Source organism: Pseudorca crassidens, chromosome 2 (assembly GCF_039906515.1).
Source record: "Pseudorca crassidens isolate mPseCra1 chromosome 2, mPseCra1.hap1, whole genome shotgun sequence".
NCBI classification, from domain to species: domain Eukaryota; kingdom Metazoa; phylum Chordata; class Mammalia; order Artiodactyla; family Delphinidae; genus Pseudorca; species Pseudorca crassidens.
The window spans coordinates 39032567-39104443 of record NC_090297.1 but is presented as its reverse complement, the minus strand read 5'-3'; the positions used below and the strand labels follow the sequence as shown (position 1 = coordinate 39104443).

The 71877-nt window shown below is 49.0% G+C and overlaps 1 long non-coding RNA gene across 1 annotated transcript; it reads right to left on the bottom strand.

The window, feature by feature from the left end:
• Window positions 1-29845: 29845 nt before the first annotated feature.
• On the bottom strand, window positions 29846-44312 carry LOC137210456 (uncharacterized). The gene is made up of 3 exons (XR_010936537.1): window positions 44241-44312; window positions 41481-41595; window positions 29846-31029 (listed from the first exon to the last, which is right to left on the bottom strand). It is a non-coding gene; the product is annotated as an uncharacterized lncRNA (long non-coding RNA).
• Between the last annotated feature and the right edge of the window lie 27565 nt (window positions 44313-71877).

The following is a 71877-nucleotide window of genomic DNA, read 5'->3' as shown; positions in this document are numbered from 1 at the left end:
CCTGTGGATTTTGTTGTGTGGACAGTCTGAACTGGGTAGACCATTAGAGTCCAGACTCTGGAGTCCAGAGAGAACCAAGCCATCATCTAGCAGGTGCGGTAAAACATTTAGTCAAAGGACTCTCTATATGAAACCCTTGAAAAAGACTTCTCTTTGTCTTAAAGGGAGACCTTGATTTAAAAACCTGGCACTCCAGCTCATGTCCCACAAGGAAGAGCCCTGTATCAACCGTCCATTGACACTCACTCCCTTAGGGCCCTCGTTCTCATGGAGTTCCCCGGCAGGGTGCTGGGTACCATTCTCTCACCCACATGGCCAATGGCCCTGAGAAGTCGGTGCTACCCGCCCCGTTGCATAGCCAAGGCCACTGTGGTTTGGAAAGATGAGGGATCTTTCCTGGGGCCTCAGAGCTAGGAAGTAGCTGCAAAAATGAGAATGAAGGCCCATAAGACTCTAATCTGTGCTTTTTCAACTGCCCTAAGCCAGAGGCTGCCCCAGCCCCAGCCCCTGCTTTTTGGAGCCCAAAACTCTGCCCTGCCCAGCTCTACACACTCTTGGCCCCCAGCCCAACTCCATCTCTCAGACCACCCTCCGGGATTGCTGGGGGTATCTTCCTTCTCCCGTGGCCCCATCACTCTACACTGCTTGCCCTCTCACAACTCACGCCAGGCAGCATTATGGAACCCCATTTATAGGTAGCTGGATATATTTCAATGGCTCCCTGTGTCCGGGGCCTCCCCTCTGTCCACACTCACTCCCTTGGTGACCTCGGCCAGTCCCAAGGCTTTAAATACTCTGTGATGAGTCCCAAAGCCACACACCAGCCCAGCCTCTGCACTGACATCAAGCTGCTCCCAGGACCTCCACACCTGGATGTCAGAAGGCTTCTCCAAGTCACCATATTCAAAAGCAAACCTGTGATTTCTGCCCCCAAAATCTGCTCTCCCCCAGCATCCCCCCTCAGTAAATGGTACCGCCACTCACCTGGTCCCTCAGAGGAGACACTGTGGAGTCCATCGTGATGGCTCTTCCCCTCATCTCCCATATCTTTGCCATCCTGTCACTCCAGACTATGTACAGAATCAGAATATATACAGAGACAGGCCCCTCCCACCCCCCTGAGCTGAGCCACCCTCATCTCTCCAGCCTCACAGCTGGCTTCCCTGTTGTTCCCAGCCTGACTCTACGCTCCACATGTGAGTTAGGTTGTGGCAGTCCCCTGCTCAGAATCTGCAGTGCTTTCCCACCAGATTTAGAATGAAATCCCCATTTTGACCGCAGCCTACCGGGCCCTCCCTGACCCGGGTGCCTCTCTGATGTCATTCCTGACCCTCCTTTCCTTGCTTACTCTATACCAGCCTCATTGGTCTCCTTATCAGTCCTGGAACATCCCAGCATCTTTCAACTGTTAGGATTTGTTCTGCCCAGAAGTCTCTTTCCCCAGGTCTTTGCTGACTTCCTATCGCTCCTTTCATGTCTCTGTCTGAATGTCACCTTGGAGAGAAGGTCATCCATGCAAAATATTGCCCCAGGACTCTCTCTGTCCCTTATCATATATTGGTTTTCTTCATATCATATTCACTCCCAGACCTTACGTGACAGATTTCTTCCCGTGCCTGAGGTCTCCACTCAGCAGCGCCGGGAGGCCTAGAACGTCAGTCCCCCATGTCTCACGCCTTCTCTGCACATTCTCAGCTCCGCCTCCACTGTCCGGCTCAGAGCTCACTCTCAAAAAATGTTTATGGTGTCAACGTTGAAAACTCTGTTTGTGGTAAAACTAGGGTTACCTTTTTAAAGAGATGTGTATAATTACAGGCAATTTGGAGGCCTGGCCCCCAGGCCCTAATTCAGGGACTGACCCATTGGCCAGCTGTCAGATGTATGCTCAGTGTCAGTGCTCAGCCAGACCCCGAGGACTCACAGATAAATAATACATGCTCCTCAGGATATGACTGGACTCAGAAGTGAAGAATTTTCTTTCTGGCCCCACGTGAGTGGACCTCCAGTTAACAGCAGGGTTTCTTAATCATGGGCTACCACCTCATGCACAATTAAAGGCCTAGTTCCAGGTTACAGTGACAGAAACAGTAATAACAGCCATGGAAACTAGCCCTGATTGAGCCCATGTATAGGCTCAGCCCTGTGCTGAGTGCTGGTGACGCTGTGGGTGGTGAATCAAGCGCAGGCCCTGCCCTCAAGGGGTTCACACTCTGGTGAAGCATAAATAACTATGTTGAGGGTGGTGATGTACAGGTGGAAAAACTGAGGCCCAGAGAGGGAAACGTCGTGCAAATTAATGATGTCGCCAGAGAGCAGGGGGTAGAGGAATGAGAGGCAGCTGAGGGCCGTGGGGCCCCCATTCACAGCACCAGGCTCTGTGCTCCATTTGGAGCCTCGTTTTCATCTCCCCACAACCCTAAAGAGGAGGCGTGATCATCCTCCTTTTACAGATGGGAAAACTGAGTTCCTGAAGACAAAAACTTGGGCTCCTTCCAGGAATGCTGGAACTTGCCTCATATGAGGGCCAAGGGAGAGTCAAAGTAAGAAGAGAAAGCAGGGATTTCCCTGATGGTCCAGTGGTTAAGACTTCATCTTCCAGTGCAGGGGTATGGGTTCAATCCCTGGTCAGAGAGTTAAGATCCCACATGCCTTATGACCAAAAAAACCCCAAACAAACAGAAAACAAAAACAATGTAAAACAGAAGCAATATTGTAACAAATTCAATAAAGACTTTCAAATGGTCCACATCAAAAAAAAAAATCTTTAAAAAGACAAAAAGAAGAGAAAGTAGACCGAGCCCCCCGGGAGAGGTAAGAGAGGCGGGGGGAGGGGCAGCAGGCAGGAAAAGCAGACTTGCCCTACATCAGCCATTCAGCCTGAGTCTGACTGAGGGAAGGGGGAGCATGGTGCATTGGCCTCCTCATCCAGACTCTCAAGGGCCCAGGACTGGCTTACATCTGTGTCCTGCACAGGCTGGGAACACAAAGCTTAAGGGGGCCCGCAAACCTTGGGAAGGCTACTAGCAGAAAGAAACCCTCGGGGCTTCCAGAGCATCCCAGAGGGAGCCCACCCAGCGTGTGGAAGCAGAGTGTGTGTGTATGGGAATGAAATCATGGAAGGTTTCCTGGAAGAGGCACTGTAGAAGCTATATCATGAAGAATAAGAATTCCTGAAAGACAAAGATACACAGCTGAACAGACAGGAGCTTAGAAACTCAGGCAGCCTCATCAGGATACCCACCACTCCACCTGCACTTCTGTCAGCTCCTGGTCCTTGGACAATCGTCTCATTCTGCTACCACTTCCTTTATTGTTTTTTTCCTGCTCCCATGGCCTTCACTCACAAGGGGAGATCTTTGCCTCCTACTTCTCTGAGGCCTTTGGTTTGAAATTCTTCAACCTTCCGCCCTGCTCCAACCCAGCCTAGATACGCCAAACTGACTTCCACATCGTCAGCCCCAGTCTCAACTAATGGGGGATCAATCTTCCATTTCCAAGCTGGTCCCTCCTCTTGAACACTCTCCCATCATATTCTTCAGGGCCTTGATCCATCAGGCTCCCCCTCTCCTCCATCCTCAGCCTCTCCCTCTTCTTTGGCTCCTTCCTTCAGTGTAAAATCAGGCTCAAATGCCTTCTACCCTAGCACATCACTCAAGCCATCAAGGGAATAACAAATACAACAACTTGACCCTAAGATTGAAAACATTGACATACATCTTCTTATGGGTTTTCCAAAGAGCATCTGTGCTTTCCAAATCAATTCTAATTTCATTACAATTTACTCTATGGGGTAAATAGTAAAATCACTACTTGTATATTTTAATAAAATCCATCCTCTGGGCTACCTTTGAAAGACACCATTAACATTAGGAGGCAGACCCACGGAGGGGAGGTGTTCTCAGTGAATGAGCACATGCAGTGGCCTGGATTCAGGCACTCCCTCCCCGTCGACCCCGGTTCACACAGCCATGTATTCATCCAGTGGATTCAACCTTCACCAAAGACTCATGTTTTGTTGAAAATTGCTTCAAGTATTTTGCAAAATAATATGTTTTCATGAATGTCATCATACATTGAGCAAAAACACAACCAAAACTAAATAAATAAAAAAATTAAAATGGCCAAATCATTAATACTTACGTTTTGATACAACTCAAGGGTAAAAATTCAAGTTAACTTAATTCATTAAACCAGTTGTTTGTCTTTAGGCTCATTAAAAGTGCTGTTAGATGGTGTCTTTCAAGGAAGGCACCTTGCCAGCTTGGATGCCTCTTGTGATCACAAATGAGATTCTGCCATTTGTATACTGTATACACTCAGCAAGTTCTCTTCTAGTTTGTTGACTTTATCTTCCAAGTATATTCTACGGCTGGCCGTAAAAGAAGTATTGAAAAAATTTGTATTTGCCTCTCTGATTTAGATATAATTTTAGATATTAGAATTTAATTTTAAAATTATGTGAGTTATGCCATCCTCACCCCCACTAAATTGTGAGCTCCAGAAAATTGAGACAGTATCTGATTCATTTCTGGAACCCATGTCTGCACTTAGCACAGGATCTGGTCCTGTGTCGGTTAGTAATTGCAACAATAATACTATAAACAAGCTGTCCAAAACTTAATGGTTTAAAATAGCAGGCATTTGTTCCCCTGCTAATGAGACTGCAGGTCAACTCCAACTTGGCAGTTTAGTCCAGATTTAGGTGGGTAGATCTGCTCAGGCTGAAGGTCATCTGGGTGAGCTCCAGGCTGCAGGTTGGGTTCAGGTCTGGTCCATGTGTGGCAGGATGAAGGTACAGTGGTTTTCTACAGCTGTTCTTCTAGTGGCAATCACCAGAAATCAAGTTCCTTTAAGTCTGTTGCCTGCATCACATTCACCAACTTTCCATCGGCCAAATCAAGTCACATACCATGCCCAGTGTCAATGAAAGGAGGAAGTCCCCTCACTGCATAAGTACATGGCATAAAGAAGAATTAACACCGATCCCCCTCATCTTGCCAAAAATTGAAGAGGAGGGAATACTTCGAAACTCATTCTGTGAGGCCAGCTTTACTCTGATACCAAAGCCAGACAAAGACACTGAAAAAAAAAATATTGACCGATATCCCTGATGAATGTTGATGCAAAAATCCTCAAGAAAAAACAAAACAAAACAAAAACTAGCAAACAGAGTTCAACAGCACATTGAAAGGATTATGTGGCTTGACCAACTGGGATGTATTCCTGGAATGCAAGGATGGCTTAACATATGAAAAGTAATCAACGTAATATACCACATTAACAGAATGAAGGGGAAAAAATCCACATCATTTTGATTGATGCAGAAAAACATTTAACAAAATGCAACACCCTTTTGTGATAAAACACTCAACATATGGAAAACCCTAAAAACTCAACCAAAAAAAAACCTGTTAGAACTAATAAACAAATTCAGTAAAGTTGTAGGATACAAAATCAATATACAAAAGTCAGTTGTATTTCTATACAGTAACTACCATATGATCCAGCGGTTCCACTTCTGGGTAAGGACTCAAAAGAATTGAAAGCAGCAGCTCAAACAGATATTTGTACATCATTCACAATAGCCAAAAGGTGGTAGCATCCCAAGTGTTCATCAATGGATGAAGGGATAAACAAATGTGGTACATATATACAATGGAATATTACTCAGCCTTAAAAAGAAAGGAAATCCTGACATGTGGAACATCATGGAAGAACCTTGAGAACAATATGGTAAGTGAAATAAATCAGTCACAAAAGGACAAATATTATATGATTCTATATTATAAGTTACCTAGTGTAGTCAAGTTCTTAGAGACAAAGTAGAATGATGGTTTCTAAGGGCTGGGGAAGAGGGGTTGGGGAGTCATTATTTAATGACCACAGAGTTTCAATTTTGCAAGATGAAAAGAGCTCTGGAGCTGGGGAGTGGCGATGGCTACATAACAATGTGAATGTACTTAATGCCACTGAACTGGACACTTAAAAATGGTTAAGATGGTAAATTTTATGTTATGTATATTTAACCAAAATAAAAATAAATAAAATAGATAAAATTTTAAAGTGCACATCAAAAAGCATGGATGCATAATCCTATTACAAGGGAATGAAGAATTGGGTCCAATAGCTTAATCCATCCCAATGCCCAGTTAATATTGACTAAGTGAAAGAATGTGTGGAGTTCCTGCTCTACCTGTCCCCGGCTGTGTGGTCTCATACTTATGGTTTAACCTCTCTTAGACTCAGCTCCCACATCTATAAAATGGAGGAAATAAGGCTTTCCAGAATTTTAGTGACTAACCCAAAGTCATACAGCAAGCCAGTGCCAGAGACAAGAACTGAAAGCAGACCTCTGTCTACTCAATCAAAGTGACAGAAGCACTAGTGGAAAGAACACTGGACTTGAGATCAGACAGACCTGAGGAAAAGTCCCACGTCTGCCACTGGCTTGCGTGACCTTGGCCAAGTCCCTTCCCTTCTCTGTACTTCAGGTTTTTCCTCTATATAATAAGGATGTTGGGCCAGACCAGTGTTAAGCTCCAATTTCTCCTGACCTCTAAACTCATTCACCCATTCAAAAAATATTTAACTTGCCACATGCAGGGCGCTGGGTTAGATCCTGGGGGTAGGGCAAGGATTTTCAGCACAGCCTCCTAACTTGACTCCTAGTTTATGGTAAAAGTTGAAGCTCTCAGATGAAATCTCCCTGAACTTCCAAATACCATACCTACATACCCACCTACCCCGTCCTCTGGGTATACCCCTTGCTCCACCTGAGGCTCTGCCCCACCTGCATTCAAGCCATTCCTGCTACTGGACTTCAGAGCCTCTCCCCTCCCACCTTCACAGAAATTCATGTGATCAATTTCTTTTCTCTCAATAGTTCCTTCTCAACCAGATCATGAGCATCAATATTCAGGCATGTTTAAGTCTTTTGTACCTTAAAAATAAAATCCTGTCCTTGACCCAATATCCCCTTCCAGCTGCCAACTCATTTCTCTTCTGCCCTTCTGTTGCAGTCAGATTTCTTGGCTACAAGTGACAGAAGCCAGCCCTTGGCTGGTTTAAACAAAAATGGAACTGATTAAGTGGGTATTGAGACACGTGTCCACAAAAAGACTAGTACACAAATGTTCACAGCAGCCTTATTGATAACAGTCAAAACTGGACACAACGTCAATAGTCACCAACAGGTGAGTGCATGAACAGGTGAGTGTGGTATGTTAATGAGTAGAATACTAGTCAGCAACAAAAAGGAATGAACTACTGGTAAACATACGCCAACATGCACAAATATTAACAAGCATTAAGCTGAAGAAAAAAAGCCAGACACAGAATACTGATTGAATTTGTGTACAATTCTAAAACAGGTAAAACTAATCTATAGATATAGAAATGTCTCTGGGACCAGGGGTGGGGGGAAACAAGACCACGGAGGGCACAAGGAAATTTTGGGGGGTGATGCAAGTGTTCTAAATCTTGATTAGAGTAGTGGATACACTGGCATATACATTTTTTTAAACCCATTGAACTGTATTTCAAGCTCATTTTTAGTACATAAACTACCATACCTAAAGTTGACTTTAAAAGTTACAGAAATATAGCTAGATGATATAGATAGATAGATAGATAGATAGATAGATAGATAGATAGACGATAGACAGGCAGGTAGATATTTGGTTTGTTTAGAGAATTGCCAGGAGGATAGAGAGACCAGCTTGGGTCTGCTTCTATAACCACCATCACCACCATGACCCTTTCTTTTGGTGCCACGGTGAGCCCCACTCACACCACTCTCACCAACAAGCCCTGCTGGTCTACTAGCCAAGGAGTTCTTCCTTTCATGACCACTGCTGCTCTCAGAAAACATTCCTCTGTGTCCTTCCTCTTGTGCTTCACTAACTCCTGATTCCAAGTGATGCTTCTGGTTGGCAAGCCCTGTCCTTTGCTCATCCCAGCTCAAGGCCAGCTGGGAAGACAAGTATCTGGCACCTTCCTCATATCCAGTGGGAGGCAGGCTCTGCTTCTCAGCAAGATTCATAGGTAGGGAGCTCCCCACAGGGCAATGAGGTGGTTACTGGACAACCAAAAGGAATGACAATTGTCGACGCCTACAGCTCCCACAAACTTTTCCAGAGTGGTTTCCACCTCCCAGCTCCGCCCTCCACTGCAATCTGGCTTATGTGGCCCCCATCACCCTCCCAAACATGGATTACTAAGGTCACCAGTAGCCTCCCCGTCACTTAGTCTAACAGACATGTCCCTTGTTGGCCACTCTTTCCTTCTCAACAAGCATCAGTGTCACCTGACTTTCCTTCTACTCTTCCTGCTTTGTTTGCTTTGCAAGATCACCCCTCTCTACCCAACCTTTAAGTGCTGTAGCTCCTCAAGACTCAGTCTAAAGGCCTCTTCTCTCCTCCATTCTGCCTCTTCGTTGGTGACCATATTTATCTCTCTGGCCCAGCTTCAGACCTGTTTGACATCCGCACGTGGATGTCTCTAAGGCAATAAGGCACACCTGTCTCTTCAACTCTAAACCAACTGAGAGAAAGACATAGGCACCATGTCGGTGAAGATAAAAATGGCAGCTTTAGCGCTAGTGAATCCAGATGGGAAATGCTGCTTGAATACATAACCACAACTCTGCTTCCTAAAACTTACCCTGACTCTGGCCCTTGGGGTGACCCACCCAGGGGGGAATTTGGATCAGCTGAGCAAACGCAATTCTGCAGAATCACATCTTTACACTGAGACACAATAACGGGAGCAAAGAGGGTCTGACTTCCAGATAACCTCTAGAGGCAGGCGGGACCCTGTCCCCATGTGCTGTCCACGCGAAAGAGGGAGCAGAGCAGAACACAGCCATCCCCAGGTGGAGCCCGGCGAGAAAGAGGTGGCAGGGTCACACCTGGTCGTTGTCATCTCTCTAACAGATCAGTCACTATCTACTTCCTTATGAGGGAGGAAGCAGAAGAGGAGGGAGGTTTTCTTCCTGACTCTTGCAGAAGGTTGGGGGCTCCATGGTGTAGGAACACCGGGGAGAGAGGTCGGTTGTCCCCACAAATGTGTCCAGAATCAAACTCATGATCTTCTTCCTCAATCTCAGTTATCTTCCAAGATCCTCTCTCTCAGCGATGGTGCAGACAGCCCTCCAGACGTCCATGCCAGGAGTCAGCAGTAGGGTCATCTTACTCACTGACCATGTTTCGCCCCCTTTACCCCTCAGTATTTTGGGCTTATCCATTCCCCTCCATTGCCACAGTCGCTGTTTAGCTGAAGCAACTCATTCGGTTGCTTCATCGCCTCCCAACCAGTTTCCCCGTATCTAGTCAAACCCTTCAATCTGTCTCCATGCTTAAACCAGAGTGGTCTCCAAAAGCAACTCTGAGCATGTCACCCTGCATGATACCCTCCAGCCCCTTTCCACGCCCTTAAGATAAAGACCAAAACCTCTGGTGTGAATAAGGTGCTGTAAGGACTGGACCCATCCTCCCTGCAGCCTCTTCTCCTCCCTCTCCTTCTCTGGTTTGGCCAAGATCTCCTTTCATGTCCTCAGATACGCCCCATCTCTTCTCACCACCAGCTCTGCACACGTCATTGTCCCCGTCCGGATGTCCCCCTTTCTCTCCCCTCTTCTTCATTCTTGGCTGCCTTCAAATCTCACCTCAAGTACATTCCACTGGGCAATCACCTCTCACAATCCTTCTCTTCCTCCAAAACCAGGTCACCTCCTTAATCAAAGGCCTTCATAGGTCCTCGTTCCTATCTTCAGGGCCCATCTAGACACTGCCACTAGTCACTTATGTATGGGTTGATTAATGTTGGTCACTCTCACTTTTCCTATGCAACGTGACCCTGGGGATGAGCCTCCCGGTCCACCATTTTATCCCCATCATCTACCACATCAACAGGCAGAGGGTGGGCCTTGGTTAATGCTTGTTGAGTGAACGAATGAATGTGCTGTCTGCCTGTCTCGTCTCTTCTGGACCAAGAACCTGCTGGAGTATCTCTGTCCCCTTTCCCTTTGTCTCTTTTGTTCTCTACTGGTTCTTGTCTCTCTGCCTCTGTTCGTCTATATCTCTCTCTATTTCTCTCCTCTTCCTCCCCCACCCTCCTTCAATCCAGTCCACTATTTCTCTTTCTTTGCTTCTCTCCCTTCCCTCCTTCTTCCCAGAGTACTAACAGCTTTGCCAAAAATTCCTCCGCCCAAAACTTTTGCAGCCACAGCGCCACCTAGAGTCCATCTGTGAGATGGGCCAAGCCTAGAGCAGTTGACCACGGGTCCAGCCCAGCCCAGCTCTGCCATGGCCAACTCTACCCGGTGTTCCGGGCACATTTGGGGTTCTCACACCTCATTTTTCTGGCTGTGAGACCATACCATTCATCCAACCCCCTAAGTGCCTAGTGGAGACTTTAAGAGAGAAAACTACAACCCCACTTCCACCAATGGACAGATCATCCAAAATGAAAATAAATAAGGAAACACAAGCTTTAAATGACACATTAAGCAAGATGGACTTAATTGATATTTATAGGACATTCCATCCAAAAACAACAGAATACACTTTCTTCCCAAGTGCTCATGGAACATTCTCCAGGATAGATCATATCTTGGGTCACAAATCAAGCCTTGGTAAATTTAAGAAAATTGACATTGTATCAAGTATCTTTCCTGACCACAAAGCTATGAGACTAGATATCAATTACAGGAAAAAATCTGTAAAAAATACAAACACATAGAGGCTAAACAATATACTACTAAATAACCAAGAGATCACTGAATAAATCAAAGAGGAAGTCAAAAAATACCTAGAAACAAGTGACAATGAAAACACGATGACCCAAAACCTATGGGATGCAGCAAAAGCAATTCTAAGAGGGAAGTTTATAGCAACACAATCCTACCTCAAGAAAAAAGAAACATCTCAAATAAACAACCTAACCTTACACGTAAAGCAACTAGAGAAAGAAGAAGAACAACAACAAAAAAAAAAAACCCAAAATTAGCAGAAAGAAAGAAATCATAAAGATCAGATCAGAAATAAATGAAAAAGAAATGAAGGAAACAACAGCAAAGATCAATAAAACTAGAAGCTCGTTCTTTGAGAAGATAAACAAAACTGATAAACCATTAGCCAGACTCATCAAGAGAAAAAGGGAGAAGACTCAACTCAATAGAATTAGAAATGAAAAAGAAATAACAACTGACACTGCAGAAATACAAAGGATCATGACTGATTACTACAAGCAACTCTATGCCAATAAAATGGACAACCTGGAAGAAAGGGACCAATTCTTAGAAAAGCAAAACCTTCCGAGACTGAACCGGGAAGAAATAGAAAATATAAACAGACCAATCACAATTGAAACTCTGATTAAAAATCTTCCAGCAAACAAAAGCCCAGGACCAGATGGCTTCACAGGTGAATTCTATCAAATATTTAGAGAAGAGCTAACACCTATCCTTCTCCAACTCTTCCAAAATATAGCAGAGGGAGGAACACTCCCAAACTCATTCTACGAGACCACCACCACCCCGATACCAAAACCAGACAAAGATGTCACACACACAAAAAAAACTACAGGCCAATATCACTGATGAACATAGATGCAAAAATCCTCAACAAAATACTAGCAAACAGAATCCAACAGCACATTAACAGGATCATACACCATGATCAAGTGGGGTTTATCCCAGGAATGCAAGGATTCTTCAATATACGCAAATCAATCAATGTGATACACCATATTAACAAATGAAGGAGAAAAACCATATGATCATCTCAATAGATGCAGAGAAAGCTTTTGACAAAATTCAACACCCATTTATGATAAAAGAAAAACCCTCCAGAAAGCAGGCATAGAGGGAACTTACCTCAACATAATAAAGGCCATATATGACAAACTCACAGCAAACATCATTCTTAATGGTGAAAAACTGAAACCTTTTCCTCTAAGCTCAGGAACAAGACAAGGTTGTCCACTCTCACCACAATTATTCAACATAGTTTTGGAAGTTTTAGCCGCAGCAATCAGAGCGAAAAAAAATAAAAGGAATCAAAATTGGAAAAGAAGAAGTAAAGCTGTCACTGTTTGCAGATGACATGATACTATACATAGAGAATCCTAAAGACTGTATGAGAAAACTACTAGAGCTAATCAATGAATTTGGTAAAGTAGCAGGATACAAAGTTAATGCACAGAAATTTCTTGCATTCCTATACATTAATGATGAAAAATCTGAAAGAGAAATTAAGGAAACACTCCCATTTACATTTGCAGCAAAAAGAATAAAATACCTAGAAATAAACCTACCTAAGGAGACAAAAGACCTGTATGCAGAAAACTATAAGACACAGATGAAAGAAATTAAAGATGATACAAACAGACAGAGAGATATAGCATGTTCTTGGATTGGAAGAATCAACATTGTGAAAATGACTATACTACCCAAAGCAATCTACAGATTCAGTGCAATCCCTATCAAATGACCAATGGCATTTTTCACAGAACTAGAACAAAAAATTTCACAATTTGTATGGAAATACAAAAGACCCTGAATAGCCAAAACAATCTTAAGAAAGAAAAACAGAGACGAAGGACTCAGGCTCCTGGAGTTCAGACTATACTACAAAGCTACAGTAATCAAGACAGTATGGTACTGGCACAAAAACAGAAATATAGATCAATGGAACAGGATAGAAAGCCCAGAGATAAACCCACGCATATATGGTCACCTTATTTTGATAAAGGAGGCAAGAATATACAATCGAGAAAAGACAGCCTCTTCAATAAGTGGTGCTGGGAAAACCGGACAGCTACATGTAACAGAATGAAATTAAAACACTCCCTAACACCACACACAAAAATAAACTCAAAATAGATTAAAGACCTAAATGTAAGTCCAGACACTGTAAAACTCTCAGAGGAAAACATAGGCAGAACACTCTATGACATAAATCACACCAAGATCCTTTTTGACTCACCTCCTAGAGAAATGGAAATAAAAACAAAAATAAATGAATGGGACCTAATGAAACTTAAAAGCTTTTGCACAGCAAAGGAAACCATAAAAAAGACCAAAGACAACCCTCAGAATGGGAGAAAATATTTGCAAATGAAGCAACTGACAAAGGATTAATCTCCAAAATTTACAAGCAGCTCATGCAGCTCAATATCAAAAAAACCAGGACTTCTCTGGTGGCGCAGTGATTGAGAGTCTGCCTGCCGATTCAGGAGACACGGGTTCGTGCCCCCGTCCGGGAAGATCCCACATGCCGCAGAGCAGTTAGGCCCGTGAGCAATGGCCACTGAGCCTGAACGTCCGGAGCCTGTGCTCTGCAACGGGAGAGGCCACAACAGTGAGAGGCCCACGTACTGCAAAAAAAAAAAAAAAAAAAAAAACAGCCCAATCCAAAAATGGGCAGAAGACCTAAATAGACATTTCTCCAAAGAAGATATACAGATTGCCAACAAACACATGAAAGAATGCTCAACATCACTAATCATTAGAGAAACGCAAATCAAAACTACAATGAGGTATCACCTCACACCAGTCAGAATGACCATCAACAAAAAATCTACAAACAATAAATACTGGAGAGGGTGTGGAGAAAAGGGAACCTTCCTGCACTGTTGGTGGGAATGTAAATTGATACAGCCACTATGCAGAACAGTATGGAGGTTCCTTAAAAAACTAAAAATGAACTACTATACGACCCAGCAATCCCACTACTGGACATATACCCTGAGAAAACCATAAGTCAAAAAGAGTTATGTACCACAATGTTCATTGCAGCTCTATTTACAATAGCCAGGACATGGAAACAACCTAAGTGTCCATTGACAGATGAATGGATAAAGAAGATGTGGCACATATATACAATGGAATGTTACTCAGCCATAAAAAGAAATGAAATTGAGTTATTTGTAGTGAGGTGGATGGACCTAGAGTCTGTCACACAGAGTGAAGTAAGTCAGAAAGAGAAAAACAAATACCATATGCTAACACATATATATGGAATCTAAAAAGATGGTTCTGAAGAACCTAGGGGCAGGACAGGAATAAAGATGCAGATGTAGAGAATGGACTTGAGGACACGGTGAGGGGGAAGGGTTAGCTGGGCTGAAGTGAGAGAGTGGCATGGACATAAATACACTACCAAATGTAAAATAGATAGCTAGTGGGAAGCAGTCACAGAGCACAGGGAGGTCAGCTCAGAGCTTTGTGACCACCTAGAAGGGTGGGTTAGGGAGGGTGGGAGGGAGATGTAAGAGCGAGGAGTAATGGTGGTATATGTTTATGTATAGCTGATTCACTTTGTTACAAAGCAGAAACTAACACACCATCGTAAAACAATTATACTCCAATAAAGATGTTAAAAAAATAAAATAAAAAAGATAGAAAACTACAGCATATGGGAAGGTAGTAGATGCAGTTCAGAGTTGTATCTTCCCCTAACCTTTGATCTGTCTTTCCCTTCCCCTCTCCAGCTGTATTCCTCTCTGCTCGACATTATCTTTAATTTCAATTGTTATTAAAATGCAGCAAATAGTTCATCAGCAGCAACATTATTTAGGTGCCCGTGCAGGGTTCCTCTACCAGAGGGACTTGTAGGGCTACTGGGGAAACGATGTGAATGGAAGCAAGTCTTTCACTTATACTCAGCTGCCATTTCTCCTTCTCTAAAAACACAGGCTTTCTTCTGGAAGTTTGGACCAAGTCCTTTAAAAAGTATTCCAATAATCCCATCATGTGTACAGAGTTTCATATACAAAGATTCTTTGTGCATCATTGTGCCTAAAGGCAAATAGGTAGAAACAACCTACCCCCCCAACGAGAGAAAACTGGCTAAGTAAATTGTGGTACATCCTCGTGTCTGAACAGTATGCATCACTAAAAAGAATGCAAATCAGTGCTTTCTCATAACGTGAGGACATACTTCTAAGCCATTTGAGGACATACTTCTAAGCCATTTTGGGGTAAAGAAACAGATTACGACATGTGTAGGAAGTATTATCTCAACTATATAAAATATATACATGGGGAAAGATTATGAGAGGAGACTGAAATATTCCTAGAGGTTGTTCTGGGAGATCCTTTTTTTCCCCTTTTCTTTATTTCCTAAAATCTAAAGAGCTTGGTTTATTATTTATTTATTTAGTATTTGGAATAAACCCCCTAATTTACCAGAATAATCTTAGAGAAAAGAAAAATGGGAAAAAAGAGTAAATCTGGATAAAAATGATTCTCTGAATAGTCTGTAAGAGTCCTCGTCAGAGACTGGGGAGTCTCTGAAATATTTCCTCTCAACAGCCAGTGTTCTGAGGTCTCTAAGGTCTACCAGATTCAAGGTCAAGAAACCTGGGTCAGTCTGCCCTCTGCCATGGGCTCAGCCAGCATCGCCTGGGTGCTTAGCAATATGGTTGGATCTTAGCAACAGGGATCATATCTCAGACACGGTGCCTGCTGCAGAGCACCACGGTCTGTTGAGGGGAGCAAGGCAGACACAGGAGACTATCGTGGGGAAGCTGTTACCCCGGGATAAATTCCAATTGGATCGAAGATTTAAATGTAAAAACTAAAAGTACTATAAGAGGCATAGAAGGAGAATGATTTTATAGTCTCAGAACAGGGATGAACTTTCTAAATATGATAAAACTGAGAAACCACTAATGAAGAAAATTGATAAATTTGACTTTACGAAAATATAAATTTTATTCATGACCAAAACACTCAATAGAAATATCAATAGGATTTTTTTGAACTATACAAACCCTAAAGTTCATTTGGAAAAGTAAACATGCAAAACTATTCATAATGTAATATTAAAGGGCAAATAATCAACTGGGGGAAATACTTCCAACTTGTATCACAGGCAAAAGTAAATTTCCTTTAAAATATAAGCTCAGAAAATCAATTATAGAGATCAACACCCCACCCCACCCTCCAAAACAAGCAAAGGATAAACCAAATAATTCCTAGGAAAGGAAATATTCCGTAAATTTCTTTTAAACATGTGAAAAAATATTCATGATCATAATTAAATTAATGCACATTGAGACTTCCCTAAGATTTTTTTTCACCTATCAGACTGGTCATGATCAAAAAGTTTGATAATATACTCTGTTGACAAAGATATATGGAAGCCAACAGCCCACATTGCTAGGGTCGGGTGGGGGGCAGGGAATGTTAACTGGTTCAGCTCCCTTAGTTGGCAGTTTGGAAACATCAAAGTAATCTGCACCTACCCTGTGTCCCAGCCACTCCACCTCTAGGGTTTATTCTGCAGATGCAATTATACACAAGCATGTGTGCACAGAAATTGTTCATTGTAGCATCACTTATAATAGTAAAGATTTAGAAACAAAGTAAACGTTACTCAATAGGAGATGGTTAAACACATTGAGGTATATTCATCAATGTTATTCTCTGGCATGGAAAAGAATAAGAATGTTCTCTAGGAGATACTATGGAATGATCTGCAAGATACATTGTTAGGTGAAAAAGATGATGTACGGAAAGAACACAGTGTTGAGCTTTTGTGTGTTGAAAAGGAACGGAGGAAGACCATGGATACACATTCATTTAAAAATGCATAAAATATCTCTGGAAAGGGGAATAAGAAATTGGTGACAATAGGTTCTCTAGGCAGGGGTGGCTGGGTGGGTGCAGACGGGTGGCATGGAACTTTTCCCTGTGTACCCTTTTGTAACTTCTGAAGCTGGAGTCATGGGAATGCATTACATTTTTAAAATCTATATATCATTCTGGGTCAGAATATTTAATTATTTGGGGAAAACGCTAGCACTAGCCATTTAGTAACATCTTATGAAGCAAATACCCCCAATTCCTTTGGTGGGGAACGTCTAAGTAGCTTGAAGTAGATATCTGGTCATGTCAGTTGTCACAAGTATTATGGTGAGTGCTGTGTTTCTGTAGATTTTATTGTCCTTTTTTTAAAAAACAAAAAGATAGAAAAAATGATTAATATTTCTTTGCTTTGTATGAGTTAGACTTCATTGTGCTTGTGTGCGTGCATATTCTCATTCAATAATAGTTGGCTAGATAGTCTAAGCTAAAAACGGAGAGGTCCAGACGTGATACTCGCAGGACCAGTGGTAACGATTATCCGGGCTGGCTTAGACAGAGCTCAAGCTGAACTAATGGTGGATGTCCTCCACAGGCTACTTATGCTAAATGACCCAGGCTCTGGCAAACATGCTGATTGCTGTTCAGTTGTTGCTTTCTGATATGATTGTCTTTGGGGCACTTAGGACCAGACCTCATTGTTGTGAATAAGGCTAGGAAGTGGACATTCCTACTGCCAGTCATCCAGGCAGCCATTGAACCTGATACTGGCCTCCGATACTCATCAGGCCTTTTGATGTTTGGTCCAAAATTCTAACGAAGACATCTCAGTGGATTCCTGGTTAGGGACAGGTATTGGCAGGGTGTGAGCCGGCCTCTCCCCTGCAGAGACAGACTAGGAGGTGGGCAGGGAATGCTTTGAAAGTGATCTTAGAATGGATATAGACCTTAGGGCTCTGATTGAAGCCACAGTTAGTAGAGATTACGCTATGTTATTCTTCACTGAATGCCCCTCCATTATCTCTGAGTCTTCAATCAAAGTTGCAGACAATCTCTGATTTTCTTGAGAAATTAAGAGAAGGTTAAGACAGTATGATAAAGGAAAGAGCATGTCTATCACTTCCCAGAGCCAAGAGCACATCCTAACAGAGCGCTGTGGGTCTGAAGCATGATTGCCTCTGGTCCCCATGTGGCGGCATCGCATGAGACCCAAACAGAAGAGCTGGGGCCACAGAAGAACCAAGACTACATCTGTCCACGTTGTGCCCACATTCAGGTCTCTAACACTACCCTCCACTAAAAGGAATCGGTATATTTTAGAGAACAGGTGGTTCTATGTCCTGAAGAAAAAAGGAAAAGTACGGATGGATATGGGGCTCCCTGCTTTTGCCAGAAAACAGGATTGTTTCTGTTTAAAGGCTATCAGTGTAGTATTAAAAAGATAAGGGGCCAGCTTCAAGAGCCTTCCACTGGCAACGTTGTGATCAACCGATCTTCAGAAAGAAGGGAGGCAAGAAGAGGAAGAAATACAGTTTATTAGAACAAGGTAAGTTAATGAAAGGCTGTGAATTCATGACACTTTAAAAAGTCAGTATAAAGTATACAAAAAGGTGGCTGTCATTAAAATGTGAATGTAATGAGTTCTATTCATTTCTATCATTTCAATAAGTTGGAGAATATTTACATATGGACATTTTATTTTTCTAGTAAATATATGTCTTTATAAAGCTTTGTCATGTATCTGTTTCTAGCTACATGAACAGGAAAGAAAAATCACAGGGAGCCATGAGTAAGTCAAGAAACCACGGAAAAGGCAGGAACTGTGTTGAGAACCCAAACAACTAGCCTCACTAACAATCAGATAGAAGACACCTCGAGGTGAGCCAGCCCCACTGGCCCGTGGACCTGAGAACAGAACAGAGGGCGCGTTCTGCCAGGCGTCCCACGGTGAAGGATTAGCTAAAAGTTTTATAGAGAAGAAAAAACATGCAGGCCCGATCCTTCACCTCCTGTGAAACCTCTATTTGACCCCACTAATTATAAGATAATAAAAAGTATCTAGAAGTCTTAAATAACATTCATGGATCAGATCCACATGTCACAATGACAGGACACGGGGTTATGTAATGCTAACCAAGTAAGAGTTGAAATGTATAAAGGAGGAGAGACACCGGGTTACAAGAAAACTGAAGACGGTGTGAAAGATCCCAATGTACAGATTCTCCTGATATACCAAGAGAAGATTCAAAAGAAAAAAAAGGAGCCCAGTCTGTTGATCAACAGCTCTTGTTCAAAGCCTTTGGAAGAAGCAACCACTCTCCATGCCCAGTCAAGAACCAAAATGGCTGGAAACCCAGATCCTCGTCTGAGTCAGTATTACTTTTCTTTTCTATTTGGAAAGTTACTGCAACCCTAGCTAGGTGTCAAAATAAAATATTTAAGAAACTAGGAAGGTATAAAGTATAGAAATCAGGAAGAAATAAGTTAAGCCATGGAACAGATGCTTTTAGGATGAGCATAAATGCCAACATAGTCACAAGTTTTAATAATTCTGTTTTGTGTATGTTTTATCTGTTTGTTTCATGAGCTTGGAGGACTCAAAAATATATTACAAAATTTGTAATTGCACTTTATGCAAAGCAATGTGTTTAGTTAAGTTTATAACATGTTTAAATATTTAAGAAAACCTTGTTTTAGCATCTTATTATTAGGTGTTTAATAATATATATGTATTTTAATTTTAATACCAGTAGTGGTGGGACTTTCTCTGCAAGCCCAGACAGCCCCTGGTCATTGTTTCAGTTCTCTAATACTGTGTACAAATTATCCCAAAGCTTAGTGGTTTAAATCAATAATCATTTGATTATATCTTTTGATTTCAGATGTCAGAAATTTAGGCAGGGCGATTCCTCTGTTCCACAGAGTGTCAACTGGGATCACGCACTAGTTTTCCACTAGAGACTGGGCTGGGATGGAGGATCCAAGACACATCCACTCAGATGCCTAGTGTCTTGGCGGGGGGATGGCTAGAGAGCTGGACGTAGCTGGGCCCCATCCATAAAGTCTCAGGATCATTCTGCGTGATCTCTCCTATAGGGTAGTCAGACTTATTACATGGCAGGTCAAGGCTCCTAGAGACCAAAGTAGAACCTGTCTGTTCTTTTGAAAACAGGCCTAGCACTGCAATAGTATCACTTGTGCCATACTCCATTGGCCAAGCAGTCACAGGCCACACCACATTTAAGGAGAGGAGATACAGACTCCATTTCTTTAAAGAAGCAGGACCAAAGAGCTTGCAGCCATTTTGAATCTGCCTCCATCATTAAATATCCAGGAGATTGTGAAACAGGTGAGTGAGCTCAGAGAATCGCATGTAGCTTGATAGAGAAGGACGGTAGTGTAAGTTGATGATCATGATGACGATGGTGATGGTTAACCCTGAGTATTTACTGAGCGCTCCCTATGCCAGGCAACTTTATAAGCTCTTTTTACATTGTTTGTTTTTTCGATTATTGAATCTTTGCAGCAACCCCATGAAGAAGGTTCTATTATTACCCCCAGTTTATAGATTTACAGGTTGGGTAACTTGATCCAGATCGTTCCATGCATAGCAGTGAGGGTAAGATTCTAATCCAGGGCTACAGTCTGTACACGAAAGAGCCAAAAGAGAGGGAAGCCTACAGAGGTCAACAGGTGTAGATGACAAGGAGACTTTTAAGCCCCAGAGTAGCTGGCCGATGTTCTGAGGGCGATACGAGGGCTCTCAGCTGGGCTGTGCCCACGTTTGTGTGCGGAGGGTAAAACAGGAGACAGCGAAGGCCAGGAGACCATTGAGGAGACTCGCGCGCTATTCTAGGCGTGAAATAACGAGGCCTGAGCGAGGGCTGAGACCTAGGGGAATGGGTGCGGAGGAAGAGGATTAGGGAGTAATTCAGAATCTGGTGGCCTTTGGGTGTGAGGGAGAGAGTGGAGACAGGACCAGCCTCAGGGGCTAGAGTCTCCACAATCACAGGCAGAGCCCGTGGCAGACACTGTCAGGGAGATGGTGACAGACCCTTCCCTTGGACATTCCCCGGTTGGCGGGGCAGCAGGGCCTTATGCTGGGCTCTCATATACCTTTATGGGCCTTGGGGAGAGTTGGGAGTGGGTGGGAGAGAGGGGAAGCAGGAGGGGAGGCCCCTTTACTGAGGGGCTTTGGAACGGGGGTTGGGGCATTCCCCCCGAGTGGTGGCCCATGGGAGCCTGGCTGCCCAGGCCCAGCCAAGACAGCCTAAGGATGGAGCTGGATTCTGGGTTGTCAGGCCTAGGAGAAGACCTGTTTTCTTGATCAACTCGGAGGCACTGAAGCAAAGAATGAGATTGGAGTGAGCAGGAAGTGCGTGCATGGAGGAGGTGTTTTCTAGAACAGCCAGCCTTCTTCCCACCACCTGGCCTTGCTCATCCACAGACCCCATGTGACCTGCATTCTTTTTTTTTTTTTTTGCGGTACGCGGGCCTCTCACTGTCGTGGCCTCTCCCGTTGCGGAGCACAGGCTCTGGACGCGCAGGCTCAGTGGCCATGGCTCACGGGCCCAGCCACTCCGCGGCATGTGGGATCTTCCCGGACCGGGGCACGAACCCGTGTCCCCCGCATCGGCAGGCGGACCCCCAACCACTGCGCCACCAGGGAAGCCCCGACCTCCATTCTTAAAATGACCGCTGTGGTCATTCAAGGCCCAACTCCAAAGCGGTGTGACACAGTGATGAAAAGCAAAGTCTTCGAAATCAGATAGACCCAGGTCCAAATCTTAGCTCCAGAATTCACTAGCTATGCGAATCTGGGTAAACCACTTAACCTCTCTGAACCTTGGTTTGCTCATATATTAACCTCATAAAATTACCGTGAGGATTCTGTGTGATAAAGTGCATCACATACTTAGCACAGTGTCTAGTGCATAGTAATTACTTAACAATTAGTAGCAAGAAAAACAAAGAAAAATTCCCACCTCTGCTTTCACTCTTCCCCAGCCCATACTGGCTTCTCCCATCTTTGTATCCAACCATGGAATGACATCCCCTGTTACTTATGTTTCTTGGACTGACTCAGCATCTCTGAGCTCCTCGTCAAAGGAGAGTTAAGCAGCTCATAGTCTGGGACTGAGGCGTACACTCCCCCGTTCTCTCCACGGGCACAGGCTTGTACTGGTTGGGTGCCCGTAGGAACACAATAAAGACTGATTGGGCTAAATGGTCAATTTGTGACTTTGCTTTGAACAGGCCTTAGATGATTACCTTTTACGAGGCTTACACTTTAGACTTAAGATGTAAAACAGAAGCTCAGGCTAAGAGGCAAATAATGGGATATTTTATGTGCTGCTCTGGGGCAAAAGTCCACAGCTTTATTGCAGTGGCTATAAAAGAACATGATTGGAAAAGCCTTGATTGAGAAACCCACAGTGGAAAGAACACTGGGTCAGGAGACAGGAAAGCCAGGCTTCCCACCCTGTCCCGCACCATCCAGCCAGGTGCCTGCCCTCTCTGACCTCATGTGCAAAACCAGGGCCCCCTGAAGACCCTCCCAGCCCTAACCCTATGTGGTTCCTGAGTCTGCAAGTCTAGGATGTTCTCTTCCCGGTATTCCGTGATTCCAAAATCTTAAGGTTTTCCAATTCTAAAATTCTAATACCCTACAATGCTATGATACCAAAATTCTGAAGTTTTCGATTGTACTCTCTTAAGATTCTATAATAAAGTATGGTGGTTCACAGCACGGGCCTGGAGTCCTAAGACCTAGGGTTCAAATTTCAACCGCCTGCTTAACAGAGGGCAATTCTGGACAAATTGCTTAACCAGTTTTCTCACCTATATAATGGAGATGAAACTGATGATGTAGAGAGGATGAAAAGAAACCACCTCTACAAAGCACTCACAGTAGTTCCTGGCACAGAGAAAATTCTCTGGTAGTCATTATTACTAGTCTAACGTTCCATGCACACAATGTCTCAAGAATCTAAAATTCCCCAATCTTAAGAGCATACTTTCTTGTGATTCTAAGAACCTGTGACTCTTTGGACTGGGACTCCTCCATCCCATTCTAGAAGCAGAGCTGTCAGCATAGCCGTGGCCACCAGATGGCGGGCTCGGGTTATGGGTCCCTCCCTAACTCAGTTACGGATCCAGCCCTCAAGTCTTCTCTGGGGCTCTCATGAAGTTCCTTTCTCTGATGGGAACAGAGTAAAGGAAGCAGGAGGGGAGACTGCAATTACTATGTTTTTCTTATCAATCGAAAGATCAACAATGCAAGAATTAAAGGGGAGCCGAGCAGGGAGGTGCTTTTATTGTCAAATGAGCTTAACATGATGCCATATAAAAACTTAACTGCTTGGCCTCAAAAGGTAACTGGAGCCAAGGAGCCATATCCCAGGGCGTCAGCACATTACGAGCTTCTCACGAAGGTTACGCACCGCCTGCCCCTCTTTCTGGGAGCCGTGTGGTCCTCCGTGGCCCCAGCTCAGACACCCATTCACCTGGGAGGGCAGGAATTATCATCACCACGTTTACAGATGAGAAAGCCGAAAGGGGTCAAGGATCAGCCTCAGATTCTTCCGTGGTGAGGCCAGGATTCAAATAGAGAACCTTCTAGAGTGTACTGTGTCCACGAGCTGAGACAGGCACGGGGGTGTGTGGGGGGGGTGTGCGTGGGGTGACACAAGTGGATGCGGACATCTCCCTACCTCACGTACAGGTTAGAGCTGCCACCCCCGCACCCCGTGCCTGCCTGTGAGACTCTGTGCTGGGCACCTGCCCTGCACTACCTCTAATGTGATCCTTTCAACAGCCCTTGGAAGGAGACGTTTACAAATGCCGGCCCGAGTGCTCAGACAGGTGAAGGGACCTGCCCAGATTATACAGAGATACGAGCCAGGAATCAACCCGAGGCCTCCCCAGGCCAAACTGCCTGCTCTCTCCTCCACCGCAGGCGCTGCCAGAGACTACGGGCCCTGGGCGACCTAGGGTGAGGCCCTCCGGGTCTGGCTCACAGGCATCTCCTCGCGGCCGGGGGGCTGTTGCGACAGCGAGGACGAGGCCTGAGCGGCCCGGAGGCAGCCCCGGGTTCGGGGAGGCCAGCCAGGGGCTGCCGGGTGCCCTGGGCGGCACGGCGGCCAATATTGACTTTGGTAAACACCATTTTGCACGGAGCGCGGGGCGAGGGCGGGGGCGCGCTGACCCGGGGGGCGGAGGCAGCGGCTCCGCATTTAGACGAGGCCATTAGCGGCGATCGATGGCCGCGCCGCGCGCTCCGGCCGCTGGGCGCTCCCAAATGAAGGTTAAGTTTGCTCTGCGCCCCAGCGCGGCCGGCCATGGGCCCGCATAATGGCCCCGGCCCAGCCAGCCCCGCGCGCCCAGGTTAAGCGGAGGCCGAGGGGCCGCACCGGCGGGCGGGGGAGGAGCGCGGCGAGGCGGGCAGACCGGCGCCGGAGGGCTGTTGGGGGTCTTTGGACCCCAAGGTGCCCTGGTCTGGGTCCATGTCCCCTGCCGGGCTCCCGTGCGCTCCGGGCCGGGTGGTGTGATGCGTGCGGTGCCGGGGCCTTTCCTTCCCGGACCCCGCTTGCATGGTTGGTCCGCTGGCGCGGGTGCCAGAGTGCCTGGCTGTGCACCTCACCCCCGCCCCCGCCGCCGTACGCCCAAGCCGGCCAGTCTGGGGAGAAGGAGACGGTGCAGTTCCGGTTCTGCCATCGCCTAGTCTCCTGGGGCAAGTCCTTTCCCTCTCTCAGCCTCAGACTCATCCCAGAAACAGGTGGGACGGGGGGAGCCTGTTCCCGGACCCGCAGGGACGTGTTCACACAGTGTTTGTGCAGAGCTAGGCCGAGTGAGGACACAGGTGGGCTGTGTGCATGGACACGGGTGTGGCTGTGCCCCCGGTATGACTATGACGCGGGCCCAGATGCCGCAGCAGCAGGTCTGAGTGCTCGTTGCTGGGAATCTGCTGGGCCCTTCGACGGCTCTGCACTGGGGGCAGCAGCCTCACACCTCACACCACCCTCAGCAGACCAGCACCTCCTGGCTGTTTCATCTGTCAACTCGACCTGTGAGCGTGAGGGCACTTGTCATAGCTCATATCTAATGAATGCCTGGAAGTGCCCAGCGCTGCAGTGAAATCACCTTCAATCCTCACATCTGTTCTTTTCTCTGCTTTTTAAAAATGAAGAAGCCGAGGCACAGAGAGCGGAAGCAACTTGCCCTTGGCTGCCGTGTGCGGGCTTTTCTCTAGTTGCGGTGAGCAGGGGCTACTCTTCGTTGTGGTGCATGGGCTTCTCATTCCGGTGGCTTCTCTCGTTGTGGAGCATGGGCTCTAGGCATGTGGGCTTCAGTAGTTGTGGCTCGCGGGCTCTAGAGTACAGGCTCAGTAGCTGTGGAGCACGGGCTTAGTTGCTCCGCAGCATGTGGGATCTTCCCGGACCAGGGCTCGAACCCCTGTCCCCTGCACTGGCAGGCGGATTCTTAACCACTGTACCGCCAGGGAAGTCCCCCTCCCCACCCCCAGTCTTGATCAGTCCTGATTAGGCACAGTTTAAGAGGCCCGGTTCTTCCCCTGCTGCCTCTGTCCCGGTAAATGAGTGAGCACAGAGGAAAGGGGCTTGGCCCTGAGCCCTGTGGGTTTATCCTGGCAAGGCCATGCCCCACAGAGGGCCCACCACACCCTCTCAGAGCTCTGGGTGCTGAGAGCCCACCATCAATGCCCCCTCACCTACTGTGCCATCTCATCCTCCCATCAGGGCTCAGAGAAGCAGGGTGACTTGCCCAGGTCACAACACTGAGTCAGAGGGTCTAGACTCCGGCTTCCTGACTCCCTGCCCAGGGCTCTGTCCAGTGCACCTGCCCTGGACACAGCCAGGCCTGCCTTACCAACCAGCATCTTTCGAGGCAACAACTTCAGAGGGCTTGTTCTGGTCCCAGCTCTGCCATTCATCACCTGGCTGTGTGACCCTAGGGGAACAATTCCCCCTCTCTGAGCCTCAGTTTGTCCAATTGTAAAATAATGATGATAAGTCAAGTGCCTGAGATAAAGAATAAAGGCACACTGTTGGCAGCGCTCACCTCTCTGGGAGGCCAGGGTCTCCAGCCATCACTGCCACTAACCTTTTATGAACAAACATGTGACATTCTCTGTCCTGAAGTGACCCTGGAGATGTCTGGGCTGCTCCCCCAAGGTGAGCGCCAGGAGTCATGAAGGAGCAGGGAGAGGAAGGTGAGGCTTTTCAGTGGTTGTCTCCTCATGTGCTGTGGAGCAGGAAATGGAGCCCCCTTGAGCCTGAGCCCCCAAATCTTCCTCTGCCACAGCCTCAGAATCATTTTGCTCTCTCCAAAGCCTTCTGCCAATGAGCCCTCAACATCCCCAATCTCTCTTCCACCAGAACCAAGGAAGGTAGGAGTTTGGAATCTTAGACTGAGTCCGAAGGTCATGAGTCCAATCCCTTGAGTAATTTAAAGCCCAGAGAGGTACAGGATCTTGCCTGAGGTCACACAGTAAGCCAGGATTGAGGCCTGAGTTCATCTACTCCCTGAGATACAAAGAGTCAGTCACAGATGCAATGGTGTTCTCAGATGGGTTCTGGCACCTCCCAGCTGGCATCAGCCTCAGCGTGTACCCACAGCCACCACCCCCAAACCATACCAGCTCCTGGGTACCCTCGTAGCAGATGCTGCTGACTGAGGGCCTGGGCCAGACTGAGCACCACAGGCAGGACAGAGATGAACCACACGTGGGCCCTGCCCTGGAGGAGCTCACCACCTAATGGGGGAGAGAAAATGTCCAAAAAGGAAAGGGGACTCCACTAAAGAAATATTTATTGTTCTAGGCACCGGGAACAGACAGTGGTGAGCGGAACATGCATGATCCTGCCCTTGTGGGAAAGCAGCATCCTTTGTCATCTAATATGTAATTACAGATGGCAAAGTGCTATGAAGGGAAAGCTCAGCGACAGCGAGTGCAGCTAACCGGCTGACCTATCCTGGGGGTCAGGGAAGCTTTCCTGAGAAGGTAACTGGCAGAAACAGAGGAATTAACTAGACTGGGTCTGGCCTGCGGTGGGGAGTGGCATTCCTAGCAGTGGAATCTGTGCATGGGAAGGCTCTTGGGTAGGAGGCAGCCTGTAACATTCTAATGGCTAGGAAGAGTCCACTGTGGGTGGCATGATGCTACTACAGCAAAAGGCAAACCTGGAGAAGTCGTAAGCCTGAGATCACCCAGGTCCCTGGGAGCCGCGAAGGAGCTGGAATCTTACCCAAAAAGCATTAGCAAGCCATGGATGTAAGCAGCAGAACGGACTCTGTTTTCAGAAGATCCCGTTGGCGACAGTGTTCAGTGAGAGTAGAGCGGGGAGCCCAGTGAGGGGGCTGATGGTACAATCCAGGTGCAGATGACAGCTCAGATGCTGCGGAGAGGTGCGCGTGGGCGGCGTGGATGGAGGGCGAGTTGCCAGGCCCTGGTCATGGTCCTGCTGGGGAGGCGAGGGAGCAGGAAGTGTCAGGCTCTGTCCTGAGGATGTGGCATGAGGCACAGAGATGGGAGCCCTGGCACGGGCGTTCTGTCTGGGGCCTGTTTGTGTTTCAAGTCCCTTTAAGACCTGGAAGTGACGAGATCAAGTAGGCAGTAGGGCGTGTGGTTCTTAGCTGAGAGAAGAGAGACATGTCATTGGCAAAGAGAGAGCTGAAGTCAAGGGCATGGTGAGGTCGTGTAGGGAAAGAGGAAGGAGTGGAGTGAGAAGCAGGATAAAGGTAAAGGCCTGGGAGATGAGGACAAGCCAGCAAAAGACCCAAGAGAAAGCAGCCAGAGCAACAGCGCGTGGCCCCGAGAGGGGACGGGCATTAACTCTCCGGGCCTTTGCACAAACGCCTCTCTGTCTGAAATCCATCCTCTTCTAACCAGCCCATGCCTACTTTTTCAAAGCACAGCCCATGTCCAATGTCCTCCAGGAAGCCCTCCTAACCCCTCCTCCCCGGAGCCAGACGAGGTTCTCAGGCTTCCCAGAGCCCCCCCCCCCGGGGAAGGAGCGAGGTGGTGGAGAGAGCAAACCTTTGATCTGGACAAGCTGCTCTCCGAAAGCCTCGGTCTTCTCAGCTAGCTAATGGAGTAACTGCCCTTCTATTTCTCCTGAAGATCAAATGATAGAACGCATATAAAACCTACACCTCATCATAAGCCCCAATACATAGAAGCTACACGTCTCTGAGCTCTTATCATGTTGCACTGACATCGCTTTTGTCTGTTTCTCCTGCCCAGCCCATGAGCTCCTTTACCTGACAGGGTTTTATCTATCTCAGCATCCCAAGTGCCTGGCACAGAACTGGCATATTTCATGCTCATTGAAATCAGAGTGAAGGGGCGCTTGTTGGGGGCAGGAGTGTGCAGGGTAGACTTCCTGCAGGAAGAGGGGCTGGAGCCAGGTCCAGTGGGTTCCAGAGTGCCCCCTCCCCCAGCAGTACAGTGGGAGGACCAGGAGGAAGGGAGGGGGGAGACAGTACACCAGGAGGGGGAAACAGCTTGAACATGTTTTTCCCAGCCGAGGGGGCTGGGGATGACTTCTCAGCTGAATTTCGACCTCTGAGCCACATATTCTCTCTGAACTTCAGGCAGCCCCAGCCCTGTCACTCCCCATCCGAGCTGGATGAAAAGTGAAACTCAAGCCCTGCCTCTGAGCTGTCCCCAGTGAGCCCCAGGCCCACACCGCCCAGGCCTGGCCTCCGTGCCCCGTGCCTGCCTGGGACAAGCAGAGCTGGTGGCCGCCTCCAGCCTGAGGTCCCTGGCGGCTTCTCTTCCAGCCTGGGCGGGGGGGCAGAGCTTGGACTCCAGAGCTGGGCAGGAATGCTGCTCCCCGCCAACGTGCAGTGGGGAAGTCTGAGGAATTTGGGAAGTTTTCCACTCTCTGGGCCTCACTTTATCTGCAAAATTGGGGGCCTACCAGGTAGGTCATTGTAAGAATTAAATTCTCACGTAAGTAAAGTACACAGCTCATAGAAGGTGCTTAACAAATGTCAGCTTCCTTCCCTGACCCCAGACTGTGGCCCAGGGGAAGGAAAAGCATGCACTGGTCGCACCCCTATGTGCCGGATGTCAGCCACACCCTCGGCCCCTCACACACAGAGACTCAAACCTTAGCGCAGCACGGCAGATTTTTACTCCCATTTTACTTACGAGGAAACCATGGCTTAGAAGGAACCTTTCCAAGAACAAGTGGCACAGCTCATAGGTAGCAGAGCCAGGGTTCAAATGAAGGGCCACCTGACCCTCGGGTTCACGGCGGCAGGTTCCAGCGGGAACATAGCCCAGTTCCAGGAGTAAGGAAATCAGGCTCTACTCCTTCTACCAGCAAAACCCATGGCCTCTGGCGGGCCTGACCACTCACTGAGGCTTCTCCCTGAAAGTCTGGAGGGCTCAGTGACTCACTAGCCAAACCCAGAACTCATTCCTGAGCTTCTAGCCAGGGCCTGGCACCAGAAGGTTTGTTGAGTGACTATATGAATGAATTCCCGTCTCTTTTGAAAACACCCATCTATTAGGGTGTTAGATAGTGAGATAAGTAGGTAAAAGTAAACAGGAAGACTGAGGGAAGTAATTGTGAAGGATTAGGTCACTTATTAATATAAAGTATTTCTCTCGATCATCTTTTATCCATCTTCCTTCCTTCTTTCCCTATACAAACATCTATTGGGCGCCTACCATGGACAGATACAAGGAGGATAATATTGAACATCTATTTAGCACTACTATGTGACTAGCACCATCGTAAGCATTTGACATGATTTTCTGACTTAACATAACCCTGAGAAGTAGAAACTATTATTATTATTATTCCAATTTGACAGATCAGGAAACAGAGACAGAGAAATTAAATACCTTAGTCAAAGTAAATTAGAAAGAGGTAGAGCCCATATTTGTATCCAGGTACCCAAATTTTGAGCCAAGAGGGAACATGTTTTCTGCCCTAAGGAACTCACTGGATGATTGAATAATGGGTGTGCATGGTCTGAATAAGACAGAGGACTGAGATGGAGTATGTAGCATGGGGCTTGGCAAAGAGGAAGTTCTTTCTAAAGGTATTATGAGCACTAATTTTATTGTTTAAGTATAGGAAGATAGGAAGATAGTAATTTTGTTATTAGTACTTCCTCTCTTTTCCTTGGTGTCTAATGAGCTAAAAAAAAGAAGAAAGAAAGAAACAGGGGTGGGGAGGAAAGGAAAAAGTCCTTTAGAGGTAACCAAAGAGCCCACATTTGACTAAGGAGGAAAGTGAGACCCAGAAAGGGGTAGGAATCCCCTCCCCCGAGTCCACCAAAGAGAGAAGCATCAGTGTTGGTGTATGTCTAACACCAGCTGCCAGACGGGATAAAGTCTGATTTGTAGCCTTTGCCAGTTTCTGTGGAGTAAAGACTCACCATGGCCAGCTTCAAGCTACCAAACGAGGTCGCAGAAGAGCGGAGCTGGACAGAGATACTTACGAGCAGCTCCAGCACGCAGCCGGCTAGAGCCCAGGTGCCGACAGCCTGGAGACCTTTAGCTGTTCTGTGCCCCAGAGGCACAGAAAGGAAGAAAGGTGGGACAAATGCGGAACACTGGAGACCTCTGAGATTAAAAAGGGCCTTTCTTCTCTACACGCTCAGGTCATCACGGTTCTTTTCAAGCACAGCAGGTCTTGGGCGTCAGCCTACCTATCCTTCTCCAGAGCCCAAGTTGCTGATTCTGCGTACTATCCCATGACTTGTTCAGACTTGGTGGGGCACGGGAACCTCCTGGACGATCAGTAAGACACTGCAGTGTGAGCACTGCTTCCTTTGCATTCCTGAGGGACTGAGGGACGACGACGACCACGGCCGTGGCTGGCCTCGACTCCTCCATCAGTCCGGACAGGGAGACCAGGTGGGCACTGCATTTATTCATTTATTTATCTAGCATTGGGTCCTTTTCACAGCTTGTTTCCTTGTCCCTGTGGCCTGGTCTCCCAGTGCTCCCAGCTGACCACGGACTGAGACCTGGACTCAAGCAGAGGCAGAACTGGCCATCTCTGCAGAGCCGCTCCACATCAGAGTGCCCTACATTCCACGATTAGCTCTTCCTCTAGCTTAAGTCTTTTATTAAAATTGTCCTACTGTTAGTGATGGTAGCAAAAAACAACAGCTTCATTTATTCTAATATCTTCGAACTGATTCTTTATTTTATTTTATTTTTCTTATTTATTTACTTTTGGCTGTGTTGGGTCTTCGTTTCTGTGCGTGGACTTTCTCCAGCTGCGGCGAGCGGGGGCCACTCTTCATCGCGGTGCGCGGGCCTCTCACTGTCACGGCTTCTCCCGTTGCGGAGCACAGGCTCCAGACGCGCAGGCTCAGTAGTTGTGGCTCACGGGCTTAGTTGCTCCGCTGCATGTGGGATCTTCCCAGACCAGGGCTCGAACCCGTGTCCCCTGCATTGGCAGGCAGATTCTTAACCACTGCACCACCAATTCGGAAGCCCCAAACTGATTCTTAATGTTAGCTCAGTGCTATCCCAAACAAACAAAAGAAATAGTTAAGCCTCTGCTCTGTGTCCAGAATGTAATAATGTGTATTATATTTAACCTTCCAAGCAAAGTGACCAGAAAAGTTACTTGTCTCCATATTTACTAATGAATAAAGTTCTGCTTAGAAGGGTGACATAAGGTGGCTGAAGCCACATGGCTAGCAGGTGACTGAGCCAGGATTGGAACCCAGGTGTGTTTGTGTCCAATATTCTATAATATTTAATTCCTCATCTTGATTAGGGAAAAAAATCAAAATAATTCTGAGAGAGTGGACATAGGATGGGCATACTAATTTCCTATTGCTATGTAATAAATCGTCACAGGTTTAGCAACTTAAAGCAACACTCATTCATTATCTCATAGTCTATAGACCAGAAATCCAGGTGGGCTCATCTGGGTCCTCTGAGTAGGGTCTCACAAGGCCGAAATCAAGGTGTCAGCCAGTGAGGGTCTTATGGGGAGGCTCTGGAAGAATGCACTTCCAAGTCCATTCAGGTTGTTGGCAAAATCCAGTTCCTTGCGGCTACAGCCAGAGGCCCCTGTGTCCTTGCTGTCTGCTCCCTAAGGTAAATACATGTTCATTTTCATGTGGTCTCCCCCATCTCCTAAGCCAGCAACAGCGAGGCGAGTCCTTCTCTTGCTTCCAACACCTCTGGCTTCCCCTTCTATCCCCAGCTGGAGAAAAGCCGTTGCCTTTAAGGTTCATGTGATTACAGTGGGGCCACCTAGCTGATCCAGGATAACGTCCCTATCTTAAAGTCACCTGGACCATAAAACACAGTGTAATCACAGGAGTGATGCCTCATCATGTTCACAAGTTCCAGAATTAGGACAGGACATCTCTGGGAAGTTGTTTTAGAAATTCTGCCCACTACCATGGGTAGGCTTTGTAGAGTGAAGGTCCTAAGGGGATGCTCTAGGAAGTTAGGACTAGGATGGAGAGGGGTTTCCTCTGGAGGCCTTGAACACCCATAAAGCACCTTGGGGGAATTGGATGGTCAAATGGAATGGACCTAGGCAAGGAAGCTGTGTTTATGGGATGGGGGGGGGGGCAGGGGGAGACAGAAAGGAGGGAGGCAGGAAGAAATGCTAGCAAAAGAATAAATAGTCTTACATCTGTAGAGAAGTTCAAATTGGCTCTGCTCCCTTGTGTTGGCTCCCAAAAGACACCCCGTAAATATGTGTGGAAGTGAATAGACTGTGCTGCTCCGTTCACGTGGAATGGGTTGGGTTGAGTGTCATTGGATAGACTGGGACTAGAGCTGAGTTGGAATGAGTTGGATGGGATCATACAGGTTGAGGTGGAAATAAGTGGCTTGTTTAGATTTAGAGATCTGGTGTAGGCTGGGTTGGAATGGGTTGCATGGAGTGTTTATGGGCTGAGGTAGAAGGAGGTGAGCAGGTGATAGCTTGGTTGGGGCTGGGTTCAGCTGGGCTGCATTGATCAGGGTCAGACTGGATTGAACAGGCTTGGATGAGTTGGAATGGTTTGGGGATGGATTGGTTTGGGGCAAGTTAGACTGACTTGAGGATTCGTTAAGTTGGGGATTGATTAGTGTTTAGTTGCAGAGACAGAATCCACTCTGGATAGCTTAAGCTGATATAAATGTATGAATGGGTATTTAATGGCTTAACGGTAATAGTTGGAGAGCTGAAGAAGCAGATCCTAGGCTGCATCCTCAGGACCAACTCCCAAAGCTGTGCTGCAAAACTGGACCACCAAGGCAGCTGCTTCTTTTGCAACCATCAGGAAGCCATCTGCCAAATCGGGGAGACACCTGTCAAGCTTCTGGCTCCAGAAACATGCTCCTCTGTATGTCTACACCAGCTAAATGCACAGCTCAGTATGAAAGCACGACAGGTTCTGTCTTCAGGGGAAAAAGTGTGATGAGGAATTTCTTTGGCTAGATAACATGAGAGTAGAAAAAAATGTCCATAATTGATGAAGCTGGGTGATGGGGACGTAAAGGTACACTATACGTTCTCTCTAGTTTTACATATGTTTTTTGAAAATATTGTTGCAAATATTGGTGGATATCTCATGCCCTGCCTTTCTGTCCATTTGATCTACTTCAGAACGTATTGCCTTGCATGAGTGCACGGCACCTGCTGCCTACATCACATCCAAAACTCTAACTGTAGAGCAGCCTGGAAAATGTAGCTTTTAGGTTTTATAGTCTCTGAAGGATAAAAAAGGCACAGTCCAAGGAGAGAGGAATAGAGGGTGAATGAGATACTCCACACTGTCTACTACCACTGAGCTAAATGGAGAGCAGGTGGAATAAGTTGGGATGGAAAAGGTTGACCTGGTTGGAATGGGTTGGACTGGCTTGGATTGGAAGGTTTGGGATCTGTGCGGCTGAGCGGAACTGAGCTGGGCTGGGCTGTGTTGGCAGAGTTAGTTTTGGGATGGGTGATTTGGGCGGGGAGCCGCTGTGGGGTTGACGCTTGGACACTGGTGTCAAGATCCTTGCATGCAATGGAGTTGAGAGTTATGCTCAGTGGGAGCTAGGAAAGGAGGACTTGGAGGATGACTGTGTTGCTGAGATTGACACCTCTGTAAGTGTTCCCTCACTGGGCTTCCTCTCCACCACCTGGGACCAGGCTTGTCCCCCCTTCACCCAAGTCAGCCCTCTCCCAGGCTTAGGGTATGTCCAGTGTTCAGTTCAACCTCCCCTGCCCTCCTTAAAATGAAACCCATTTGAGCAAGAGGCTTGAGAAATAAGTTTCAAGCAGAGAAACTTGCAGGATGTGTTGTCTTGGGGCAAAACCCAACCCAAAGTCAGCATATCAGAGCCATATGGTTTCCTCCCTACATTTCTGGTGGGAGGAGTTGCGGATTTCACGGTATTTGGGACCATTTCTAGAGTCCCAGAGGTGCCCTGTTCACTGAGCCAAGGAAAACGGGTGCTGGCAAGCACACACGTTTACACACCCAGAGTCATGCACGTGAGTATGGGCTTTCCAGTCTGCAATACATGTTCAGTGTCTATACCTTCTCTCAGAATTGCCCTGTGAAGCAGGAGTCATTATGTAATATCCCAAGTGGAGACAGTCGTGCTCAGAGAGCCTTAAGCAGCCTGGCCAAAGACACACAGCAGAGCCATGATTCGTGTGCTTGTGTTTACATGAATATTGTCTACCTCCTTGACTAGACTCTGGCTTCCACAAGGTTTGCAATTTTGCCCATCTCGCTCATAGTTGTAGCCCCAACATCTAGAACAGTCCTGGCACATAGTAGGTGTTCAATATACATTTACTCAATATACACATATATTTATTAAATAAATGAAGAAAGAAACTCAAGCCTCAGAAACCCATGTTCTTTCCACAGTGATACAAACACACACTCACACACTCGGGCGTGCACAAACATTGCCTTTGTGACACATCTTTGAAGTCTTATCCCATCTCTGCTCGCTGAGGTTGCCTGGATCAGGTCACGGATTCACGCACTTCCTGACCCACTGGCTCAGTGTCAAGGGAAGAGAGGCCTCTGGATTCAGACCTCCAAACGTGCCCCCACGTGGTCCTGGCATGAGAGGTTCATGACACGTGTCACCCCCCTTCACCACCAGCCTTCACTTAGACTCTCTTTGGGATATAGAGCAGAGGGGACACCAGGCAGTTCCATTCGGCTGTTGGCCTTGCCCTTTCAAGAGAGGACAGGATAGGGGTCCCAGACTATGTCTCAGCTCAGGTAGACCAGCCTGCAAGTCTGCCCACTCACCCAGTGCTCAGAACTGGGATGCCTCCAGTTTGTACAGACCACCCTGGGATGTACGGATCCTTGTCCCCATTTTGTACACGAAGAAACTGAGGCTCCCAGAGAGGAAGTAACTGAACTTTCCAAGGTCACTGACTAGAGAGTGCAAAGCCTAGATCAGAATTGAGGTCTGTGTCACTCTGAGATTCACCAGCATTCGTGACAGTAACCCTCTGGCCACCCGAGGGGCGACAGCTCTCCTTCATCCTGGGCTCTGTGAAGGGCAGGGGCCGTGTCCCCTCTTCCCCGCGTCCTGCCTCTGCGCTCAGCCTGGGTCAGCACAGGGTGAGGGGTGGGGGGGACATTTCTCGCCACCTCCGACTGATATTGACGGACCAAGTGACTATTGTAAATGCTACAGTGTTGTGTAATCAGTAGGAAAATGTGACTCTGTCCCCAGAGATGCCAATGGCATTTTGGAGAAAATCCCGTCCTTGATTTTCTGGGCCTGTTCAGTTGAAATGTCTGGGTGAGAGGGACAGGCTGGGGGCTCTGATACGTGGGCCTAGACAGGTCGCTTGCTGCCCCAGCCCCTGCCTAGGAGAGGAGGGGCTGGAAGCATGTGCACAGGCGGTGCACAGGCAGAGGTGTGTGTGTGGTACCGGGCGTGAGTGTACACGGGCGCAGGAGGGCACAGGTGCCAGGGCTCTCGAGTCACACTGTGGGCTCAGATCTCACCTCTGTCCCTTACTCGGTCTCTCCGTCCTCATTTCCTCTACTTCGTTTCAAAATTAGGATGAGAAAAGTGCCCAGCTCATGAGTCTGTCCAGGGATTAAGTGAGAAGATGCAGGAAAGCAGCTGGCACCTAGCACTGAGTCTGGCCCATGGCTGATGTGCAATAAATATTTGTGGAGTGAATGAATGAATGCATGAGTAAACAAATGAAAAGTGCATGAATGCATGGAGGAAGGAGCATGGCACATCAGAAAGAGGAGAGCGTTTGGAGTCAGGAGACCCAAGTTGGAGCCATGCCTATCATTTACTAGCTGGGCGACCTTGGGCAAGTCACCTAACCTCTCTGAGCCTCAGTTAATAATAGCAATAATCCCTGCCTCTCTGGTCGTTGTGAGGATTAAACGAAAGTGCAGGGTGGAACTGCTCTGTCAACGGCAGGGCACTGTGCAAATGTTAGTTCTAATTATTCTCCACAATTATGACTGCTCCGCGGGAGGCCTGTGTGTGAGTGAGCGCAGGGGAAGGCTGTGGTGAGGGTGGGCCTGTAACCAGGCTGTGTGTGCATGTGGATTGCGTGTGGATGTGTTTGGAGAACTGGGGCCATTAGAAAAACCATCAGCCCTCTAAGTTGTTCTTTCTTTTGCTAAACTCAACCTGCCAGGCTGACATCGGAAGCAGGAATTAGTGGGAAGTCTGGGGGGACAGGATTAGTGGCTGAACTTTCTATTCCTGGAGACCCTCTTTTCTCAGGAGGTCAAAGCAATTTCCATATATTATCCTGCTGGCAGCTTGGGAAGGTCAGGGAAACGGCAAACACATGACGCTCATTCCTCAGATGGAGAAACCAAGGCAGGAAGGGCGGCCTCTGAGGCCACTCCTGCCTGGCCCCTGTTGGAAGCACCATCTGAAGGACCCTGCAGCCAGCCTGGCCGGCCCCAGCCAGACCAGCTGGAAATGGCTCATTCATTTGCGAGCTTATTACAGTCCCCCTACCCCCTATTCCCAGGGCTGGGCTGTGTGTGTTTCAGGGGAAGGATTGGAGCAGGACCCCAAGTCCCTGCCATACTACACATAATCATCGGAGGGTCTTAATCTGTCTCAGCTGTTGCCCTAACTCCCCTCTACTAGTCCTTCAGGTTCAGTCCACCCCTTCCAGGAAGCCTACCTGACTGTCTCATCTGGCAGATGGAGAAGTGATTCTTCTTTGAGCCATTGGAGTGACAGGACTGGGGAAAGGGGCTTAGAGGCTGAGCCACACTGCACCTCAAACTGCACTACATCTGCGCAGCCACTCCCAGGCACCTGTACCCCCAGCTAGCTCAGGAAGCCCCACCTTCCCCACACTGGTTCCTGCCCCAGAGCCCCAGACTCACTGCAGAGGGGGAGGGGTTACAGCTCCACCGTCCTTTCTGTTCTTATCACCCTGCCTCAAATATGTCTCCTGCCCTCAGCCTTTCGACTGTGTCACCACCAGATGCCCTTGGCACCCCGCCCCCCTGCAAGCCTCTCGGGTCTTACTTCTATAGAGCGGGCACCCTACTTGCCACCTCCTCCTGTGCTCATTTCCCCACCAAGACCCGGCTCTCATTCCCCCGGCCTCCTCGCCCTCCATGTGTCTGGGGCAAGGTCTAGATCTTTCCTTGTGTGGCTCCAGGGAAGTGGCTTCTGTCTCAGGGCCCGTGTGTCCCCACTTGTAAGGAGGAGGAGGAGGCCTCCCAGAACCCACCTAAGGCTCTGGACAAGGTCAGTGGATTGCAGGTCTGTGGGCAGCAGGCAACCAGCACTGCTGCTCAAGTCCCAGCAGTGTCCAGACCCCTGAGGTGCCAGGCTCACCGTCCACCACGGGAGGGGCACAATCCTCCACCCCTCCCCCCTCCCAGCTGGGGTACTCACAGCGGCTGCCATCTTCCCTGACGCAAGCACCTGCTGTGCAAGTACCAGCCGCTGGGCTCCATGCTCTGCCAAGTCCTGCCCAGTCTCATTAATCCACCCCTCCCCCAACAATCCTGAAGGGCGCCATCATCCTAGTGTACAGGTTCAGAAGCGAAACCCAGAGAGGTTGTGGTTTGCCTGCGATCTCACAGCCGGTGCAAGACCAAAATTCCAACCCCAGTCTGTCTGACTCCAAAGCCCCTTTCCTTAGCCTCTGAGAGAACAAGGACGCCACCACTGGAGCGAGGTGCAATGCGGGGCGGGAAAGCAGATGCAGTCTGGGTGCTGGCTCCACTCCTCGCCAGTGAGTGGCCGTGGGCCTATCTTGGCTGCCCCATTTGTATACTGGGAATAATGATTTTTGCCCTGCCGACCTCACTGGACTCAAGAACAGAGGCGGAAACTTTGGTAGTGTCCAAACGCTAGGACCGAGTGCGCGCCGTGCTTTACAGTTTACAAAGTATACAGTATACAAAGCGCATCCCTGTGTCACCTCCTGTCACCCTTTCCGCAGCTAACCAACCCTCTCCAACACAATCGCCAACTGAGGCAGAGGAGTCAGACGCAAGACGCCAGGAGCCGGGCCAGGAGCCGGCTGCGCCTCCGGCCACGAGCGCAAGGGGGCGCCATGGGCTCACTGCGGGTCCGGGCGGCGGGACCCTCAGTGCTCTTCGCGTTCTGCACTCGGGCTCGCAGCTCCCAGGCTTCGCAGAGCGCCGGGAGGTGCCTGGGCTCCAGGGGCGTCCGGGACGGGTGGAGGAGCGTTGCGCAGAGTCTGAACTTGAGATTTGAAGTCCGGAAAACCAGCTGCCTCTTCCCGCTGTGTGACCTCTAATGAGACGTTCTACCTCTCTGGGCTTCATGTATAAGTATAGAAGTATAATTCCCTTCCCCTACGCCACTCCAACCCAGCCCGCCAAAGGCTCCTGAAACCACAAGACGAGATCGCTGACTCAGCCCAGCAGTACAAACTGTAAAGCCTCATTCACACATGAGAAATTCGCGCCTTTCTCCTTCCCCTTGGACTCCGCATCTTAAGCCCTCAGAGGAAGCACGCAGGGTCCCCACATTCCCATTTTACGGACGCGCAAACGAAGGCTCAGAGTGGTCGCTCTTTCGGGGGTCTTGTGGCTCATTCGGGCAGAAATGGACTGGTCTCCCGACGCCAGCACCAGATTGTCCCTTTCTGGTCCAGCGGCCTCAGCTCCAGGCAGGCACTCCCTGGGAGCACTGACCGCTGTGGACCGGGTACGAGCCTTGTGCAGAGATAGGGGATGCTCAAGATGAGGCTGAGGCTCTCGAAGCTGAAGCGCGCAAATGCTCCGTACCTTCCGCTTGGGCCCGCTCAGCATAAGGCCACGGGTACTCGGACCCTAATTCTGGTCCTAGCTTCTAACTCGGCCGGGCCGTCATCCCCGGGCTTGCCTGGCCGCAGCGCGTGCCCGCGAGCGACGGGGGCAGCGCCTTGGAGGCGGAGGGCTCACCCCGACTCCAGATGCCGGGGGCTCTCCGACCGCGGCCCTCCCCCCGCTTTGTCGGAGCTGCGCCCCAAAGCCCCCGTGCTGGGCAGGATCGCGGGGGTCAGGTCAGGGGGGGAAGGGTGGTCCGCCAGGCCAACTCGCCGGCGCCCTAGGCTGCGGCTGTTTGCACACATGTAATTAGCTCTAATTATCCCGGGCTTTTCAGTTCTTAGGCTCCAGGCCTGAGAGCGACGCCAGGGTGAACGCGCCCTCTCCGCCCAGGCAACCAGCTCTATCCCAGTCCCCAGGACCTTGCGTTGCGTTTTTCAGTGTGCCTACACCACCACCGAGCGTCTGCACCGCCGCCACGTGCTGGCATGTGAGCGTCTTTGTGTGTCCGCGGCTGTGTGTCCACACTCGCGCGTTTGAGTACGCCGCTGGGGAAGGTTCGCGAAAAACTGGCGCAGAAGAGGAGAGGGTGGGTCGCGGGGCTAGGGGGAGAACGAAATGGTTCTCAGCTGCGAAGGAAGGAAGCGCCCGGGCCCCGCTCTCTCCCGTCCCGCCAGTCCTGCATAAACATGAGCCCCCCGGGGCAGCAGCCCAGACCGAAAATCCCAGGATTTCTGCTGTAACCGCCAAGCCGCGGTGTCGTCGACCGAGCTCTGTTCCCCCCACCCCCGAGCCGTTTAGACCCTCCGCCACCGCCTGTTTGAACCGGCCACCAGCGCTCCTGTCCGTCCACAGGTGGCAGAGCCAGGGCTCAGAGAGGTTGGGGCGCTCGCTCTAGGCGGCGCATCAGGGCAGGGGCGCCACTCTCCAAAGCCGCAGTGCGGGATTCGGGCTTGGCTCTAAAACAGCAGGGCTGCGGGGACGAGGGACAGAATGCCTCCGATTCCCGGGTCCTCTTGTCTTTATCGGATCTCGGATGCCTAGCCCTCGGCGACCCTGGTCCTGCGTACTCAGTCCGCTGCGCGCCGCGTCCTTCCAGCCCACTCCCTAGTCTAGTCCACGCGGAAGGAAAACCACAGAGCCGGGGAAAGCCCCGGGAGCCTTAGTTGGAGGTGACGGGAAAAGCCTGGGTCCCCCTGGAGCAGGATTTCTCAGCACAGTCGCCCTGCCCCTACGGCCGCGTGTCCCTCCCTTCCCCTTTCCTGGGTTCTCTGTGTGTCCCCCTGTCCCGGCTCCGGTGTCCAGTCTCTCTCTTCCTTGCCCTCTGACCCTGTTTACTCGTTTCCTGGTGTCTCGCAGTGCCTTTGTCTCTGTCTCTGCCTCTTCTCGGATCTGTGTCGGTGAGGCACCCCCCCACATACACCCCGCCCCCGCAAAGGAACACACACCGGCAGAATCCGCCTTTTCAATAAAAAACGACAACTGGGAAACAGAGTGAATTAAAAAGCATTAACTTAAAAACAATCCATGTGTCTGCAAATGCGTTCCAAATGGTAGCCCTTCGGCGGGGGCGGGGGGGCATGTCGGCCACATGTTCTGGAGCCCCAGACACAAAGTGTAGGGGGCTCAGCGCCTCGAGGTGGGCCCCTCCCGATAGCCACCTGGGACAGCAGGGTCTGGAGAGGGGGACTTCGTCTATGCCCTCACCCTCGGAGACCCCCACCTGATTCCCTGGACCCTCCCCGTGGTTCTGGTATCTGCCGGTCCCTCCTACTCCCCAGTGCCTCCAAACTTTCCTATGCTGACCCCAGCCCTCCCTTTGCACCAGCCCTCCCCACCACCCCACACAGATTCCACCCTCTTCCTCCCCCACCCCGCCCCTAGTCTTCGACCCCATACTCCTTCCGCACCCAGGGCCTGCCCTGCCCCACCCCCTTTCTGCCCTCCTGCCCCTAGACCACCCAGCAGCCCTGGCTCCCAGAGAAGTGGTTAGAACAAAGCTTTCCTTGGCCTGAAGAAACTCTCTGGGAGCTGTGCGCAGAAAGGGTCCTGGTACCTGCAGCCTCTCGGTCCTGCCGGACGCTGATCAAAAGTTGTCTCTGAAGGCCTGCCTCTCCAAAGGTAGAAGTCAGCTGCTGTCCTTTGAAGCCTCTGACGAAGACGAGAAACTTCCCTCCCCCCAGAGTTCATCCTGCCACCCTTAGCACTCCCAGCAACCCTCCTCTGCTCCCTTTCCTGGGAAGTGGAAGGATTGGAGTACCTCAATCAGGGCATAATTAGAGAAGAGGGGACTGGGTGGGGTGCCCAGATTCTACTGCCTCCTCTGTGTGTCTTTGCAGCTGAGAAGGGCATCCTGAGACCATAAACCAGATGGAGGAAGATCTGAACGCTTACCCTTGCTCTGCTCATGATAATGACTTATGATTAGAGTAACAATAATGTTAACAATAGTCATCATAATATAGCAGCAACACCTATTGAGCTCCTACTGTGTGCATGTCATACATTAGCACACAGAAATCACTAACAGCTGGATGAGTTTGAGCAACAGCTTGCCCTACCTGGGCCCCAGTTTCCCTATCTGTAGCAGGAAGGGGTGGGACCTCCAGGCTGGACAGTGAATCTGAAATACCTGCAGTTGAATCAAAATCTGGGCAAGTTGTATTTCTTGTCACTGTTCCTATCTGTTCAATGAAGACAACAGGAAGCCAAGCAGGAAAAAGTTGCTTTGGAGTTATTCTATGTTCCTGAAACGACAAAACGAAAAAGCCATCACTTTAAAAAGCCCTAACAGTTTTCACCCAATCAAACTGTTCTTTCTCCTAATAGTCAGCAGTGCGCCATTTAATTTTATTTTTAATGATAAAACTGTTCTTTATTCACTATACAAGGGAGCTTTTCAAAATTCACTGCACTACCCCTATTTCACAAGCCTCACACAATCCTGGCTTATCAGATTCTGAAGGAGACCAACATGAGGATTTATATAAAACTCCCTGGTGATTCCAAAAGGAGAATTCTGATTTGCTTGATTGCTAAATCTGATACCAGATATCTCATCTGGTGTATCATTCACCTACCGTCTCATATCTGGTTCTCATACCTGATTCTGATTTGAGATTCTGATTGAGAACCACTGAGGTTAGGTTCTGAGAATTTTTGTTTCTATAGGTTTGTGTAAGCAGCCTCCCTGTCTCCATGCGTGTGTTGTCCTGGGGAGCCTGTGAAGGTGTATGTACTGTATACATATAAGTCTAGGTATGTGTGTCTGTGCACACGTGCAGGTATGGGCTTCTCTGTGTGTGTATGGGTATAGGTCTCAGGGTGTCTCTGGGTATCTGTGAGTGGATGTGCTGGGAGAGGGCCTGTACCTGTGTGAATATGTGTGTGTCTCCGAGGGTGGGTACCTGTGCCTCGGGGCGAATTTGTGTGGCTGTGCCTTTGCATCATATTTACGTAAGTGAGGAGATATTTGTGCCTGTGTGTGGACATGTCCTGTGTGCCTGCATTGATGAGCCTGCCATTTTCTGAGGCCTCCAGCAAGGCAGGAGTTTCTATGGAGAAGGAGCTCCATCCAGGCTCCCGAAATGCCAGTTGAGCCGTCTCCAGGATCCAGAACTTGCAGTCAGAGCTCCTCCCCTGATTGGGAAAGAGGGACGATGATTTTGAGCATAAACACAGATCTCTGTGCTGAGCATTCTAATTCTGCAAGTCAAGTAGAGAGCCCGGGCAGCCGCAAGCTAATTAGCCACCCTGGGGGAAAAAATTGCCTGTGTTGGAGTGGATAATGTGTTTGCTTGTTTCCGTGGGATCCTTGACCGACTGAATACCCCCCACCTCCCTCCTACTGCATCTCATGGGCCTGTCTCCCCGCGCCCCCAGCTCAGAAAGATGGTGCAGCGTTTGGCTCTAATACATCGGCTTTTCAAACAGGCCAATTGCTAAGCAAATGTCATTTGGGCTGCAGCTTGGAAGGCTCTAAATGAGATAAATGATTCATTTGAAAAGTGAAGATGGGTCTCACGCCGGATAAAGATGAGCTAGTAAAGTTCCCCGCAAAAATCAAGGACAGGCTCCGTGTCCCCTCCTCAGGCACACCGTGCTCTCAGCAGCCGGGGTTCCTCCGCAGCATGAAACAAATCCTCGCCCACCTGCAGCCGAGGATCTCAAGCTCGACAGATCCTTGGTCCCAGAGAGCCTCCAAGCCCCTCTGCCCATTTCCTTCAGCAGCTGCTGTGGGCTGGAAGGAGCAGGAGCCCTGCCAGGCTGGGCTGAGCCCTCCCCAGGCTTGTACACACTTGTGTACACATGCTGCACATGGATGGCTCACACTGGCAGCCTGAGCCCATGACTTCAACCTGTGCTAGGCTCTCATGTACACATAGGTCTACACACAGAGGCACACACAAAAATATATAAGCCCCCATTCCATCATTTTTCTGTCTTTTAGCTTACAATACAAAAGTGGACATTAAGACAACACACCAGTTCATAAGCAGATACAGATATGAATTTACAGATATCACATACAGATATTGCTAATGACTGAATACTTGTGTCTCCCCAAAATTCAAATGTTGAAACCCTCATCCCCAAAGTGACAGCATTAAGAGGTGGGGCCTTTGGGACGTAATTAAATTAGATGAAATCATGAGAGTGGGGCCCCCATGACGGGATTAGGGTTCTTATAAGAAGAGGGAGAGAGACTAGAGCTGCTCTCTGTGCCTTGTGAGGACACAGTGAGAAGGTGGCTGAATACAAGCAGGGAAGAGAGCCCTCACCAGGAACCAAATGTGCCAGCACCTTGGTCTTGGACTTCTCAGCCTCCAGAGCTATGAGAAAAGAAATGTCTGTTGTTTAAGCCCCTCAGTCTGCGGTATTTTGTTATAGCAGCCCAAGCAGACTTATACAGGGATGAACTGGGAATTACACTTGCACACATTTGCAAATATTGATTCATGTATCAGCAAAAATTATTGACACACTTCTAGAGAGAGTAATGTGTGTGCCATTCCTACCATTACTGCTGGGATCACTTACTGAACTCTCACTGTGCTGAGTGTTTCACAGATATCGTTACCTCACTTTATTCTCAAGACACGCCCCCCCGCCCCGGGGAGACATTTATTAGCTCCATTTTATCAGAGAGATTAAATCCCGAATGAGATGCTCAGGGTTGGTTGCACGACTGCTAAGCGGCAGCGTTGGGATTTGGACCCATGTCTCCTGACTCCAACGTGCATGCTCCGTAGGGAATAAGTAGAGAATAAGCGATCTAGCGCTCGGAGTTGGGGGAGGCAAGCCTCACAATCCTGTTGTGCCCATGAGGCCAGAGCCTCCATTCCCCAAGGCCATGCGGCTTGTTCAGCCTAGCGCCTTATAACTCAATCACCGTAATTGGTATGTGGAGTTGTCTCCCAGAGCGCCACAGGATTTCCCAGGCTGCAGAGCCACGGGCATCCCTGAAACCAGTAAAGAATTGATTGTGACTTTTGTTCAAAATAATGACCAGGATCAAAGTAATGACATAAACTGGTTTTAATATGTGCCCAGCTTGAATGACAGGCTCCACTCCAGTGCTGACAGTTTCTAACGATACAAGATTATTTTATTCTCTGTACAAAGTCACTTCTCAGATTAACGCAGCTCCATGTTTTAATCAATAATGGGATTGGGCTTCCCTGCTAGTGCAGTGGTTAAGAATGCGCCTGCCAATGCAGGGGACACGGGTTCGAGCCCTGGTCCCGGAAGATACCACATGCCGCGGAGCAACTAAGCCCGTGCGCCACAACTACTGAAGCCCGCGCACCTAGAGCCTGTGCTCCGCAACAAGAGAAGCCACTGCAACAAGAAGCCCGTGCACCACAACGAAGAGTAGCCCCCGCTCGCCGCAACTAGAGAAAGCCCGCGCACAGCAACAAAGACCCAACGCAGCCAAAAATAAATAAAATAAAATAAATAAATCTAAAAAAAATAATGGAATCATTTCATGATGCATTCGGACCAGATCTCTAACTATAGGATCTCTAACTAACTACAGCCCACACCCACACCCAGATATCTCATTTACAGTTTAATAGGGTACAGGGTGTGTTCTGGTGGCTCGGGCCCTGCCTCTCCTGGGCTCCCACATCCAGCCCTCCTGAAGCCCCTTGTACTTGTCTAGAGCTCTCCTGAGAGTATTCTGGAGTTTTCATCGATGCTGGGCCGCAGTAGGGCCTGGAGCAGCCCCACAGCCATGTCACATTCCTTCAGTCCTGGACCAGCACCCTGGCTGGCTCCCCCGGAAGAAAAATGAAGGTCTTCCTGACAGGCGAACATAAATATTTTCTTTCCCAGCCTGGATCAGATGGGGATATTTGCTGTTAATAGAGTGGCAGCTGGCTATCTGGGAGTGTCTGAACGTGGCCTTCCCTGGCAGGGAGCGCGCCATCCATCTCTGTCCACACCACCGTCAGACGGCAAGACTTCGCTGGCCTTGCTCCTTTTTGGAATGTGCCTCAGATGGCAGAAAGCAGGCAGGGAGCATTCATGTCACACCAGTTTCATCTTCTATCTCTTGAGGGCCTGGGAGGAGTGGCCTGAGTTTGCTGTTCTTGGCACACCTGCCTATCAGGAGCGTGGCCATCGGGCGACCCACGTCAGGTGGTGAGGCCTTACTTATGGGGCAGGAGGGGGAGTGTTGGAGCAGGCTGGGTCTTCCCACTTTGAAAGGTGCTCAGACCAGAAAGGGCAAAACGACGTAATGGGAAATCATGCTTTTCTTTGCGGCATGTGGCCTGGAAATGGGGCTGCAAGGCCCCGGAAAGGTTTGAAATAACATTTCAGGCTGGTGCCTTCCCTGCCCCCACCTGGAAATAGGTGTTAGGATGGAAAACAGGGCACCTCTCCTCACCACTCCTCACCAGCCAGGGCTGTTTGAAATGAAAACAAAAAATTCTTCCTTAAAAGAAAATGTGTATTCCAAAGTACCATGAATTCTCTCCTTGACTCCCAAGGCCACAAAATGCTACATGAAGGCCCAGATCGCAGCTTGGAGTTTTGGAGGCTGTTCTGGGAAGGAGGAAGGAGCCGTTGTTAGGGTGAAGTATCACCAGCCTCCCTTCTGTTGGTGTTGCTCTGTAGCAAAACTTGCATTCAGTCAACAAACATTGGATGAGTACCAGGCCTCTGGGGGCTAAAGAGACACAAAGATTTCAGGTCACCTGGGTTCAAATCTCTGCTGTATCAGGTTGCCTTGGGAAAGTTATTCAACCTTCCTGTGTTTTGGTTTCCCCATATATAAAATGGGGACAATAATACAGATTTCAAAGGACTGTTATAAGGATTCTACTGAATCCTACACATGAAAGTGACCACTGCAGCACTTGATGTTGAAGGTTGGTGACTGTTGAAGGTTGGTGACGGAGCTCTCAGAGGTTTCCTGTGCCTGTAGAATGGGGCAGAGCTCCTCGGTTTTGTAGTCAGTACCTTCTGGGATCTGATCCAACCACTTCTCTCACCCAGTGGTCAGGATTCTCCTATCGAAAATCAGCCTGCCAGCAAGCCCGGTCTTCCACGGTCCCACCGCTTTTGACACGCTGCTGCCACCCCCATGTGCTGGTCCATGCCGTTCCCACACCCCCATACCCTGAAATAGTCCCCTCCCTTCTCATCTCGCCTTTCAACTGGATGCCTGTGTCTTTAGGGATGACAGTAACTACCACTAACTGTGTGCTGTGCGTCAGACGCCTCTTGTGTATCATTTTACAAGGTCAGGAAAGACAGGATCAAGAGAAGAAAAAAAGGGGGACAGGAAAGAGTTTCCGGGACAGGAAAGAGTTTCCAGAACAGGAATGATATGGTCATATTTATCACAGAGGAAAGACCACTCTGGGCCAAAAAGGCATCTGTGGGGCAGGAGGAGCCTGAGAGGTCAGGGAAGAGGCTATTGCAATGTCCAGGCAAGAAAAGACAGCAACAATAGCCTTTGGGTAGAGGGGAGAGACTAGATTGGAGACTTTGCTTCATTTATCCATTCAATGCATACATATGCAGTGGGCACCTCTTCATTCATTACATAGTCAGTGGGCAGGCTCTATGCCAGCTGCTGGGATACAGCGGCGAACAAAGCATACAAAATCCCTGCCTTCCCAGAGTTGGCATCCTAGTGGGCAAAACAGGTAATCAACCAAATGAATAAGAAAAATGTACAGGGATAAGTGCTATCGAGAAGGAGCGAAGCAAGGGAAGGGGCTGTAGAAGGAAGTGGTCAGTGATAAAATTACAGATGCAGAGCCAGAGAAGGCCTTAGGGTAACTTTTGAGCAAAGCCCTAGAGGAAGTGAGAGGGCCAGCCCTGCAGATGTCTGGGACGCACCCCAGCAGCTCAGAGGCTTGGGGCAGCAATGTACCTGGGAGAGGATTAGGAGAGGAGGTCAGAGATGAAAAAGGGGCTGGATTGTAAAAGGCCTTGTGCGTCCCAGCAAAGACCCCTTAAGGCACCTTGAGGTCAGGGGCCTTGGTAGCGTACCTTGGGCAAGTCCCTTTCCCATCCCGCCCCTGGCTCCTCACTGTGGAGGCTATGAGTGGTGTTGAATGTGGTTGCGAAAGCTTTGAGGTTCATTCCATATGCTGAGCAGAAAGATCAGACCCTGCAGGCCCCGAGACTCTACATGTTAGCGTATTCAGACCTTTCTAAGTCTGACTTTCAGTTCCAGAGGTGCTGAGGTAGTGGCCATGGCGCTGGCCTCAGGATGCAGAGGGCCCAGCTCACTGATGGGAGCCCATCCCACCCAGCCTGCTGCCTCTGGCCCCAGGGAAGCTGGAGAGGGGCTGACTGCCAGCAGCTCTGGCTTCTCGGCCTTGTGTCCATAAACCCTGGGTCATGTGGCATGGATGCTTTCCCTTGTAATTGATCCATCTTTACCCATCATTCCTTCGTTCCTTCATTTATTCTCCCTGATATTCATTTATATATTCATTCCCTTCCTCACTCTGTTTGCTTATTCCTGTCTTGACTCATCCCTCCCTTGTTCAGTTATTTACTCACTTATTTTCCTCACTCGTGGCATTTATCACAGAGAAACTAAATAAGTAATGGATTGTGTGAGCCTGACTTCTCAGCTGAAATGTAAGGGCGCAGGGACAGAAAGCATGTCTTATTCACAGCTGTCACACCAGCAGCTGGCCTATAGCACGTGCTCTATAAATGGAACCCCTATATCCATTCATTTACTGCACGCTTATTCATTCCTTCAGGTATTTGTCAAACCTCTGCATGTGCCAAACTCTGGGCCTGGCACATTTTAGAAGAGGAATAGGAAATAAGAAAATACAGAGATACATTATCTGAGGCCCAGTCATCCATCCATTCCATTCATCCATTCACTTATTCATTCTTAAATAAACACTTACTACTGTCACTTAGTACCAAATCCTGAGCTGGAAATTGCTTTACTCAAGATGATCAAGGGAAGGTTGAGGTTGGGTTGGAGCTGGGCCTCAAAGAATGGGTGAAATTTCAGGAGTAGCAGGGAAGAAATGTAGTCAGGGGAGGAAACAGCATGAACAGAGGCTGCAAGGAACATCACAGCCAGGTGGGTTCTGACTCTGCAAATAACCCCTCTTGGTAGGTTGCTAGGGGCTGCCTGATATACAGGTAGCTGGGGGCAAGTCATGGAGGGCTCTACTTGCGGGGCATAAGGGTTTGCTGTGCTCCAAGGGAGACTGACCTGGGCTTGTCATTTCCAGCTCTGCAGAGGCCAGTGGGGCAAACAAGTGCCGAAGGTTTCCAACTGGGTGTCCCTGGAGCAGTATGACCTCCTTTTCTCCCTGAGAGGGGGAAAAGTCCTTCAAAGATGGCTAAGATTCCCCAACAGTACACACAAGCCCAAATGGCTCTTAGAAAGCTTTGTGATGGCTTTAATGCAAATGAATCCAAAGTTTGTAGATTACATTTTCCTCCCAAAACACATGAGATAGTGGAAATCAGAAGGAGAGTGTTTAGGGGTAGGAACCTGGTGTCCAGGACCCACTAGAGTCTTCTGGGTTCTCTCCGGCAGAGACTGGGGATTCCTGTGGGACCATGGGGAGGCAGGGCCCAAGCCTTGGCACCCAGCTCCCTTGAGCTCACCTGTGGACATATCTTAGCGCCAAACGATGCACTAAGGAGGTGCCAAATATGCAGTGCCACGGTTCCAGCCAATAGGCTGGGATCTCAACAAGGACAAAGGATGCTCGGCCATCTGACGCTGCAGGTCTCCAGGTGCTCTGGCCCAGCAGAGCCCAGCAGAGCTCCTAGCCTCCTCTTGGTCCCTTGACCGGGCAGAATGTTCTCCTGGGCCCAGGTCTCTGGAGGACATCGGATCCTCCGGCTAGCCAGGAAGGAGATTAAACAACCAATAATGACAAAAACAATGGAATCATTTCACAACTTATCCTCTTACATGTAATAACATTCAGCTAACAAAGCACCTTCGTAATCAGTATCTCATTTGATCCCCATAAGAAACCGAGGAGAGGGAAGGTGGGGGGGGGGAGCTGTGTATAATTCCCATTTTACTTCCAGGTGAGGACACTGAAGTCCAAAGACTTTCCCCAAAGTCACACCTCTGCTAAGTTTCTCTGAAGGGCCCATTGCATCAAACCTCCGAACCAGTAAGAGCACAGCATCCTTGTTCAGTGAAGACGGTGTCCTGGATGGAAAGAGCAGTAAGTGGTTCCTGTGGTTGAGACGGGCCATCGGAGGTTGTGATCTTTCCTCCCACCTCCGTGTGACCTGTGGGCTGGAAGGCAAGGCAACAACCTGCAGCGGGGTTAGGGCTCAACAGTGAGGCGGATCAGGGCTCTGTGTGTGACCTGGGCCTGTGTCCAGCCAAGGCAAGAACCAGAGTCCAGGCCTCCGGACCCCAGCCCAGTGATATCGCCACCACACCTGCCCTGACGCAGACCTTACAAGGCCCTCCCTATATCTGCAGGCCCCCTAACCGTAGTGAGAGGGCGTGAGAAAGAAGGCCTCTCAGGCTCTTTCAGGGTCTGGGATGTTGTGATCAGACCCGAGCTCGGGATGTGAAGGTGGAGGGTGAGAGCAGGAAGTCCCGGGGCTCCAGAGGTGGGGCAGGCCCGGCAGGGGAGACCGAAGGCACTAAAGCTACCCCTGACCCACCCACCCTCACCCCCGACTTCCTCTTATCCAGCTCAGAGGTTCCCCCCCGCCCGCCGCCGCTTCCACATCTTGTTGACTTTCGAATTTACAAGGTGTGCTGATTGCCAAGGCCCAGGGATGATTACACACCTGCACACACCTTAGGAAAGCATCCTCCGTATCCTGGTCCCCACCAGCAGCCTGGAGGTGGGGCAGGAGCCCAGGATGGGATCTCTCAGGTGCTGTGAAAAATTTAAAGAGGAAAACAATTGAACAGACAATGGAAGAGAGAAATCAAATGCAAGTTCCCTGCTAGGAGGAAAAGGAGGAGGATTCAGGTTCAACTCGATTAGCTGGTCCTGTTCTAAACGTCTGCCTTCTGGATGCCACCTCTGACTCCAACCATCAGGGCTCAGCTGGGGTGAGGAGCTTTATGGTACTTGCTTGGTTTATTGGCTCCGCGTAAGAGGATACGAGGGCCCAAGCAGTTCTCTGGAGATAGGACCCCTCGAGGAAAAGCCAAGATTTATGGTTTCCAGAAACTCTCAAGTCACTGGGCTGGGCAGAGTGGGCTTTCCTCAGCCCTCAGGTTTAAGAGGAGAAGGGCCTGGGAGAAACCCCAGAACTGTGGTGGGAACCATCCCCACAAATACTTTCTCTTCCGTCACCTCCCCTGAGGCTCAGTAAGACCCCACGATGCTGACGATCCTGCGATTTCCTCCGTCACTGTGACAATGGGGCAACTGAGGCTGGAGAGCTGGTGGGCCTGTCCAGGTCTACAGAATCCGTGTCAGAGGAAGAACTCAAACCCAGCTCCCAGCCGGGGGCTCTCCCTCCCTGAGCTGTTGCCACTAGAGTGACCTTCAAGGCCCCAGTCATAAACCCCTGAGTCAGAAAAACAGCATTGCTAAGGGGCCAGCCTGGAGTCACCTCTGTGTCACCCTACGCAGATCGGGGACAATAGCCACGCACCAGGGCTCAGTGAGGTCGCCGAGGCATCCCCCTACCCCAGCTGGTGACCACAGCAAGGGTGCTTGACCTGCCAGGGAGCACCCACTCCCGCCAGGCCTGTGGACACTGGCCCTGGCCACGTGGCTCCGGACGCCAAGGTTTCGTTGACAACCCTACTTCACAGGCACGAGAGGCTGGTTCCTGACACAGCCTTACGGTCTTCTGTGGCCCCTGCAAGCAGGGAAAATTTGATTTCTGGGCTTAATTAGGGGACATGCCATAAATATTCATGCATCAAAATGAGCCCTGCTCACGAGTGCAGCTGCTTCCCGCTTGGGGGAAATTAACATTGTTTTCTAGCCGGTGAGTAACGAGGCTCCACTGCTGGAAGAGGAGCCTTTGCGACAGCCTCTCTAGGACAGAGAGAGAAAGCCACACTCAGAAGCACCCACACCCGGGGAGCCGCCCCTCTGCCTCTCCAAAGCCTCATCTCTGCAGGGGGCCCCCATCAGGGTACTTAGCCAAGCAGAAGACCCCTGAGCTGTATCCTGAGAACAGCCGTCAGCAAACTACAGCCCGAGGGCCAGAGCCACCTGCCACCTGACTTTTTGGGAAGAAAGTTTTATTAGAACACAGCCATACCCATTCATTTAGCTATTGGCTACGGCAGCAGAGTTGGGGTGTTGTGACAGAGACCTTATGGCCTGCAAAGCCTAAAATATTTACTGTCTGGCCCTTTACCAAAAAAGTTTACCCACTCCTGCTCTAGAAACTTCTCATCATGACGTCCATTTTTATTAATGAAAGTCCCATAATATTGAGCTCTCTGGAATCTTAGGAACATGGAGCGGTTTCGAATCATGTGGTCTTAGAATCTTATGTGCACAGGCTCTGAAACCGGTTTCCAATCTCAGCTCCACCACTTCCTCAGCTGCGTGACTATGGGCAGGTTACTTAACTTTCTCTGCCTCAGTTTCTTTATCTAGAAATTGGGAGTACCTATATGGGAAAAGAATCTTAAAAAGAGTGGATATATGTATATGTATAACTGATTCACTTTGCTGTACAGCAGAAACTAACACAACATTGTAAATCAACTGTACTCCAGTAAAAATTTAAAAAAAAATGGGGGGTAATAACAGTCCTGATCTCATGGGGTTGTTGTGAAGATTAAGTGGGCTTCCCTGGCGGCACAGTGGTTGAGAGTCCGCCTGCCGGTGCAGGGGACACGGGTTCGTGCCCCCGTCCGGGAAGATCCCACATGCCGCGGAGCGGCTGGGCCCATGAGCCATGGCCACTGAGCCTGCGCGTCCGGAGCCTGTGCTCCGCAACGGGAGAGGCCACAACAGTGAGAGGCCCGCGTACCGCAAAAAAAAAAACAGATTAAGTGAGTGAATATTTGTAAAGCCCCTACAAAAGTGTTTGGCACAAGCATTATGTAAGTGTTCTGGTAAATAAGTGGGCTCAGTCTCTTATGATTTCAGAACCCTCAAGAGTAGAGAATCCTAACCCCTTACAGATTTCCGCCTGTCAAGACCTTAGACTCTCCACTGTAACAGGGAGAGCCCCGCATGTTTGTGACACTTTGCTAAATGCTTTACACTATCTCATTTAATCTCCAAAACAACTCTTTGAAGTAGGAATTACTGCCAATTTGCCTGTGAGGAAATTGAGACTTTACGAAGGTTAGGAGACTAACCAAAGGTCACGCAGGGTGAATTGCAAAGCTGGCACGGGAGTCCAGGTGTGCCTGACTCCAAAGCCTGTCTCCCAGATGTTCCCACCTCTCACCCACTGCCACAGCCCCTCTTCCATACCCGTCACAGGGTCCTCCGGCCACGGCTGGACACCTGCTGCGACGGGGCGCTCACTAGCCCAGGAGAGCTCACGCTGGATTCTGCTCTTGCATCTGCCCACTTCTTGGCTCTAGCTCTGACTGTCTCCTACCAGCTCTGAAAGGCCCAGGTGGGAGAACGAGGGCACTTCCGGGGGTATCTCCCAACTTGCTGGGAGCCGGCAGTAGTCTGGGCTGCAAGCATTTGCAGCACACTAGACCTGAGTGGAAAGACTAGGCTCCATACCTTTGGACAGAGCACTCCTCCAGGAAGTCCTCCTTGGTGCCGACAGGCAGCAAGGACCTCCCTTTCTCCTAAGGCTCCCAACACTCCTGCCTGAACCATCCCCGGATGAGGCCAGAGCCACGCCCTAGCGTGAGACTTGTTATGATAACCCTGGGGCCCTCTGACGCTTGTATTCTTTCTGCTTGCTTTCGAAGCATTTTGAGCTCTCTCTCCTACAGTTCTGTGGCATGGCGATGCTCATCAAATGCTTGTGGCATCTCATTTGTCCTTACAGCATTCTCGACCTGGAGGTCATTATCATTCCCATTCGCACCTGAGACCCAGAGGGAGGCTGAACAGGAAGGAAGAGAGGAGGAGCCTACAGCCGGAGAGCCTTCTGCGCGCCGGGCATCGTGCTAACCCCTTGCCTCGTCGAACCCTGACAATGGTAGCAGTCATCCCACTTTACGGAGGAGGAACCTGAGGCTCTGAGAGGAAACCAGACTTGCTCCAGGTTACGCAGGCTGTAAATGAAGGAGAGAGACGTGGATAAAGTATCTACCATGCGCCCAGCACTTTCATGTGTATGCCTTGCTTCACCATCAGACACGCACAGAATAAAACTCTGAGGGATTTATTTTTCTTCCTGTTTTCCAGATGTGTAAACCAAGGCTCAGAGAGCCAGGTGGCTTATCCCACAGGGAGTCAGGCTGGAACCAGACCTGCTGGCCATGGACAGAGCGCTCGTGCCCAGCTCGGCAGTCCTCACGAGGCCCAGCACGCATCCTTTCGGGGAGTGGAAGAGGAAACACTGGGCCCTTTTACAGGGTTTCCGTGAGCATGACGGGGAGCCCCCGAGGATGGCCGACTGGCCACGGATGGGAGGAATGGTTTATTTTCTCTGCAGGCCGCTCTGGAGCCTTTCAAAGGTGTGAAGTTCCACGGCCTGCAGAGGCTGACTCTGCTGGCCGTCCAGAGCCGGCCCTCCCTGGGCCCCAGCCCAGCAGACCAGGCCTCTTCATGTGCCCCCGGCGGGAACTCCCTCCGGCCCACCCGGCCTCTCACTCGCTGAAAGGCTGCAGAGTGACGGGCTAGAAACTTGACTCTGCTGTTTACTCACCAAACACAGAGACAGCCCTCTGGGCTATCCTCCAACATCCAGACCCTCTGCTACCTCAGGGGAAGAGGGGTTTGTAGCCCATTCCCAGGCTCAGCATACCTGGCACACTCACCTCAAGGGACTGGCCACAAGGAGGAGCTTCCAGGCTTGGCCCTGCAGCAAGAGAGAGTCTGGTTAGACAGAAGGAAGAACTTTCTGCTGCTGAGGGACATTCAGCTCAGAGAAAGATGGGGAATGTCCTGACGTACTGTGCTCTCTTGGTAAGGACTCTGGGTTCTTCTGTGTGAGCTTCCTTTCTTTACCCCGACGATGAGGGGTAAGACTGCATGATTCCAAGCCCCTCCCCACCAGTTTTAACAGTATAATTCTGAGATTCACAGCATGAAGCAAGGGGCAGGAGACCCAGCTGTACGCCAGCTCCACCATCAACTGACTGTGGGAACACGGGCAAAGTTACTGTGCTGCTCTAGACCTTGGTCTCCCCATCTTTAAAATGGACGTAATTATCAAAGGGTAGTTACGAGTTAATGGATACGAAACACACTGTCCAGTTATGTTCTCTCTGCGAAGTGCTCTATGTGGGCAAAGCGGATTTATTATTTCCACTATTCATTCCCTGTTTCTTCCACCTCTTTCTCCCACTCCCACTTCTTTTGACTCTTCCTCCCTTTCTTTACATCTTGAAAGAGGGAAAGTTGGTATGTCCTGTTCTCTCCCTAACTGGTTAACTGAGAAATATTTATAGATTGAGAGGTTTCATTTTGTTTCAATTCATTTTTGTTTTTTGTTAAATGCATTTAATACAAGTGGGCCCAGGAAGGTAATGGGGCCACAGGGAAATGCCCAGGGAGCTCCAAGTCCCCTCAGGCAGCACTTAGAAGAATCCAGAATATTCCCCCTACTGGAGAATGTCTGGCTGGGTCTCTGTGAGGGTTGGACATGGAGAAGTCCATGGTCACAGCCTTGCCGGACTGGACCAAAGGGCCGTTTCTCAATGTTGCCACCTCTAGACTTGCCAAGTCATTCACTGTTTGAATAAAACAGAGCAATTGCGTCCATGAACTGATTGGCTCTTTCCTTATGTAATAGTCAAGTAAGTTGCATGGTTACTTTTAAGAAACTGAACTGTTGTTGTTTTTCTGTCGCCTTCATTCCCGCACCATTTTTATAACTGAACTGACTGTTTTGGTTGTACCGACCTGTTGTTTGTCTAAACTGATCCGTTTTTGGAGGAACTGACTGGCTGCTTGTCTGTCGTGAGCAGCCGTGGGACTGAGGCAGCTGGTCAGGGGCTGTCCTGACGGGATATTTTGACTGAATGGACTGCACGGGTCTGGGGCCTGCAGTCAGACCAGCTGATACCAAGCCCTCAACCTTCCAGCCAACACTGGCCTTTCCCAAGAGATCCAGTCTCAGATGTTCCAGCCATTATCCCCACAGCGACCACTGCGAGAGGACATACAGTATTGTAATGTGTTGCAAGTTAGGCTTCACGTCAAGAAAGCAGAAAGCCTGACTAAGGAGCTGGCAGACCAGCCAGATGCCTGTCCCTCCAGGCTTGCCAAGCAGCCCTGCCTGCCTAGCTGTCCATGTGGCCTGAGTCCTCCAGTCCTATTCCCCACGTTAGGGGATCACCGAGCCCCCAGCACAGCCCCCTCATTTGCTTCTTTAACTCACTTCCTTTCATCGCTGACAGGTCCAGGGACTTTCAATGGGGCCACGACAAGAGGGTCCTCACCCCCTCTGCCCCATTCACCCTGCCCACCCCTCCTCGGCCTTTCAGGCTCCCAGTGAAAGGACTCGTCCACAAATTGGGGATTTGCCATTGTCCCCTTTGTAAAGGCCCTCCATTTCCCTGGGCCCCACCCCTCCCATCACTGGGATCAGCAGGGGTGGCCCCAGAGGGGCTGCGGAGGTAACAGGGCACAATCCACCCAACATTCTTGCTTAGAAGCAGGGCTGAAGCCTCAGAAACCCAGACTTTGTTTCGGAGCAGGAAGACAACATCTAGATTTCCTCCTACCTGAACCCCCTCCCCATTTTATAGGTAGGGAAACTGAGAGTCACACAGCGAGACCTCTTGACACCCAGCTAGCCATCCCATTAGCTCATTTCCACTCTCTATTTCTTTCAATATGGAGGAGACTATAGCGTTTGTCATTTATGCTAACCCAATACGCCACACCATTGAAAATGTGTACAAAAGCTGCCATGAAAATGTGTACAAAAGCTGTAGTTGAGGAAGTTTGGTGTCGTGGTTCCGTTGTTTAGCATCTGAAGTCAAAAGCTAGAGCCATGAAAACGGCGATTCTTGGACGAACTGCCTCAAAAATAAATAGAAACACTGGCCTGACTAATTTGAAATTCAACTCACAAAAAGGAAGCAAAGCCAGATTGTTCTTTTCCTGTTTCTGATACGTTTGCTCCCAAGTTTAGATTGTTTAATCCAACTTCCTATCTCTAGGTGGGCCAACTGGGGCCCAGAGAGGAGATCTACTTGCCTAAAGGCACACAGCATCGCTGGCGGGGCTGCTCTAGTGCGCCCGGAATGTCCCTGGAGCCTCTCAGGCAGGCATCTCGGTTTGGGAAAAATTTCGGCTACATCGAAACGGTATTCCTAGAACCAGTTGAACATTGCAATTTGGTTTGGGGGCTTTGCAGTTTCTAAACTAAATTGATTTTTAAGGAAAGATTTAAAATTGGTGAAAGGGGTTGTTTACGGGGGAAAGTTTCAGCTACGGGGGAAAATCGCAAGGTCTCTTAGCATTTCTAACCCGAGCTGCTCCTCCCTGGGGAGCCTTGTGGTGCTTCAGATGAACCTGGGAGCGGGAGATTCCGTGCGTGAGCTGAGCCAGAGAAAAGGTCTTTTGAGGAAGACAGCCTCCAGTTTAAGCGGCCACTACACAGACTCCGTCTTTATGGGGCTTGAATAAAAAGCAGGAGATTCCGAATTTAAATTGTTTATCTCTGGCTAGTCCTTTTACAGAGTTTGGGGATGAATTCACTAGGAAGTGAACGTTTTCTAAGTACCAGGGTGACGCTGAAGCGGGCTACTCTGCTTCTGGTTTATTCCTAAACGTTGTAATAAAATCCTGAGTGTTACCGTTCATCCCCTTGCAGTACGTATACTGTCCCCCTCTGGGCATTTATGGCGGGTGATGAGCCTCCACATCTCTCCAAACCCCGATGAGGACATGATAATATCATCAGCTCATCGCTGAAACATCCTCATCTACTCAACTTCCATCACCGCTAAGACTGATAGCCATCAGAGGCTGTTAATTCCCAGCAAATTATCTAATCCACATGTTGTCCGACTTGTGTAAACCCCAGCCCATGAGGATCATAAAACAAATAAGCATGAAGTGGTTTATAGTTTCCAATCTCCTCTCACCTAGATAGGCCACGCTGCTCAGTCGCAGCCTCGGCTGTGGCTCTATATCCTTCCGGAAGGAATGGGCTGCGTGGGTTCAAATCCGGCCCTGTTTGCTGCTGTTTCTGGTTCAGGGGCCACAGAAACACAGACACACAAGTCTGCCCATCCCTCTTGCCCCCTGCTGCCACACCCCAAGGGGGCCGAAGCTTCGTTTCACTAATATGTTAATCACTGAAACGGTCTTGTCTTGCAAGGCACAGGCGTGGTGAGTTAAGGCTCTGGATGACTTGCAGAGAGAAAAGCAAACTGTCCCTCAGAAGACAGAGGGTAGTAGGAATTTGTGATGATGAGAGGCAGAACAGAGAGGGGAGGCAGGAAAGGGGATTGGCAGCTCTGGGAGATGCAGGGAGCGATAAAATTAGACTGCGTTGTCTAGAGATAAGCACAGGAGTGAGTGTGTGTGTGTGTGTGTGTGTGTGTGTGTGTGTGTGTGTAGACTTAGGTGAAGATTCGGGCTGGGCCAGGAGTAGGGCTAAATGACCTCTAAATCCCTTTTTGCCTCTAAAATTCGTCAAGCCTATGTCTAAAAGCCTATAATTCCCAAATTCTGTAGTTCATAGATCCTATACTTCTCTAACAAAACAGACACTTTCTGATTCTAATTATCTGTGATTCTAAGAGTCTGTAATCCAATGAGTCTGTTATTATAAACTGCTAGGACTGTAAAAGTCTATGGTTTTCTAATTTTACCATTCCATGATGCCAATATTCTAAGATTTTATCATTCAATGTTTCCTTAACTTAGTAGTCTAACATTCCACCATTCTTGCATTCTGATTCTAAGAGACCACGATTCTAGATGTCTATAAATTTATCTTCCATATTTCCAATGCTCTACAATTCTAGTATTATAGAATTCTGATTCCATAATCCTAAAATTCCATAATTCTAATGTCTTATGCTACTAAGAATCGAAATCGTATCTGTGATTCTATAAATTATTTTTTCTAGAATTCTAACAGTCTATATATTCTGATATATTCTGATAGTCTGGGCTTCTAAGATCCTACAATGCAAAGGTATTTTTAGTTCAAGTTCTGTATTTTGAGAGTCTGTAATTCCTTGACTCTTAGTTCCATGATCTTAATATTGTATACTGTCATAATTCCAACATTTCTTATAGTTTATGATTTCATTATTACAAAAATCTAAAAAGTACATGACTTAAGTTGAAACTGAATCAAGTGACCAGCACAGATATCCTCTGATTTGGGTTGTAGTGTCCCAGGGCCGCCGGTCTTTCCTGCTCAGCGAAGGAGCCTAGGCTCCTGGAACTGCTGCAAGACAAAGGCGTGTGGAGGTGGGGCCCGGCCCGGGGTCAGGCCCGGGAGTGGCCCCCATGCCTCCCAGAGGCCCCTCTTCAACAGCCCGGTTTCCAAACATCTGCCAGTATTTGGGTCCCGATTGCTGTCCTTTAAAAGTATCCCTCTCCCTTTCTTGTTCTCCATCAAGGGCTCCCATGACAATCATTTCAAGCAGCTAATGAGTTTCAGATGGCCTTCAGGAGCCCGGGACGGATGGAAGCTGGGGGATAAGGGTTCTTAGGCCGCGTTTCATGGGCAGGGGGAGGGGAGGGTGGGAGTGGGGGTCAGAAAGAAAAATCTTTTGTAGCTGAAGTGTTTCTGGAACTGCCCACCCCTCTGGAAGGGAGCCCCATGGTCACTCCGCCTATTCCTCTCTGCTCGCCCATGCTCCCTCTCTCATATACCAACCAGCACCCCCTTCCCTGACTCCTCACTCGCTGCTTTGAACTTAGGTGAGATAAAGCACTGAGCCCAAGATGGCATCACTCACCTGCTAATAGGAACAACTTTGCAAAAGACAGAAGTAATCCTCATGAGAAACAACACCTCCTGTGAGTCTTTCACTGTCCAGCTGTCCCTCCAGGTAAAGCTCTAATGTGCATCACACTGCCTGGCCCAGCGTGGGCTTGGCTGCGGGTCCTGGGAGACGCTGCCCCCAGGCCCGCTGGTACTCTGCAAGCGCGCAGCTTCCTCCTATGGGCTGCTCGCCCCCTCTGGAGCGCCCCTGCCCACCATGGCTGGCCTGGGACCTGCGCAAGGGCTGATGGTGACCCCAAAGAGCTTGTTCCCTCCCACACCAGGGGGCACGGGGAGACCAGAGGCACGAGAGGGGGTGTCCCAGCTTTCATTTCCCTGGTGCTGGGATACCCAGGAGGCAGCCCGTGCCCAGAACCTGGCCAGGATTACACAGTGGGTTCTGCGGCGTTCTCCCTCCCGGCTGCCGGGAACTTCCCTGGCTTTCAAGGTCTAATTCAGGAATCAACTTAAACGAGCAGAACATCGAGAAAGGCACACCAGGGCCTTTCAGAGGAACTCGCACACTCCCCAGCCCACCAGGACCATTCCCATCCAGGAATGTCGGGGGACATTTCTGCAACAGGATGTGTACAGTTTCGGGTTTGGAGGGGGTCCGTCCTGGCAAGGGAGACCGAACCTCATAATTAAGTAACTTGCCGTTTCCCTTAAGATACCAAGAACAACAACCACGTTCTCCCCGATGTCTAAACAGGACAAATCCCAGGTTGAGCAGTTCCTGGTGGTCTGCTCTCACACATGTGCAGAGAGAGGAAAAAACCCCGCCTGGAAGCTGGCCTCCCTACTTCCCAGCGGCCGAGGCTGCTGCCCCCCTCACCCACCCGCCCCACTTCCCCCTCCCCCCTCCCCCCTCCCCGGTCGCAATTAGAGGTAATCTTTTGTTGCCTGGAAAGTGTAAAAATCGCCGGCTTTTCTTTTTGCATGCATAATATCCATTTCCCCTCCAAGTGCGTTATTTGGTTTGGGAATTACATCTATTTACAAGAGTAGATGTTGCACAAAGGTTGTGTTTATGTGGAAAATTGTATCGGTGACACGGACTGATTGGCATGTGGAGGCTGGGAGAGCAGGCCGAAGAGGCCTTCTCATCAGCTTGGAATAACAAAATGATTGTATTTTCAGCAAAGCTAATTGATCACATACCTCACTGGGCTATTTGTTTACTCAAAGGCCATCCAGGCCCTGGGAAGGTGGAGAGGAGAGAGCCCCGGGGCAGTGGTCACCTCCAGACTAAGCCAGCCTTCCAAGGCGCTGTGGTGTGGCGGCCCGGACAGGGGGTGGGAGGGGTCATCGGGTCGTGCAGCGGGGCTGAGAGGTAGGCTGACTCTCCTCAGACCCGGCTCTACACTTTGTGGCCTTTCTCCAGGACCTCGGAAATCCACGTGGGACACCGAAGTTATGGGAAGGGCAAGTCAGAGTAGGAGCAGAGGCCACCAAAGGAAAAATGAGTTCATTCCCTCTCTCTCTTCTATTTGAAAAACTGACCCAAGAAGAGCTTTTAAGCTGGTACTGAGCTGGCTGCCCTGGGTCCCGGATCAGGAGAGCCTGGAGACCTGGCCCTGCGGGTCTGTCTCGACCAAGTGACTCTGTGGGTTTCGAGGCTGTCTTTTTTTTTTTTTTTAAATATTTATTTATTTATTTATTTTTGGCTGTGTTGGGTCTTCGTTTCTATGCGAGGGCTTTCTCTAGTTGCGGCAAGCGGGGGCCACTCTTCATCGCAGTGCGTGGGCCTCTCACTGTCGCGGCCTCTCTTGTTGCGGAGCACAGGCTCCAGATGCGCAGGCTCAGTACTTGTGGCTCACGGGCCTAGTTGCTCTCCGGCATGTGGGATCTTCCCAGACCAGGGCTCGAACCAGTGTCCCCTGCATCGGCAGGCAGATTCTCAACCACTGCGCCACCAGGGGAGCCCCTCGAGGCTGTCTTTGCCCATCTCTGAGGAGCTCTGGATCAGAGGCCTGGGCCTCTCAGAGGTTGGATGGGAGAGATGACTGGGGCGGGGTGCGGAGGGTGGGGTGTGTGAAGGGATGAGAATGAAGATTCAGCTGCCAAAGCTGTGAACAGCTGGAAAGCTGAGCCCAGCCCTCTCTGACACCCTCCTGGAACGAAGACCCAACTTCTTACTTTTGGGAAAAGAGGAGCTTATTTTTAGGTTTATGACCAGCATTCCTGTGGGCCCCGCCCCCCGGATGAATCAGTGCAGGGGACGTCTGCTAAGGAGATATTAACTCCCCCAAACCGACCCACATAGGCCGGGCCTCAGAGGCCAAACGGCTCAAGTCACCTACAAAAGCACCAAGTTAGAATTGTATTTCCTCATCAGCGTTAAAACTGCACTTGTGTGGGGTCAGAAAAAAAAACAGTTAGATATAATTAAATACGTGCTTGAATTGAAAATGACCAGTTCTTCTAAAAACAACTTGTCGGGAATTAGTCAAGGAACTGATTAATTTACCACTCACTCTGCAAACATGAAGTTCCTTTGAACACCACCCCGTTAAAAATCATCTGACATCCCCACCCAACCCCAGCCCCCCCGTATTAGGCAGACGGCTGGTTATTCTGAGACTTCCAGTTGCAGTCGGTCAAATGACTAGTTACTCTTCACAAACAACCAGGCACAAACACCAGCCCTTGGTTTGACAGGTCTCAACAGGGGTTGCGTGTCCTGTTGCTAATCAATTTCAGATTCAGTCGACTTTTCCTAGAGTGAGGATTAAGAAAACCTTGGGGACAATCGAAGGATTCCTCTGGAGGAATCCTGAAATCCTCTCAGACCACTGAACGCAACAGCCTCGTTCTGTACGTGGGGGAACCGAGGCCTAGAATATTCCAGTCTTTGCTAATCCCTGCTTGGTGACGTGTGGGCCAGGTTTGTGGATGATTTGGGGGTCCTTGGATCAGGGTGATGGTGAATAAACTTCAGGTGCTTTTGCTCCAAGCTCAGCCATGAGGTTGTTCACCTCTCTCCAGGTCTGAGCTGAGCAAACCCCAGTCTGGAACATACTAGGCGTTGGAATAGCCTCCTGGTAGCACTGTGTGTGTATGTGTGTGTACTTGTCCACCACTGCATTTCAGAATCTCTGGCCCTTCCGAAAGACAAGCGGTTTATTAATGTGGTGCTCTCGGAATTGTTTTTTAATTGGAAACATTTTGCAATGAAAGAACATTAATAAAACCTGAATCCAAATCAAACTTCTCTGTGTATGTTATTGTTACTCTGCAGTCAAATGCTTTTATTAGATTTAAAACTTTCACTGTGCTTTTTATCTCCGGCTGTATAACGTTCTACAATTTAAAAAAAAAAAGCCCAATGACTCCAAAGTCTGGCAAAATAATATACTTTCTTGGATGTCTCTGTGTGTTGCCAATTAGCTTTGCCGTGAACGCAGGCCCCCATCTATCACCCGCCTCTGGGTGGCTGTAACGGAGACCTAATTTGTTTCATATGCCCTGTGCTCTCTGCGCCATTCACCAGTGTCTCCAGCTGAGGAGCTGCCAAGGCAAAGGAGAGACGAATGACAAGAAAAACCCGAGACAGGCCAGAGGGACCCCTTATCAGAGCTGGGCCCAGCTCTGCTCACCCAGTGGGAACATCTCAGCCTCCGTGCCTCCAATTTCTTCCTCCCAGCTCCCTCCACCCACCCTCCCCTCTCTCCTCCACCTCTTCTCCCCTTTTCATGACCTGACTCAGAGCTCGCAGGTGGGGAGGCCTGGAGTGGAGAATGGAAGACTTCTCCTTTTGCTCTGGCTTCCCAGGGCAGGCTGCCGTCCTCTCCCCTCTCTGCCCAGTCCTCGCCCCCTCCCACCTACTCCTTTTGCAAGCCCGACTTTTAAGCCCCCAGTTCCCTAGGAATTTTATGAATGCTTGGCACAAGCCAAAATAAACTCATAAAGAAAAAGTTTCTAAAGAAGGTCATAGACCTGTACAGCAAGTGCTAAGCGGTAAATACAAAAGTTCTTCGGGTCGCTGGGAGCTGAGGCCTGGGTGGTGGACGGTTGGGGGCAATGGAGAGAAAGGGGGAAGTGGGGAGGGGGTAAGGAGTGAAGGCTTCCTTTCCTCTCCTGAGAGGAGAGGAGAGGACGCTGTGAATCCCAGACCCACTGAGTCTTCATTTGAAAAACATAAAATTTTAAAAGTCCTGTTATAGTTTGACTTCTCATTTTAGTGAAGCTGTAGCCCAGAGAGGTGAGGGTTTTACCCAAAGTCACACAGCAAGCAGGCCTGTCCAGTGCTGAAACAGGTACTCTGTCTCCAAGTCTGGAGGTCTCCCTCTCTGTGTTACTGACACTATGAGGGAAGGAAAGGAAGGGTCCTCGGGGCAGAACCTCTTCTGGGCCTCAGGGTCATGGAGCTGCCTGTTGAAACTCTCTGGAGCAGCACCGCCCAGAACTTTCTGCAATGATGGAAATATTCTGTATCTGTGCTGCCCACCACAGTAGGCAATCACCACATATGGCTGTTAAAATTAAATTAAATCAAAAATCCAGCCTTGGGCTTCCCTGGTGGCGCAGTGGTTGAGAGTCCACCTGCCAATGCAGGGGACACGGGTTCGTGCCCTGGTCTGGGAAGATCCCACATGTCGTGGAGCGGCTGGGCCTATGAGCCATGGCCGCTGGGCCTGCGCGTCCAGAGCCTGTGCTCCGCAAAGGGAGAGGCACAGCGGTGAGAGGCCCGCGTACCACAAAAAAAAAAAAAAAAATCCAGGCTTCTAGCCACATTTCTAGGGCTGTCCTACCGGATAGCACAGATGTAAAACATTTCCATCATCGTAGAAAGTTCAGTTGGACAGCATTCCTCTCGAATGTCAACGTCCTTGGCCTTCAAAGGCATCATCGTGGTCAGGGTGCAACATGGTTCCCCCCTCTGGGCTTTCAGAGGCCCTAGAACCTCCACTGCCCCACCCCCCATAATGACACATGCACCTTGGGGGCTGCGGCTCCAGGTCTCTTCTGTTTTCATCCCTATGATATCCAGCACAAGATAGATTCTCACTGAAGGGTTAATCTCAGAAGCTTAGGGTTGGAAAGGCCTTACAGAGAGTTTAACTGGACCACTCCCAGGGCAGGAATCTGCCACGAAGCCTCTCAGAGGGTGGCCCATCCACCCACTATTTGCACACCTCTAGGCACAGAGACCTCACTATCTTCCCAGGCAGCCTAGTCCAGTTCTGAAGAGTTGGAATTATTAGAATATACTTTCTAAAATCTAGCTGAAACCTCTCCACTTTCATCCCCCACCCTGGCCTTTCCCTCTGGGCTCTCACAATATTAATTTGTTTTTCCTTCTATGTAATGACCCTTCTAATAGCTAAACATAGTCTAATTCCTCCCTGTTCCTCTTCAAACAGGGAGCTCATCACTGAACATCTAATTCTAGATGTGCACTGGCTGGCAGAAAATAGCAGATACTGACCTCCCTTGATCTAGAGACCATTCTTCTGTTAATGCCACCCACATTTTAAGTAACCCTGTTACTCCATAGGTTTGGCCATATGCATGGTCCCATAGCTATATTGTCCCAGTGGCGAACAGGATGGATATAGTCCCTAACGGTATTGCTTTTTGATCTGGGCAAGGACTCCTGCTCCTGCCCCACTCCTCAGGCAGCCCCACACTTTGGAGTGCTCTCCTCAAATTTTTCCAAGTCCCTTTCTGATGCCTGAGACTGTCCAGAGCTAGCAGTACCATACAGGTGGGATGCTGAGCCTGGACTGAGACCTGCATGGGCTCTGGTCAATTTCTCCCCCTCAGGGCTTTTTCCACCCTCTTCTTCATGCATGAGGTCGACCAGATGCCCTGAAGAGCTCCAAGATTAATTTCTATGGGCTGGACCTGGGATTCCATGGCCAGACCCTGCTCCTAGCAGAGCAGCCTGGCAAATGGGTCACTTCCACTAGCCAGTGTGATCTTTCTCCTGTAGATGCCCACAAAATTCGGTCTCCAGAATGGTGATGACATGCTGATTTTTGAATGACTCATTGTTTCCGTGCACAGGGACCCTGAACACCCTAGAGGCAGCCCTGGGCCCTCTGTTCACAATCCACATGGAAGAAACAGCCTACTCTACAGTATTGTGAGAAAAGAAGTGCTGGGTGAGCCCAGAAGAGCCTGGAGGGCTTCCTCTAGGCAGTGATATCTAAGCTGAGTCTAAAGAATGAGCCAGAAAAGAGAAGGAAGGGAGAGAAACCCAGGCAGAGAAAACTGTGTTAGATAGGGATCTGCCCGTAGTTTCGCCTGGTTATGTAAGCTTGGGCAGATGGCTTAACTTTCTTGAACTCCAGTTTACTTGTCCGTAAAACTAAGAGAACAGCCTCTACTTCACAGGGTCAGGCTTTCGTTCAGTGATTCAAAGAACGTCTTGAGAACCGACTAAGCCAGGCACTGTGCAGGTACCAGGGACTTTCAAAAGAGCAGGACAAATTCCTACTCTTACGGCACTCAAGACAGCAGCAGTGCAGCAGAACGGGCCTGACTCCCAGGAGCCCCAGAGCGGGGTTAGTTGTCTCTGGCCACGGCAGGACTTCCTGACTCTTGATCTCAGTCTTGAAGGGAGGTCAGTAAGAGCTGTCAGGGTAGAGAAGATGGGAAGGCCCTGCCAGGCAGAGGGAACAGTATGTGCAAAGGCCCAGAAGTCTAAGCGAACCTGAGCTATTTGGAGTCTGGGAAGTATGCCAGTCGGTATGGTGTATGTTGACCATGGCTGGAATTTGAGGCCAGAGCCTGAAAGGCCTTGAATGCCCTTTATCATGTGGGTGGTATTGAGCTCTGGAGGATTTTAAGCCTGGAAGTCATATGACCAGATTTGCAGTTTAGACAGTTTCTCTGGAGGCCAGTGTGGAGGCTGGACTGGTGAGTGAGAGGCTGGAGGCTGGGTAATCAAGGGGGAGCCTGGTAGGATGTCCAGATGGGAGCTGATGGGACTGTTCCCAGGGGGATGGAGGAGGCATGCCAGACTGAAGGCCCATAAAGGAGGCAGAATCCGCAAGAACTGGGTGGTTGGTGGATGTGCGTGGTAAAGGAGAGGTGGAGCCAAGAGTGACGCAGTTGTGTGGCGTGTTTGCTTTCCAGAAAGAGTACTGATAATCATGGCAATATTAGCCAGCATTTATTACCTACTAATTATGTGCTAGGCAATGTGTTAAGCATTTCCCACACATGATCTCATTTAATCCTCACAGCAATTCTGTGAGGAAGCTATGATTTTATCCTCCATTTTAAGGATGAGGAAACTGGCTCAGAAAGGTTAGGTGACTTGCCCAAAGTCACACAGCAGATCCAGAACTGACATTCAGGGCAGCCCTCGGCATCTCCATCCATCCCTCCCTCCTGCTTTCTTTTCAGGCTCGGGCTCTGGGTTCCTGCCAGGCCGCCCACACCCTGTCTGACCACCCAGGCATTCAGGCACCAGGTGTCTCCTCACCTGCCTCTCCTTCAGGGCTTTCCTGCACAAGAGTGGGGTCTCTTCAGGGAGCGCCACACTCACTGGTCCACTCACCTGTCTGTCCACCTCTAACACACTTGCTGAGCCGCAGTCCAGGCCAGGCCTGCAACGCAGAGGTGGACAGACTTGGCCCTGCCGAGTGCACTGAGCCCAGGACAGGACAGGCAGCACCTGCTCTGCAGACTCCTACCCTACTGCCACGTCTAAGGCACCACGGCACTCCTGCACGTTCTCTCCCTCGGTCCCCGTCTGTATGTTCATAGCTCTTATCAGAGTTGAATCATTTTCTTTTTCTGTTTCTTGGGTCTATCTTCCCTCTAAGAGATCAGCTAGCTCCCTGCCGTGGGTTGAGTTTTGTCTCCTCAAAATTCATATGTTGAAGCCCTAACCCCACCGTACCTCGGAATGTAACTGCATTTGTAGATGGAGCTTCCTTTAAAGAGATAATTAAGTTAAAATGAGGTCATTAGGGTGGGCACTAATCCAATATGACTTGTGTCCTTATGAAGAAGAGGCGATTAGGACACAGGCACGCACAGAGGGAAGATCGTGTGAAGTTATAGGGAGAAGACGGCCATCTGCAAGCCAAGATGAGAGGCCTCAGAGGAAACCAGCACCTTCAACATCTTGATTTTGGACTAACCGCCTGCAGAATGGAGAGAAGATAAATGTCTTTTGTTTAAGCCCCCGTCTGTGGTACTTGGTCATAGCTGCCGAAGCAGACTAACATACCACCTGAAGGACTCTCTCTGTCTCCTTCTCCAGGACTTAGCATCGTGCATCCCCCATGACCACAGTGTCAGTAAATATTTGTTGTTTAAGGACGTGTGTGAGTATGTGTGTGTGTGATGCTTGTGTATGTCAGTGCACACAAGGATCTGTGGGTACTCACGTCTGTGTATGGATGAACTCAAGCGTGTATGTCCACGTGTGTGCACTTTGACTTTTGCGTCTGTGGTTCTGTGAGAAGGCGTGTTTATCGAATGTATCTGTAGGCAAGAGGGCAGACTGTGAGTGGCTTATGTTCAAATGTTTGTGAACAGAGGCGTGATGGGTGTAGAACGTCTCCTCGCGCACATACGAATACCAGGTGTGCCTGTCCTTATGTGTCTGAGTGCATGGACCCAAGTCTGGGGCAGTGAGCCTGAGTGGCCCTGCATGCACCTGTGTCTATTCTACTCTTCAGGGAGGATGCCAGGGCGGGAGCAGTGACAGGGTCTGTGCCCGGGACGAGGGCTGGGGAGAGGTCTTAGCTGCTGGTTCCCCATGAGGTGGATTCCCTCAAGGGAAGCACTTCCTGAAGGGGGCCGGGCAGGGTGGGCACTGCCAGCCCAGCCAGCACAGGCCAGGCCATGAGCAGCAGGGAGAGGAAAAGTGGAGCCATTAGCATCTCCCCTTGGACCTGTCCCTGTCCCCTTCCCCGGAGTGGCTGGCTTCCCCATCCCACTCCTCTGTCCCTATACAGACTGTTCAGCCGGTCAGTTAGACCCTTGCTTGTGTGATGTGTCCCTCGTCCCAAGCATATGTTAAGATAACAGCGATGTTTTACTTCTCCCCTAGTTTCTCCCTCCTCCAGCAGGGAACGGCTCTGCGCTCCTCTCCCTGTTCCACAGATCCAGACCGTGAGGAGGGACAGAGCAAAGCCTGTGGATCCCGCAAGCCGAAAGGACTTAGGACCGCTCGTGTGAGAATGTGCCTGGGGGAGCTTCCCAGAGCTGCCAGGCCAGAAGGGCCACATGGCAGGGACCAGGGACAGCTCTGACGGAGCCACGAGTTCAGGGGACTGAGGATCCGAGCAGCCCCCTCCCCACCTTCACACAGTGTACCACCCTGCAATCGGCAAAGCCAGTCCAAGCGTGACTAAGGTCACATTTCCGACCTGCTCAGTGAGCATTAAATTCCCACTGAGGCAGCACAGCGCCTCATTCTGTGCACACCTGAACTGCGGCCTTAGATTTGCACCTACTCCGCCATTGACAGCCACCGCAGGCCTTTGCATAATCTCATCTTATCTCAAGAGTGGCTCTAAGAGGCAGGTACTATTTTTTTTTTAACATCTTTATTGGGGTATAATTGTTTTACAATGGTGTGTTAGTTTCTGCTTTATAACAAAGTGAATCAGTTATACATATACATATGTTCCCATATGTCTTCCCTCTTGCGTCTCCCTCCCTCCCACCCTCCCTATCCCACCCCTCCAGGCTGTCACAAAGCACCGAGCCAATATCCCTGTGCCATGCGGCTGCTTCCCACTAGCTATCTACCTTACTACGTTTGTTAGTGTGTATATGTCCATGACTCTCTCTCGCCCTGTCACAGCTCACCCTTCCCCCTCCCCATAACCTCAAGTCCGTCCTCTAGGAGGTCTGCGTCTTTATTCCTGCCTTACCCCTAGGTTCTTCATGACATTTTTTTTTCTTAAATTCCATATATATGTGTTAGCATACGGTATTTGTCTTTTTCTTTCTGACTTACTTCACTCTGTATGACAGACTCTAGGTCTATTCACCTCATTACAAATAGCTCAATTTCGTTTCTTTTTATGGCTGAGTAATATTCCATTGTCTATATGTGCCACATCTTCTTTATCCATTCATCCGATGATGGACACTTAGGTTGTTTCCATCTCCGGGCTACTGTAAATAGAGCTGCAATGAACATTTTGGTACATGACTCTTTTTGAATTTTGGTTTTCTCAGGGTATATGCCCAGTAGTGGGATTGCTGGGTCATATGGTAGTTCTATTTGTAGTTTTTTAAGGAACCTCCATACTGTTCTCCATAGTGGCTGAACCAATTCACATTCCCACCAGCAGTGCAAGAGTGTTCCCTTTTCTCCACACCCTCTCCAGCATTTATTGTTTCTAGATTTTTTGATGATGGCCATTCTGACTGGTGTGAGATGATATCTCATTGTAGTTTTGATTTGCATTTCTCTAATGATTAATGATGTTGAGCATTCTTTCATGTGTTTGTTGGTAGTCTGTATATCTTCTTTGGAGAAATGTCTATTTAGGTCTTCTGCCCATTTTTGGATTGGGTTGTTTGTTTTTTTGTTGTTGAGCTGCATGAGCTGCTTGTAAATTTTGGAGATTAATCCTTTGTCGGTTGCTTCATTTGCAAATATTTTCTCCCATTCTGAGGGTTGTCTTGTCTTGTTTATGGTTTCCTTTGCTGTGCAAAAGCTTTGAAGTTTCATTAGGTCCCATTTGTTTATTTTTGTTTTTATTTCCATTAGTCTAGGAGGTGGGTCAGAAAGGATCTTGCTGTGATTTATGTCATAGAGTGTTCTGCCTATGTTTTCCTCTAAGAGTTTCATAGTTTCTGGCCTTACATTTAGGTCTTTAATCCATTTTGAGCTTATTTTTGTGTATGGTGTTAGGGAGTGTTCTAATCTCATACTTTTACATGTACCTGTCCAGTTTTCCCAGCACCACTTATTGAAGAGGCTGTCCTTTCTCCACTGTACATTCCTGCCACCTTTATCAAAGATAAGGTGTCCATATGTGCGTGGGTTTATCTCTGGGCTTTCTATCCTGTTCCATTGATCTATTTTTCTGTTTTTGTGCCAGTACCATACTGTCTTGATTATTGTAGCTTTGTAGTATAGTCTGAAGTCAGGGAGCCTGATTCCTCCAGCTCCTTTTTTCTTTCTCAGGATTGCTTTGGCTATTCGGGGTCTTTTATGTTTCCATACAAATTGCAAAATTTTTTGTTCTAGTTCTGTGAAAAATGCCAGTTGTAGTTTGATAGGGATTGCATTGAATCTATAGATTGCTTTGGGTAGTAGAGTCATTTTCACAATGTTGATTCTTCCAATCCAAGAACATGGTATATCTCTCCATCTATTTGTATCATCTTTAATTTCTTTCATCAGTGTCTTATAATTTTCTGCATACAAGTCTTTTGTCTCCTTAGGTAGGTTTATTCCTAGATATTTTATTCTTTGTGTTGCAGTGGTAAATGGGAGTGTTTTCTTGATTTCACTTTCAGATTTTTCATCATTAGTGTATAGGAATGCCAGAGATTTCTGTGCATTAACTTTGTATCCTGCTACTTTACCAAATTCATTGATTAGCTCTAGTAGTTTTCTGGTAGCATCTTTAGGATTCTCTATGTATAGGATCATGTCATCTGCAAACAGTGACAGGTTTACTTCTTCTTTTCCGATTTGGATTCCTTTTATTTCCTTTTCTTCTCTGATTGCTGTGGCTAAAACTTCCAAAACTATGTTGAATAAGAGTGGTGAGAGTGGGCAACCTTGTCTTGTTCCTGATCTTAGTAGAAATGCTTTCAGTTTTTCACCATTGAGGATGATGTTTGCTGTGGGCTTGTCATATATGGCCTTTATTATGTTGAGGAAAGTTCCCTCTATGCCTACTTTCTGCAGGGTTTTTATCATAAATGGGTGTTGAATTTTGTCAAAAGCTTTCTCTGCAGAGGCAGGTACTATTATTAGTTCCTTTTTAAAGAATAAGAAACCCAAGCATAGGGAAGTTAATTTGTTCCACAGCTGCTTTGTGGCTGAGACAGAATCCTGAGCCATCTTAATCACTATACCAGCATCTCTGCCAATCCTTTCCATATATTCCAAATCTAAAATGCAAATCTGAGACTATATTGCCTGTACCATTCTTCAACCCTCTCATGACATCTTGTACTCGTGATAAAGTCCAGCCTCCCCTCCTCAGGGCCTCCCTCCAGGGACCTAGACCCTCACCGTCCTTTCCTTTCCTCAGCTTCTCACTGTTCCCCTCCCTCCAGCCTGTTCCCTGTGCCTGCAGTACCCCTCCTCCTAGTGCGGTTCATAGACCCCTTCCCTGACTGCCCTCCTCCCACCTGGAAGGGGTCTTTAGATCTCCCCAGATTTTCCTTTAGGTTTCCCTAGTTCCCACTGGTGCTTTCCACACAGTTCCAGTCACTTTTAACCTTGGGTGTGTCAACCCTCATTCTGTGAGCTCCCTGAAGGTGGAAAATGTGTGAGATTCACCTCTGTGGCCTCTGAACACCTAGCACAGAGTAGAGACCTGATAAATGCTTGGCAAAAGAAGAAATGAGTG